Source organism: Cornus florida, unplaced genomic scaffold (genome assembly GCF_030987335.1).
Source record: "Cornus florida cultivar Cherokee Brave unplaced genomic scaffold, ASM3098733v1 CherokeeBrave_3.0.0_Hap2_Chr04, whole genome shotgun sequence".
NCBI classification, from domain to species: domain Eukaryota; kingdom Viridiplantae; phylum Streptophyta; class Magnoliopsida; order Cornales; family Cornaceae; genus Cornus; species Cornus florida.
The window spans coordinates 70,108,491-70,179,501 of record NW_026775574.1 but is presented as its reverse complement, the minus strand read 5'-3'; the positions used below and the strand labels follow the sequence as shown (position 1 = coordinate 70,179,501).

The following is a 71,011-nucleotide window of genomic DNA, read 5'->3' as shown; positions in this document are numbered from 1 at the left end:
AAAAGCGTGAAGCTGAAGCAAAGCAGCAGGAATTAGAACTTGAGAAGGACAAACCATTTGCACGGACAAGGTAAAATTGAATGGTTAGAACAACTTATGCATCCTTCATGAAGAATTTATTCTTTTTACTCTTTAGTGTTCCATTTTATTGATGTCATTTTATTATTTTTAATTTGTATATATATATATATATGTATATATATATATTTTTGGCATTGATCGACCATATATTTGAAGAGAGTGATACACTTAGTCATGGTACAAGAACTAGTGTTTCTGGGCACAACTTATGGTTCTGTATGGCAGAACAACCCTGCAATTTGGTCATCACTTTGTTGTAAAAAAAATTTGATTTGTGACATAGTCTTGGTTTGCCTTTGATTCCCATTTGTTTGTTATAGATCACCTGTTTGATGAACTCTTATGTCAAAATTTTTGTATGTGCTTCATGTTTCCTTCTGCTCTTAATGGCGGTTGTCAAATCACTACACAATGACTTTTCGTTCTTTTTTTTTTTTTTTTTCTTTTTCTTTTTTCTTTTTTTAATTCAGCTCTTTATGTGTCTAATTCGTCTCTTGTTTGCAGAGATGATCCAGAAATCGACAGGATGCTAAAGGACAGGGTTAGGTGGGGTGATCCTATGGCACATTTGGTCAAGGTAATAATGATTTGCTTAAATGGTTGCTAAAAATTGTTAGTAGTTTTAAATTTGTTAATGACATTTTCTCCCCCATTATCGCAGAGAAGAGATTCTGAGCTTGTTCTTCCAGACCTTGGAGATAATGAGAAGATGAAAGAGTCTGGGTTTATAATTCCTCAGGACGTTCCAAGTCATAGCTGGATTAAAAGAGGATTAGATGCTGCACCCAACCGCTATGGCATCAAACCAGGGAGACACTGGGATGGTGTTGATCGTAGTACTGGTTGGTTTAGTTCTACCTTCTTTTTTTCTTAGTTGGTGGCACTCACACACAAATGCTAGGCTCGAACCCCTGACATCTCTTTGGGAAGTAGGGGCCTGATTTAGTTCTACCTCTCTTCAGTCTGACACTCACTTTATTTCATGCACAAAATTTACTATAAATCTACTTACCGGGATAAAAAAGAAAATCTGCTATAAACCTGGTCGCGAATCTTCCCTGTTTTATTTGCTTTGGTAAGCCAATGATGTGAAAACGTCCACCAAGTGTTCACCAACACTGACGACGGGGAAGATTCTTCTTGTTTTGGATGAAAAGTAGGATTGAAGAAATTATGATAAAACTAAATGAGCTGTTCTAAATTGTATTTATATTAGTCATTTAATTAGTTTATGTTGTTACGCATCTTGCAGGATTCGAGAAAGATATGTTCAAAAGGAAGAATGAGAAACAGGCTACAGAAAGGGAGGCATATCTGTGGTCTGTATCCGATATGTGAAAAGTTTACCGAAGAAAGAAGATTCAAATTTAACATACCGCTATGGAACGACGAGGAGGATTCACAGAACCCGGTGTTTCTTTTAAACCGCAAATGGTGATTGACAGTGGTGCTTGCTTGTGGCCTTGTTGGAGCTTCCTATATCTCTCAGTACCTTGATGGAAATTGTGACCTAATAATGGAGGGTTCAATTTCAGACAGTCGAATAGTTGAGCATGTGCATCTGAAATTTAGCAAATCTCATTCTACTAAATTTGAATGAATAGTTTTGTAAGAGTAGTCTTGTTGAATTAAAAATGCTAGTGTTGGGTTGATCAACTGCTGTAAACCCAAATAAGGTCTGGTAAATGACAACAATGCCCTCGCCAACCATGATTACCTTTCCCCCAAAAAAAAGAAAAATCATTATAAATTTGTTATTGAAAAGGCAAATGTGAACTTGGTGTGGTGAAATTCAGGAGTAATTGTGGAAATGCTCTTCAACTTGGGACACAAAGATGGAAGGAAAAAAAAATTAGTAGTTCTGCAGTCTGAAATTACCCAAGCCGCGGTAAAGAATTCACAATACATCACAAAAAAATAATAATAATAATAATAAAAAAATTTCGATATGGATTTTGGGAAGAATCAGAGGCCATGGTGTTTTTGAAGTTGATCCATGTATGAAGAGATAGAGAGAGAGAAGGAAACCCTAATTTAGACAGAGAGAGGAGGAAAGGAGGCTAGGTGTAACGGGTGGGCGCTTGCCCATTTACCCAAAAGCTTGAACTGTTAGGTAAGGCTGCATACTCACCCATTTATACCCAATCTCTTTCCCACCTTCCGGGCCGGGCGCTTGGCGTGGCACCGGATCAAGGACTGGATTTGGCTCTGATACTAACTGTAACGGGTGGGCGCTTGCCCATTTACCTAAAAACTCGAACTGTTAGGTAAGGTTGCATATCCACCCATTTATACCCAATCTATTTCCCATCCGATTCCGATGTGGGACAAAATGACCCTCGTTACACTAGGGGTATTATTGATAGATTTGGGCATAGAGAGAATAAATTAATAGGAAATGAAATAACTACCCCTATGCTTCTCTTTGGGAAGAAAAACTTCCTTGTATCTTAAATATTTCATCATTAGTGTTATTAACCAATTGTACCATGTCACATAAGTAAAAATAATTTATTTTAATGAGTTATATCACTACATGAATTATATAATTAGTTGGTGATACCACAACTGAATACAATTTAGACTATTGAGTTTTTCTCCTGGTAGAAAATAAATACCTAATCGTAATCAAACACCTAAATCTTACATGTATCACAGCAACTTTAAATTGTTTAATGCAATAATTTTAAATCAAACAACAATTAAATTGTTTAGTTAATCAAAATAAAGACTTGTTGTGTACACGTTCACGTACATTTGTGTGTGTGCACATATATGATATATATACACACACATGTATACATGTACATAACATACATATCAAGTCTCGAGTAATATATGGTTAGGTAGCTACTGGAGAGAAAGGCAATGGTGTTACTCTGGTATCTAACGGCATTTTGAAACTCCATCTTTCCCGCCAAATTGAGAAGAAAAACCATGTCGGTTAGGCTAAAATCCTCCAGAGTCCGCTTATCCTCACAATCTCTTCAAAAACTGATCGAAACCCAGAAAAACCTTCCCAAATCATCACCAAAACTCTGGACCGATCCGGTGAACAACGAACTCGCCGAGGCCGACGACAACAGAGGGGTGCGCACGTTGACTCTGAGCCACCCCATTCTGCGCATCTTAGAATCATGCAATGGTACATTGAAAGAATTCAACCAAGTCCATGCCCAACTCATCGTCTCTGGCCTCTTCCAACACCCTCTGGCCTCGAGCCGAGTAGTAAAGAAGCTCTGTTCATCGCCATCTATGGTCCCTCACGCGGTCGCTCTCTTCGACCTTTTGGAAGAGCCAGATGCATTCATATGCAACACCATTATGAGGAGTTACATAATCATGAACGACCCACATCGTGCTCTCACTTTTTTCTATCATCAAATGATTGGTAAATGTGTTGCCCCAAATCATTACACCTACCCATTGTTGGTGAAGGTTTGCTCAGAGCTCGGTTTGGTTAGAGAAGGGGAGAAGAGCCATGCCCGGGTTGTGAAATTTGGGTTTGAGTTGGATTTATATGTTCGTAATTCCTTGATTCATTTTTACTCTGTTTGTGGAAGAATTGAGGATGCTTGCGAAGTGTTTGATTTAAGTTCTGAATCAGATTTGGTGACTTGGAATTCGATGATCAGTGGGTTTGTAAAGAATGGGGAAGTGGGTGTGGCGCGTGGGCTATTCGATGTAATGCCTGAGAGAGATGTTTTTAGTTGGAATTCGATTATTGCAGGTTATGTGGGGATTGAGGATATGGAGGAGGCAAAGAATTTGCTTGAGAAGATGCCGTATAAAGATGTGGTTTCCTGTAATTATTTGATTGATTGGTATGCAAGGGTAAGAAATGTTGCAGCTGCTCGTGAGGTTTTCGATTGGATGCCATTGCGGAATGTTGTTTCTTGGAATACCATGTTGGCTCTTTATGTGCGGTCCAAGGATTACAGCGAGTGTTTGAGATTATTTGACAGGATGATGGAAGGAGGAGATGCCAAGCCAACTGAGGCTACTTTTACGAGTGTGTTGAGTGCCTGTGCACACCTAAAGAGGCTTGATGTAGGCGAATGGGTTCATTCTTACATACAAAATAATAGGAACATTGAACTTGATGTCCTACTTTCAACATCTCTCTTGACAATGTACGCAAAATGTGGGGCTATGGATTTGGCTAGAGACGTCTTTGATAAGATGCCAGAGAGAAGTGTTGTATCATGGAATTCCATAATTATGGGGTATGGAATGCGTGGGCATGGAGATAAAGCACTTGAAATGTTCCTGGAGATGGAGAAGAGAGGAATAATGCCAAATGATGCTACTTTTGTATGCCTTTTAAGCGCATGTACTCATGCAGGAATGGTTTTGGAGGGTTGGTGGCACTTTGACCGAATGTGTCGAGTTTACAAGATCGAGCCAAAGGTTGAGCACTTTGGTTGCATGGTCGATCTACTTGGACAGGCTGGTTTAATGAAAGATTCTGAAAAGCTCATCAGGAAGGTGCCTATGAAGGCTGGACCTGCTTTATGGGGAGCTTTGCTTTCAGCATGCAGGACACACTCAAATCTTGAGCTTGGAGAAGTTGTGGCTAAGCGGCTAATTGAGTTGAAACCAGGGGATATTGGGCCCTATGTGTTGTTATCTAACATATATGCCGCAGAAGGGAGATGGGATGATGTAGAAAAAGTGAGAAAGATAATGATGAAAAATGAGTTAGGGAAAGTGGCAGGGTCTAGCTTGGCTCACTTAGAAGATTGTGGGACTCGATCTTTTCATGGAAGTGATCTGGTCCATAAGAAAAGCATGGTGTACTCCATGTTGAGAGAGATGGGTGCTCAAATGAAATTGCCATGCAGAAGTATGATGGGGTAGGGAGAGTTCAGGTTTAAGAGACAAGCTGTGATATGTAAAGTTAAAGAAGCAAGATTACTTGAAAAAAATTATTTCCGTACCTAGTTTTGTAAATTGAACAACACACATATTCGGCGAAGTCTAAATAATCAATGGCAATCATGTGCTGGTTTGGCTTGCAGAGTTTTGTGAAGATTGAGAAGAATATTGGTCCATTGTGACGTGGATGTCATGGGTCCGAAACTCGAAACAGCCTCTCCATGCGAAGGTGAGGCTGCAATGGCAGGAGCCTTATGCACTGGGCTAGCCCTTTCTATTGGTCATTGTTCAGAACAACACAAAATATAGCCTTATACAGAGAGGAATAGCAAAGCACAATTCCTGAAGATTTCAAAGGTGAGGGCAAGAGCTTTGTTCATTTGAGTTGAGTGTTATACTGGTTTGCTCATATGGTATTCTAGTCATTACTTAAAGTTACTCTTGGGGATGATTACCATTTGTGGATCTTTTTCTCATGTTGTGCTTCTGACTTCTGTAGTCATGAAATGTTGCTTTTCTCCATATTTGTGATTTCTTGTTTCCCATTCGTTTCTCGAGTTCATCTTGATGGTTAATTTACCTTTGAAGCCTGCTGTTGGATCCTAGACTTGACAGTGGAGATTGTTATATGTGAGTTGTGACTGAAAATTCAATGTCATTGAAATAATTCTCATTTCACTACCTAGTATCAACTAACCTACTGATATTCCTGAATAGAACTTATTATGCACTACTAGGATTCAAAATAAACACCAGTGCTTGTTTGTGTGTGTGTGTGTGTGTTCTTTATAGTTGGAAAAGGGATTTTAGCATATGCATATTGGCACGAGGATGCCCTGTTTCTCTATTGGGATGGTCAGCAATGCAGAAAAATTGCAGCAGTAAACATTACCGTCTAAACCAACTGCTGTAAGTAAACCAAATTCAACTCTTATTATTCCATTTTGAATTTTATTTGTCAGCAAACCGATGATTACAATCAAGAACTTGTCCATGCCTATTCTAACCTCTAAAAGAAATAATTTAACTGCTAAGAATGTAGGAAAAATAAACAACATATGCATGAAGAATCAAAGGGCCTTTTTTCAGTGAGATAATGAAATCAATGAACTATAGAGTCCATTGTAACTGGTTTATAAGTTAACTTGTACTCCTGAGTCACATACATCTCCAGCTTTCCAGTTTTCAGGTATGTTGTTAACTGGAACAACCCATGTCTCATCTCCTTCGTTACTGCTGAATAACATCCTTATCTGCAAGGGTCCACTAGGGGGCGAAGTAGTCGTCCATACTGCTCCATAACTCCGATCCAATAGCTTGCACACGAAATTTTGTGTCTGCATAAATTCAATATGTAGTATGTCAGCGTTTAAAACCGAACTCAACAAATCTTTTTCCTAACTCCTTGGAATGGTTCTCGATTTTTAATACAATAAAATGAAATAAATCGAAGATTAACCAAATATGATGCACATGTTTTTTTTTGCAACTAGTTCAACTAATATTACTTTATGATGGACAAGTTATGTCTATAGAAATAAAAAATAAGAAAAATTTAGATTATGCTTTTTGGGGGCAAAAAACATATAACTTGTGAAAAAAAGTTCAACAGGTTCCAAAAAATGAAAACACCGTCACATTGAAAGGAAGGCATAATGGGTATTAGACCAGATGGTATGATCTCTCCTCTCTCCTCTCCAAAGGAAAGGTTAAGAGTTTGAGCCTCGTTAACTGCAATATTGTGTTTGTGAATGTGTGCATTTGCTTGAACTTTTGAAATATATATATATATATTATTGGAAGGAAGAGGGAAATACCTCACAGAGCTGCACAGCAGTGATGTCCATTTTTCCTTGTTGATACCATATAACAAAAGCCAGGTAATGAGGGTAGTTGCTATTCTCATCAATCTTGAAAGTAATATTTTTGTTTGGATAACTGCATGGAACACTGTTTGAAAACAGAGAGATCATTGTGTTAGTCAATACCATTACCTTTTCTTTGAACTTTGACAAATCATAATTTTTTTAAAAAAAGAAAATAAACCTTTTATGGGTATGTTAGAAACAACTTAAGGATAATGACTTCTTTATACAATCTTCTTTAATGGTATGCAACAAGGGATGTTAAAAGTTCAATAATAACCACTAAAAAGAGATATCACCTCCCTCATAAAATTGAAGTCTTGTTGATAGAGAAATCATTTTCTCAATACTCAAAAAGAGAGACATAAAGAAATCATTTCCAAAAACACACAAATTATTCAATTGCTCTTAATTAGAAATCATTTTTCCTTTCTAGTTGAATCTGTAAACTTGCTCTATATGCATATCTTACCGTTGATATTCAATATCAACCACACCAAGGGCTAGCAGTGATGCAGCTGCATCTTTGGTCTGAGCCATCCGACCAAAGGCTTTCCTACTCAGGATAAAGTCGGTCCGGTCACTTGAGCCATGGTCAGTTATAACTACAGTCACTCCATTATCTGAGCAATAGTGACTGTCCTTGCATCTTACCTAGTGAGGCAAAAAGAAAGAGTAATGACATGGTTAAGGACTATAATCACTATAAAAACCATAGAATGTTCACGTCTGCTTTGTTCAGTTTTCCGTTTTCAGAAAATTGAAAATCAGAAAACTGTAGAAAAACTTGTTTGGTTTTAGTTTTCTGAAAACTCAATTAAAAATTGTCTGTTTTTAGAGAACTGTACGTCTTTTGTAGTTCTTAGAAAACTAAACCAAGCAGGTTCGTATTTTGATTCAGTGTGATGTTTCTTTTTATGAATGATGCTCACCTGGTAGCAAGCACCACAGCCTACACCATCTCGATACAGATCAGATGCAGCCGATACATCCCCACCATTGATTGTTGCTCCAAATGAACCAAATCCACATGCTCCAGCTGCAAACAAATAAAAAATGTATAAAATTTCCATAGAAAATAAACATCAACTTGTGTGTGTTTGTGTGTGTGTAATTTGCATTCTCACTTTCTGTTCCTTGTTCATCAGAATTTGGATAGTAAGCCGCCCGAGACTGGATGAATGTGGCAGCATCTCCCTGCAGAGCTTGCATAAGAAGTAAAGTTGCCGCTACGAACACAAGAGACTGTCGAGAGAGAGCCATTTCAGACAATGAAAGAGAGTTCTGAATATGAAACCAAAGGAGGAGAAGAAGGTGGTTGTGCATGAAGTGAACGATATATGGTACTATTTATAGTGAAACAACACCTTCAGTTTGGTAAAAACTCAAGACTTTGACATTCTGTTCAAATTTCATTTTAGATGAGAATTGTTTGTCAGCATCCTTCTTTGGACTTGAATTACTGCTTGGTTTAGATAATGTAGAAAACTTCTTTCATTTTCTTTTTTGCTGATTTAATTTATTATTTTTATTATGTCAATATGTCAAAATTAGTGAAAAATTCAAAGATTCTCACAATGGTGGTTCATACACACTTTTCTTTTGCCATATGATTCAAAGGGGGTCAATTTTTTCTATATCTAACCTAGAATTTCCATTGTACTAATGCTTTAGTATTTTATTATATATGCTTATGTCAAGAGCATATTTTTGGTAAACATTAGATGGAAAGAAGTTTACAAATTGATTAGTGTCTAACCTTATTTGTACATGTTTAATGTCTGGTTTAAGGTGTGGGGCGATTGAGCATGACTTAGCTAATAAGAGAGAGAAACTGCAAATGGTTTGAAACCTAAGTTGATTACTTTGAATGAGACAATGTACAATGGTTTTGCTTGAGATGGAAGTAAATTATAGGGTCAGGTCAGGTCGGGTCAGGTCAGTTAGGTGCTTTTGCACTAAAATATTTTCATGTTAGGCAACTTTTTATAAAAGTCCCCACCTGTACTAATTATCACGTCCAGGCTTTGATTTTGTGGGTAAAGAAGGTGTGAGGAATCTCCCATATCTTTTTTAAATAAGCAGGTTGCTCACACTACAAGAACTGTTTTGCTTTTTAGGCTTTTTTTTTTTTTTTTTTGGTGGTGATTTCTGGACAGAATGAATTCAAATAGTAGTAAGCTTATTATGATCATGTTTGTCAACCGCTTTTGCTTCATGTTTTTTTTTTTTTCGAATTGTAGTAAAGTAAAATAAGAAAGCGTATTTGATAACGTTTTCTGCAATTTAAATAGTACTGAGACGTTTCCGAAAAAGAGGCCAAAATCGGAAGCACCAATTGGAGTTTCTAATTGTTTCCTAACTGTAGCAAAAACACTTTACCACCCCCCCCCCCAAAACCAACAAAAAAAAAAAAAAAAAACCTTAAATGACCGTCTTAACTAGCCATTTTATTTTTTTAATTTGAAATTTTTTTTACCAAATATGTTTTCTTGTTCTTTTTTCTAAAAATCTTATAACAAATGTAGTGATACCAAGCATATTTCGGATTACCATTGAACATACTACAAAATAAAAAAAGTTGCTTTTGTTTTGGGTCAAAACAAGAACACGAAACAAAGGCGGTAGACAAACATGACCTATGTCAAACGTTACTGATTATATAAATGAAGATGTCTATTCAAAGTTTAGACGAGGTAATTTCGAAGGTCAAACCCATTCTGGTGGCCACCATAAGTCAATTTTTACTTCAAATCTATTTTCATTTGAGTCATGTTATGTACAGTCACGACTTGTGCAAGCTCAATCTTTAAATCTTGTAAGTCTCATAACCAGATAATGACTGAGACCCTGCAGTCGTGATTACACTTGGCATTTTTCTTTCCAGTATCCTCTTAGTCGTCTTGAAAATTTGATGTCTAGATTGTATATTTAGCTGAGAAATTTGGGTAAGCTGACTGGAAATTATGGTAACAGGTAGAGAGAATGTGTAAACTGGACAACAAAGTGGTTTAGTTAGACTGGCATGAAGCAGGTGCATTGAACCACATCAGCCATGACATGGAAAGCATTTTGGGGTTTTGGACCCCACAATGTCTAATAATGTCAATTTCATTCCTGAAAACAGGACATTTAGGTAGTCCTTTAAGGTAAATTGGTGCAAATTAGTGGTTTGGGGGACCCCTATATCTAGTAGTCTATGGTATCACAAGGATTTGAACTCTAAGAATATAAACATCATAACCTTTGAATTCAAGCCATGGTTGATCTCTTTGGTTGTTGGCATCTAGGTTTTGAATTCCTCATGGCTACTAATCTAACAGTTCCTAAAACATGTACTGTACTCTAATCCCCAGCCAACACATATGAAGGAAAAGACACATCTGACTACAGTATTTCACAAGAAAATCCGGGTGAACAATATATTATATTTTGTTCAGTTCAGAACGCACTTTATAAAAAGGTTAGGAGAATGAATGTATTTTACTCCAAACTTTTTTGTAAAGTGCATTCCGAACTGAACGGAACAGATCTTACTTTTCCACTGAATATCTAAGTGTGCAAATATATATATATATATATATATACTACCTTCTAGGTGTAACTTTTATGAAGTGTATCCATTAGCCCAGGCGGTATTTTATAATGTGCATATTTGAGTATGCAAATAGATATTTTGAGGGATTTGAATTCACAATGGGCATTTGTAGATGTGTGTGAGTATATTTATTTAATAAAAAAATTATTTAAAAAAAAAAATTCATACAAGGGTGAACTTCACATATGACAGATGTGAGCTTCTCTTCCTAAAGGGAAAAATTTTGGGGAGTGCTAAGGTTCTGGTTGTCGCGAAGTCTAAGAAAATTCAGATGTAGCATATTTATTTCCGCTCTGAAAGAGGATGTTTTCGTATTTTGAACAACCTTATCTCCTCATCGAGGGAGACTGTTTCCATATTTCAAACTTGCAATTTTACCGTTGCACCAAGACCTGCCCCATCTTACTACATTAATTGATACAAAAATATATTAAATACAATTTTTAGATGGCCATATAGTGTTTTTTTGTTTCCCCTTTAAGTGCTCTGCCTCTGAGGAGATACCCAGAATTTGAACACCCTGATAAAGCTTGGTTTGTCACCATGGAGATCATTTTTTTAATAGATGAAATAAAAGAAAAGAAGCTTCAAAAAATAATAACAGAGTGAATTAAAAAATTGATAAAAAAAAAAAAAAGGAATATAGAAAAATGCGCAGAGTGCTTAGATTACCAAAAACATCAACATGTGCAAGCTTGTTCTCAATATTAACATAGAAAATTATACTATAATCTGCATAGGGTGTTCCACAAGACAAGCAATTTACGACCCTAATACTTTTATTAATTAGTTTGCTTAGTAGAGTTACCAAACTTTACATGATTCCCGCTAAGATTTGCTTCGATGGACACACCTTTTTACACTTTTTTTAAATTTTTTAAAATTTTTATTTTATGTTAATAACCAACAATATATATATATATATATATATATGAAACTCTCACACCCTTCAAGAATTGCTTCCAGTGATATACTATATACATATACATACTTACATACTTTTAAATTTTATATTATTTTTTATATTAGTCCATAATATATTTAAAATTGTATTGAATTTCATTCTTCTCAAAAAAAAAAAAAAAAAAATGTAATTACAAAATCACCCTGCCCTATTCAAAAAGAGTCCAAAACGTGTCCTTATTGTGTCTTAACTGTGTCTAATTAGAAAATAAAATATTCAAATTTCAAGATATTTTTAACTGTATCAGACACATGTGCCGACGCCACAACACCTCTAGATGAATTATCTGTGCTTCCTAGATTGGAGCAAAAATATATATATACTCCCTCTGTCTAAAAAGAAGCCATTTTTGGAAAGTAGAAATTTTTAAGGGGATATGTAGGCTATATATTATTTCCTTAGAAAATTACTAACTTATCCTTTTAAATTTCGAATATTTAAATTTAAAATTTTATACTCCAAGAATATATATATATATATATATATATAAAAAGATGTAAAATATTATTTAATAATCGATAATGGATTTCGCTGGATATTTACTTATAAAAGTGGAGTCTTGAAGCAAGAAGACTATGAAGCAAGTATTTATCTCCGCCAACAGTTTCTTTAACAGGTGACATTGAGCTATTAAGTAATGGCCCCATCAATAGGTAACAAGTTCATAAATTATAATTTATATATATAATTTTGCCCCATCAATAGGTAACAAGTTCATAAATTATAATTTATATAAACTTGTTACCTATTATATTTGGTTCCATAACCTATATAAACGCAAAGTTAGGGTCACAATCATGGAGGTCGTAGTTCTTAATTTTAAATATATATAATAGTAACTATATATATAGCTTGACATGTTGTTTTGCCTATGTATCACTTTTAGGCGAAAGCATGATGTGAACACATACATGAAAGCAACATCCAACAGCACAAGTTATTTATTTTATGTAGCCTAAAATATCTTTTCCATTTTTTTTAATTTTTAAAAAACCAGAAATTGGCAGATCCATCATTACTCTTTGATCAAAACAGAATGTTATTGTTTCCTTTCCTTTCCTTGTTTTCATATGTACTCAAATGGGGTCTTAAGGTCAGTTCAATTTGAGTGAAATGAAGGAATAAGAAAAGAAAAGAAAGGAAAGTGAAGAGGAAAAAAAGTTAATGTACTTGGGGGCTGTTTGGTAAGTGTATTTTTTTTATTTTTTTATTTTTTATTTTTTGGTGTTTTTGTTTTCGGGTACAATGTTTTTGAAAATTTTGAGAAAAACACGTTTATTTTTTATATTTGAGAAAAGTGATCAAAAGTCAAAATACTAATTTAATATTTTTTTACATGTTTTTACATGTCCTTATTTATCACTATTTAGATTTTGAAATTACAAATTATTTGTACATTTGTGATTGGACCACATTGATAACATACTCACCAATGAGTAGGCAAGTATTTTACATGTTTTTAACCGAGCAATAACAATCTATCATCTATCAAACCATCTAAACCAGATTTTATGTAATTTGGTGTTCTTTAGATAAAAACAATTGATAAGTATATAAGAATTACACATTAAATTCTGAAAGATAAAAGTCAAAACTTCCACATATTAGGGTTTCAGCGGAGTAGTTTGAGAGAGAAAGAGAGGAAAAGTTAAATTAGGATTTGATTTGAATCTATTTAGGTTGACCTGGTAAACATTCAAATTTTTTTATTTTTATTATTTTCTATTTTAAAGACACTTGTCATATTATTTTTGCGTCACATCAAGGGTAAGTATGTATTTCCTACTCACCGGCGAATGGGCAAGTATGGTCCTTTTTTAAGTAGCCATTATATTATATTTTTCAAACAAATTAAAATATTTTTTTACCAAGTATGTTTTCATATTTTGCTTACAAAAATCTTGTAATAAATGGACGTCATCAAATATGTTTACAATTATTATTCAAAATATTATACAACAAAATACTTGTTTTCTTTTGGGTCCAATGCATACCAAACATGTCCATAGAGTGTGCAGGTCATTTTGCTCGTTTTTATCATAACAAAGTTGATAGTAATTAAAAGTATGTTTGGTACCTAAAATTTATTACAAAATATTTAGAAGTAATTCATTGAGTCTTTGGTTCCAATTAGTTAACATGTTACATGTTAGGAAGCCCAAGTCAACATGTTAAATGTTATATAAGTACAAACATTTTATATCAGAAATATTTGTACACATGATAAATGTCATGAAAATATTAACACATGACAAATGTCATGAAAACTAATGTGTTATGGAAATTGTTTCATTGAATTTTATTTTAGTGTTTATTTTGTTGAAAATTTCTTAGTGCACCACCTCGGGGTCCATTTAATGCCTTGATGGTCAATTATTATTATTATTATTTTACTGGGGAGGTTAGCCCCTCTCTTTATTCTTGTGCCTTGATCTCGGTCTCTAGTAGGTTTCTAGTGTATAATTTGCTCAAACTACTGGAAAGGTTAATAATATTTATATTAATATATATATATTTTTTGCCTTAGCTAAAAAATATATATAAAAATTTGAGGGGAGTTGCTAAAATGAGAAAAAGTAAATAAAGGAAAAATTAATTTGCACAAGAAAAATGATTGGGTAAAGTGTGAAAAACACACCTAATATTTACATTTTAGGCAAATAACACATTTATTCTTTATGTTATATATATAAATCCGTTAAGTTTGAAAAAGATGAGCAAAGAAGTGCTTATGTTGTGTATATAAGTCCATAAATATAAAAAATGAGTAAAAAATAGTTTGAAATTACTATTAAGATATAAAATTTTAAAAACACTCGTATCTCTTTCGATAAAGCTCTTATATATATATATACACACACACACACACACTAAACCGACGCTGGGCATACCAAGTTATCGTCCAAAATTTGCTCCAAAATTGAATGTTATGAACTTATTAATATGTATAAGGATATATATGCACTACACCGACGCCGAATATATCAAGTCGTCGCCCAAAATTTGCTCTAAAATTGAATGTTATGAACTTATTAAAACGTATAAGGGGTTATATACTATCGACGAGCCAATAAGATTTAAAGATATAAAACTTATAAAAAAATTTTAAAGATATAAATATTAAAACAACCCCAAAATGTATTTATTCATATACCTTGAAAAAAAAAAAAAAAAACAAAAAAAAAAAGAGAGTAGTTTTATTTTTATCCCAATATGGGCCATATGTACATACTCCTATAAAACATGATAAAAATCTTTAAATGCCTTTACCTTTGGCTATGTTGCCATCACCTTTGGTGCCCCAATTTTTTGAGTCACCCCACCGAACACCTTTTATGCCCATTAGGGTTTTGAGTCCATTTGATCTGCACCATGATTAAGAATTGAGGGGTCGAGTCCCGTAACGACCAATTTGTGAAACCAACATCCTTAATTAGACTCGGATCAGAAGAACCAACATCCGTCGCTTTCTCTCTATCACATACACATACAAATTGAAAAATATAGCCGTTGCTCTCTCTTGAAACCCAATACACACTCACACACACAGATTGAAACCCAATTGCAATTGTTACTTCACGAATCAGCAAACATATATCCGTCGCTTTCTCTCTCTATCACACACAGATTGATTAAGAAATTAAGGAGTTCTTTTCCTTCTAATTGCTTTATCATCATCATCAATTCATCACGAAGAGTGCTTTTCCTTCTAATATAAATGATGTCGTTACAGGGATTTGACAAGAACTCAGGTCCAAGAGTTCTTCCTATTACACAAAACCCATTTGACCACATCTATCGCGCCCCTTCCCCAACTACACCTCCCTCAGCTTCTCCGATCCAGCCATCTCCTCCATATATATATATATATATATATATATGTATGTATTTTATGTTTATATCTTTCTTTTGAACCTTTAATTTTCATTGTTGTCGTTAATGGGGTTTCGAGAACCCAAGAATGTGATTTTTGTTTTTAACTATATGCAAACTGCATAAACCTAAAAAAACTTTTTTTTAACACTTTAAGAGAAGGGTTGCAATTGTCAGAGCTAAAGTGTTTTTGGGCCTCATAAGATCGCTGATCCAAAAAAGAGTAAGAAGGACTTAAGTTATTGGTTTCTTAATTTTGGTTCCTTTTGATCCAGCACTTCAGTTACATAGTTTCGATTGTGATATATGGAAAATTACCAGTAATTTTGGCACACTTTCAGCATCATTGATGTCATTTTCTTCTTGGCAATTTTCTAAAAACAATGATGCCAAAAGATGGTTGTTCCATATGGGCAGAAAAGTATTATGATTTCTTTTCTTTCCCTTTATTTCTTTTGTTTTAACTTAAGAGGAGCACCTCTTAAGATTTATCTTAGGAAAAGTAATGCCTTTAGGACATGATCTCCATTTCTATGAACTAAATAGAGAATACGAGAGCCTCAGTGAAAAGCTCTTAATTGTCTATAAAAATCCCTGGATTGGTAGACTTAAATCCTTGAAGATTACGACTCGAGCAGCATAATTCACACATAATGAAGTAAGAAGTATTTTCACCTTGGGAATTCAACATGAAAGGTATCACAAACCTCAAATCTTGAACCTAGAAGGTTGTAATGGCAATCCTAATAGTTTATATTATCAAAGGGATCTACTTACCATTTTATTGAAAATTTTACAAGTGCTTACATCCTCAGACCCCAAAAGATTGTGATGATGAGGTCAGTACTGATCCTTAGAATTAAAAGGAGATTAAGCAGGCCTTTTTACTCTTTTTAATTAACATATATATCTGATTCCCTTTTGGACTTTATTGACAATGTTATCAGAATGGAGAATGATGTAATTGAGCTCCTAGGAGATGAAGAGAAGATAAAAAATCCCTTTGTCATCATCCTTTATGTACTAGAGAATCATAAAAAATTGAAGTATATGCCTGTTTGTTTTAACCCCCCATCTTGGTGAACCTTATCATGTGTTTTCCTTGTCTAGGCCTACTCTATCTCCTCCCATCTCGGGTACTGCATCAAATGTTGTTTCCAGTGCTCCTGATTCTCGAATCCATTGGATGTCCTCACCACCTGCACCGAGTATTGGTAGTGAAGCTGTTGTGACTAAAGCCTCCAACTTCTCAGTCCGCAAGAGAACTAGGTCACCTTCTGCTGATCTAGTCTTTCAGTGAAACTATACTAGATCAAATGTTGTTTCCTATGCTCCTGATTCTCAAATTCATCGCAGGTCTCCGCCACCTGCCCAAAGCATCGATGGTGCTGCTGTTGTGAAGCGTGCCAACTTCCCAGCTATCAAAAGAACTAGGTCACCTCAAGATGATGATGAACGGTAAGATATTATCTGCTTAGAATCTAATTATCATTTGTTACTCTTGTTATTCATTATTAATTCCAGTTCATTATGTTTCTTATGTCTTTTCACTTGTGATTATCAGAGAATTGCAAGCCAAAGCAAAGAGAATGGCCCGTTTCAAGGCCGAACTAAGCCAACCATTGCAAAGCACTCCTGGTAATGGAAACCAGAAATTCTCTACGAATAGACCTGATCGGACTATGGGAAGGCAAAAATTAATGGAGGAACATTCTGCCGATATGGTGGGGGATCTCTCCAGTGGCAATGCTTTATCTGATCTTGAAGCAGCAGAGTCATCCAATATTATAACTGGATTATGTCCTCATATGTGTCCAGGTATGGCTTTCAATTTTGATCAATGTGCAAGCCTGAAAATTCATTGTCTTCGAGCTGCAATGTTGAGGTCGTAGGTCCAGTCCAATTTTGTCCATCCTGCTCAAAGTGAAAAAATGGTTACAATATTGTATTCCATGTATTTTTAGTTTTAAAAGAAAGAAACTGCCATTCTGGAAACAGATAATGTCAGTCTATTCTGAACTTGATATGAAATTATATCTAGTTCATTGCTTTTCTGAATTTTACAATTGAAAGTTCCATCTAGTTTTTAAATACTCTGAGAAACTAGTGCACCTTGTTAGTAATGTGGGAGACTTCTGGAGTAAGTTTTACCAAAATCTTGTAATACATTAACACAATAAACTGAATAAAACACACAAATCTACCCCCAAACTTAAATAACACATTGTCCTCAATGTGTGAAGAAAAGTAAATCAAGATAATAACAGAGAGGGTAAAAGGAACAATAATGCCAGGGAAGGAAGGGAAATTAATGGTGTCTTGACTGCACTCCACCATGCAAATTCCAAACGTAACGCCCCCAAACTTGGACAAGAAAACCTGTCAAACACACTTATGTACACAAATAACATGATAAATTACTTAATAAAAACAGAATTAAACAAAATCCAAAATTTATTTTATTGCAAGAAAAACATCCACACAAAACAGCGAAATAATAACAGCATCACAGCCATAAGTTTGCAGAAAGGGAAAACAATACCAAAAGCGGCCCAAAATAGTAACAAAAAGCATAACTGAAAAATAAAGCAAAAATAACAAATGCAAATCAATCCGCCATCGGAGTAGAGGATGAAGCACCGACTCCTCCTGGTGCTCGGTCAATCAAGGACTGCAGCATTGCCTGCAAGACCTGCTGGCCCTCCCTAGTCTCCTTATGAAAATCCGTAAGGGTGCCCTCCACAGTCTCAACTCGCATGTGAAGGGTGTCAAGGCGAGTGGTAAGAGAATCATAATCAGCTCGTGTCATGGCAGGTGGCGGGCAGCAACAGGTGCAGGGGCAGCATTTTCTGCAGCAATAGGAACGTTCCCCCAATTGAGCACGTCACCAATGCGCACTTGTCTAGCTTTTTTCAGCTGCGAAGTGCTCTTCTTCCATTCGGTAAGGTCATACAAAAACACATCCTTTTCCTTCTCCTCATTACGCAGCACTTTGTACCCCTTGTTTTTGAGCAATTTGGTAATCAAATAGGGGAAGGGAAATTTCCATGTCAAGGCATTATCCAATTGCCCAACAATGAGCTCATTGTAAAGCTTAAGAATTTGGTCCCAAAGGAGCTGGGGGACGCAAAACCAATGACCTTTTCCTGCTGCATATAGAGTATTCAGAAAAACACCCTTTCGTTCAGAATGCTTGGCAACCGGAAAGACATTCTTGGCCAAGACGGAATCCAAAAACCAAATCCGACACGGTAGGTATGACTTGTTTTGGTGCTAGTTGTGCGTTTATATGTGAAATTATTATGACAAATCTCACGCACAATGTCCGAGTGGTCAATGGTGTCTGGGAAAATGCCATAGATTGGTACGTCATCCTCATCCAAAGGTGAATTCAAAGAGCATTTCCAAGCCGCGGCAATGTCATTAATGGTGAATGCATAAGGCACGCCATCAATGATTGTCTTTAGTTGGTTCCGTGCAAGAATAAGACTTATTATGGAATAGGAATAAATAGGAGAGTTCCATACTCTTCTCTTTGTCATACTCTTACTATCCACACTAATTGCGTGTTCCTTCCTTTCGATTAGTGGTCTTTATTGGTTGCTTATTGGTTTCTTAATTTTTGTTCCTTTTGATCCAGCACTTAAGTTACATAGTTTCAATTGTGATATATGGTTTCTATTCTTTCCTCAGATCTCTCTAATTGTGCCTTATTTTATTTGTGTGTGTGTGTTTGTTTTTGCAGGCCTGCTTTATCTCATCCTCCACCTGCCCAAAGCATCAATGGTGCTGCTGTTGTGAAGCGTGCCAACTTCCCAGCTATCAAAAGAACTAGGTCACCTCCTTCCCCTTCAGTCCAAGATGATGATGAACGGTAAGATATTATCTGCTTAGAATCTAATTATCATTTGTTACTCTTGTTATTCATATTATTAATTCCAGTTCATTATGTTTCTTATGTCTTTTCACTTGTGATTATCAGAGAATTGCAAGCCAAAGCAAAGAGAATGGCCCGTTTCAAGGTCGAACTAAGCCAACCATTGCAAAGCACTCCTGGTAATGGAAACCAGAAATTCTCTACGAATAGACCTGATCGGACTATGGGAAGGCAAAAATTAATGGAGGAACATTCTGCCGATATGGTGGGGGATCTCTCCAGTGGCAATGCTTTATCTGATCTTGAAGCAGCAGAGTCATCCAATATTATAACTGGATTATGTCCTCATATGTGTCCAGGTATGGCTTTCAATTTTGATCAATGTGCAAGCCTGTAAATTCATTGTCTTCGAGCTGCAATGTTGAGGTCGTAGGTCCAGTCCAATTTTGTCCATCCTGCTCAAAGTGAAAAAATGGTTACAATATTGTATTCCATGTATTTTTAATTTTAAAAGAAAGAAACTGCCATTCTGGAAACAGATAATGTCAGTCTATTCTGAACTTGATATGAAATTCTATCTAGTTCATTGCTTTTCTGAATTTTACAATTGAAAGTTCCATCTAGTTTTTAAATACTCTGAGAAACTAGTGCACCTTGTTAGTAATGTGGGAGACTTCTGGAGTAAGTTTTACCTAAATCTTGTAATACATGTTAGCCTCTAGTTTTATGTTTCAGAGCAAGAAAGAGCTGAATGAGAGAGGAAAGGAGATCTTGACCAGTATGAACGCTTGGAAGGGGGCAGAAACCAGACCAAAAGGTGTTGGTTGTTAACATAAAATAATATAAAATATAGTTTTATGTTTCAGAGCAAGAAAGAGCTGAATGAGAGAGGAAAGGAGATCTTGACCAGTATTTATATTGTTGGTTGTTAACATAAAATAAAATAAAAAGGTGTAAAAGGACTTGTGTCCATCGAAGCAAATCTTGGCGGGAATCATGTAAAGTTTGGTAACTCCACTAAGCAAACTAATTATTAAAAGTATCAGGGTTGTAAATTGCTTGTCTTGTGGAACACCCTATACTTATATAGTTTCCAATTTTATATTATTTTTTATATTAGTCCATAATATATTTAAAATTGCATTATATTTCATTTTTCTAAAAAAAAAAATAATAATTACAAAATCACCATGTCCTGTTTAGAAAGAGTCCAGAACGTGTCTTTGTTGTGTTCATGCCGTGTCCTAACGGTGTCTAATCAGAAAATAAAATATTCAAAATTCAAGACATTTTTAGCCACCCAAGTTCTACTGTCCAATACCGTCACAATTCTCCTAAGTGAATTATCCGTACTTCCTAAATAGCAACAGAAAATATAAATAAATAATAATAATAATTAATAATCGAAAGTAGCGGTCATGGAATCTCCTCTTGATTGTAGGGAATAATATTACATTAGCATCCATCGAGATACTATTTTTTTCGATACCCGGGTGACATTGAGCTATTAAGAAATGGCCCCATAATTTTTATTTTTAATTTTTTTTTGCAAAAATGGCCCCATCAATAGGTAACAAGTTCATAATCTAACAGTTAGGGGCACAATCATGGAGGGTCATGCTTCTTAAATATATATATATATATAATAGTAGCCATAGCTTGACATGTTATGTATCACTTTTAGGTGAAAGCATGATGTGAACAAATGAAAGCAACAGCCAACAGGCAACAGGACAAGTTATTTATTTTCTGTAGCTCATGTAAATAGCCTAACAAATAAAACAAGATAAGCAAATGCCTTTTCCAAATTTTTTTTATTTATTTATTAAAAAGCAGAAATTGGATTAAGCAAAATTGGCAGATCCATCATTACTCTTGATCAAAACAGAAGGCGTTGTCCAAACAAGCCCTTAGGGTGTGTTTGTCATTTTGAGCTTTTGTTTTTAACTAAAACAGAACGAAGTTGTATTCAATAGTGACTGGAAGGATGTTCTAAAATTTATTGCAAGATTGTTAGAAACAAAAACATGAGGTGAAATTCAAATTTTTTTAGAACCATTTTTTTGTTTTGGATTTGGGCCTCCTCTCACCAACAAACACAGTACTATTCAAATCACAACAAAAGTTAACAAATGTCCTATGATGTTTTGTTTTGCTACAGTAAATCACCCGCAACACAAAAACGACTTCCAAACAGCCCCTTACCCATCAATAGTGGTTTCGGTGTCATTTCAACCCAAAAAAAAAATTGATATCAATCTTAATGAACTTTGTAATTCCAAATTTATCTTTGAATTTATAAATGAGAAAAATAAAATTGTATCTAGACCTTTAAACATAGAATTATAGAAAGGTGTTTAAAAATTTTTATTTCCTTTCTTTGTCACATAATTAGTATTTTTTTTTTTCTTTTCTTTTCACTGTATGAACACAGCCTAATGGTTTGAAAAAACCTGATTATGATCAAAATAAAATCCTACTAATATATTGCTGAATTTGGTGGGTCCCATAGTGCGACTCAGACCATACTTTATCCCATGGTTGAAAAAAATAGGAGGAGCAATAATTCCTAAAAGTTGTTAACGGGTTAATCTAATTTCTATTCAAGATATAAAACATTCGACACAAAGTTTAATATAACATAATCCTCAATCCAAGTTAACTCGTGATCAAATTTTTTAATTTAGCTTGAGGTCGGTAGAACCATTAGGTTAATCTCAAGTTGAGTTTGGTCAAAGATTTGTTTTGACGTAAAATATTTTTTTAGATTTTTTTTTTTAAATAAAATATTTTTTTATTTTTACAATAACCAAACATCAAAAATATATATAGTTTTCCTGAATAATATATATATATATTAAAGTTATAAAGATATTTCTTTTTTCGAAAGTTGGTGAGCCCTACCAATATATTAAACGCACAAAAAGGCCATAAGGCCATTACACGACTCAATTGTTTTCTCTCTCCTTCTGCTGCGTCCCTTCTCCTCTCGGCATCTCACTTTTCTTTTCTTTTTTTGCAATTTCAAAGCTTGATCTAGCTTTGCTCCTTTGGATTTTGGTAGAACTTTGTGAAGTAAAGTCGGAGAGTTCATCGAGGCCGTCAATTTGATAGGAGCTAAACACCATTTGGCCTAGCCTAGGGATTTCGAAATTCTAGGATTCTTGGATTCAAATTAGGGCTTTTTCTCCCATTTGAGGTAGGGGTGCTCTAATCCACTAATTCTTGCATTTCTTGTGAATTTTTCCCTTTAATTTGACTTTAAGCATGCTTAATTTTATTTTTTTTGTGATAATGTTTGTTAGGGTTATTTATATTGATGGTGATAAATGTGTGTTATGTGTTAATTGGGTTTATTAGTATGATAATTTTTAACTTGTAAAGAAGCATGCTTAATGTTCATTTGTTTTCATGATTTCAATTGCTAAGAAAATTTATGTTATAAGTATGAAAATAAATTTGTGAATTGTTGATTTAAATTACTAGTAAAATGTGGAATGAGAATATGAATTGTCCATTTTTAGTAACTTATTAATTTATTTGAAAAAGTATGTGAAAACTTCATGGTTGAATTAATGAAATGAAGGATGAAGCATTTTTGCATCCATTGGAAAAAAAAATAAGGGTAAAAATGTTTTAAAATAAATAAATTTGTTCCTGGAAAAAATATATTTTTTTAAAGGAGTTTGCGAAAACTGGACGCCTAGGAGGCACTGTGATACACCTCCGATCCGAGACACGGGTTGATCAAGCCCAGGCCCAAATCCGAGGGATATCAAACAATTAATACTTTAAAACGAACACGGAATACAAAATGAAATAAGATTAAATATTAAAAGTTGAAAGAAACTAAATATAAATCCTTTAAAAATAGATACTTAAATCCCAATAATATAATTGTTAGAATCCGATAGTCCAAACTCCACAAGTTTAACAACTCGGGAATCCATCTCTAGTGGACCCCTAATAAAAATCCAAACTGAATTAAAAACAACTGAAGGAACATCCTAATAAGCTATGGAGAGAAATTCTATATCGTCGATAGAGTGAGTAGAAACCTCTGCTCAGCATGAACACGTCTAAGTCTGGAACTCTCGTGTACTTAAAAAATAGAATTGGGTCAGGCCCACGCGCAAGTTCTATACTACTACAATCCAAACAAATGCCCGATACGCATGTACATCCTAAACAATTCCACAATAACTAATAGTCCGTAAATATATATATAGTCACACTAAAGGACTTTCACTGGACTACAGGCCGGTCTCATCCTGAATAGAGGTAACATACTAAAACGCACACGAAGTGGGCATGTGTACCTAAACCTAAACAGGGTACACCTCTAACCATCGTATCCAGCTATGCATCCCAATGCATATACGCTCCCTAACCGTCGATCCTGAGACTCAAGCTCATATCGAGATACCATAACAATATATTTAAAATCCATCTTGAATCCTAGTAGTGCCGCTCAGCTAGTCGTTGCAATGACACTACAATCAATATGACTTAACTTTTAGTTAATCTAATTCTTAATCCAAAGTAGGTAGGTTGTGGTATTTTGAAACCAAACCATCCCTAGTATACCACCATCCTATATCGGTGTATACTATCCAATCATCCAGCAGTTGATAATATCAACAGTTAAAGTAAACATCAACTAAATCCATATCTCTATCACTGATAGTAGCATACATAGTGTAAGCATCAATAAACATAATCAGCTATATACATAGACATGTTCAGTTTTATATCCAACACTGATACTAACAGTCATAATGTAAGCACCAAGAAACATAGTCACCGTATATATACAAACCTACTCAGTTTAGGTTGTTTCGTAAAATCTGATATAATGATAGGATTATTTCAAATTATCATTCAACACTCAGCAGTTGATATTACAGACATTTAGAATAAACATCAATAAAGTTCATTCCTCCAACAGTTGATACTAATATTATTAATGCACGCATCAAGACAGAATTACAGTATGTATATAGACATGCTTAATCCACGGTATTTCCCAGAATCCAGTAGTGCTAAGTTGTCTAAATCTTAATATCATTGAACACTAACTTTTCCAAAACAGATGTAATTCAGCAACTGATCACGATACATGGTGAAACATGTTCCAGTTATATTATTCATCCCAGAAAAATTGCTAATAACTGATTAAGCAATTTAAATCTTCTAGCTCTAAGCAGTGCATTAATTTGTTTAAACTATCCACTGTCCAAGCTACCCAGGTATTTAGTTTATTAATACACCTCTTGGAACCTTAACATAGCCACGAGCCTCATTTAAACCATCCACACTCAGACCTAAACTCATCTGAAAAATTCCAAAATCATCCACTGCTTGAAAAACTAACTAGAAACGAAGAAAAAAATAAAAATGCATCAAGGAGACGTCTCCAAATTATGGAGCCGCCTCCTTTGGGCCTTGGAGCTGGCTCCCATACTTGGGAGCCGCCTCTAACTCCAAGGGAGCCGGCTCTCTCCCTCTCTGCCTCGTCTTTTCTTCTTCCGCTGACTTCTACAGCCTCTAGACCTCACTGCTATAGCATCCAGACACTGTAACCAAACCCCAGTGTGTTCCCAGTCCATGTTTAAGTCTTTAATACATCACTAACATGAATTTAAACCAAGAATTATGCAAGAAACTATCAAGTTTTAACAGTTATAACAAGCATACAAACATACTGATATACTTCAAGTTTTAACACAAACAGATGTTGTTTTTAACATTCAATTACTCCTAGAACTGATTAGGAATGCAAAGAACACGAAGCCTAAGGGAGAGAGTAAGGATAGAACTTGCCTTACACCGACGTCCATCTAAATTTCCCGGCGAATCCTCTGTTTGCTTTCTTCTTTCCCAGCCGTCTCCAAAACCTCTCGTAACCTTACTATGTCGTAGTAATCTTCTTTTAAAACCCTAGGCAGACATCCTAGGTGAGTATTTATAGGCCACACTAACCCTAGGCTTAGTTAAACCCTAATCGGATTACTCGGCCCATAGCAAAATCTAGGTTAAACCTATGTCGGCTACTTATGTGAATACTCTATATGCAACCAACCTTACAGTTACGTTAACAACAAAATAAATTACATTTAATTAAATAAGTTCATAACATTAAATCAATACTTAACACAATTAATTAAAACAAAAATAATTAAGTAACAATTAAGTAATTAATACAGTTAAAGCAGTAAATAAGACAATTAAATAAATTAACTACAATTAAATCAATGAAATAAACATATAACACTTAAAAATTAAAAATTGAAATTTAAACAATAAAATAAATACCAGGACTATCCTTTTGAAACTAGAGATATTGCAGGCGCCTAGTGATCTGTGATGTTAGTGTAGTCTAAAAGGGAGTATAGTTGAGCTAACTAAGCCGGATGTGATGCCTTGGAGGTGCCTTGTGGTCGTGCATAGTTAGTCAACTCTCCATTCGTGACGCCTTGGAAGTGCATTGGGTCGGATTACACTAACGGTTTAGAAATTGAAACGGAAATGTTTCAGAAAATGGGGAGTGACATTTGCATGACATTGCACTTCATGACATTGTGATAAACTTGTGATTGGTTGATATTTGATACATACTTGTTATTATGTTTGAGAATGTGCGTTTCCCTATAGCATTATCCCGTTTACTTTTTATCTATTCATTATATGGATCACAGGGATATAAGAAGTGTGTCTTAGACACTTCCTACTGAGCTTATGCTCACCCCGTTAATTTTATCATTTTTTAGGACAAGGAAAAGAGGTGGCGGACGACGATCCACCACGATTTTAGATGAGCATAGAGACCTATTTTATTTTACTACCTTTTATATTAGAACTCTAATATTTTGTAAATATAGTATTAACTATCTTGTGAAACTTTAGTTTAATTAGTATAATGTTGTAAGCTATGGACTTTTAAATTCTAACTACATTTTATAGACTGTAACTTGATGCAACTAAAGTGTGTAGATTGTTTGGATGAGATGGAGGAACGGGACTTTTGTATGTATGTAGTCATTTTGGAAATGTGATATAATATTTGTATTGTGCGTTGGGACACGATAGGTTATTTTTAAGGTCCAGTGAGGCTATTACATCTTTTTATGTATTTCAACAGGTTGTAGAGGAACATTTTCTGCGGAGGTCATACCGAATTTTTTATTATTTTATTACTATTATTTTGGTGTCTTTTGGGTCGTTACAAATTTGGCATCAAAGCAATGGTTCGAATACCATTAGAACGACGGGTAGAGGCCTACCTAGGATTACATGAGGAGTTGAGTTATTTGTTTACTTGCTTAATTGCTTACGTGATTGTATGCTTATATGCTTATGTGTTAAGGTGTTCAATTATTTGAAATGCATGCTTAATTGTTTAACTACTTATACGATTACGTGCTAAGTGCTTAATGTTATTGTATATTATTAGCATGATCTTGTTTATCATTAGTTGGGTATTCTGGGAGTATGAAAGGTGCTTATGTGTTTCCATTCTTGTCAAATCATTAGTGTAAGGACTCCGTTCTCGTGCGTATTATAGTGTCATTGTTATTGATCCATTTCCTTTTTCTTATAGAGTCATGCCACCACGAAGGGATCCCGGAGAAAGTTCTAGCTCCAATCTCGTGAAAAGGGATCAGGAGCAAGTTGAGGAAGATATCTTGTTGCGTGATTTGGTCCCACCAAGAGGGGGACTAGCGAGGGGGACCGTTGATCTACTTTTTCAGATAAATGAGGAACACTTGCAGTTGGCCATTCAGGCAGCTCTTTTCAAAGCATTTCGACCAGCAAGTGCGTCATCGTCACAGTTTGTGCCACCACCGGCACCACCACCACCACCACCTCCAAAGACAAATGAGTTGAATGATACTCTTTATCACATTGCAAATTTTGTGAAATTGATGCCAACCCTGTTTGAGGGCGGCCCAGATCCGCTTATTATGGATAGTTTCATGGATAGGGTGGAAAAGCATATTAATGCCATGAATTTGGCAACGGATAAGTTGAAGATCACATTGGCGACTTACAATTTTATTGGTGATGCTGAGATATGGTGGAAGACTGTTTCTCACACGCATGATTTGGATACTATGACATAGGATACTTTTAAGAAATTGTACTATGAGAAGTACTTTCCGGCGCCTAAGCGGAGGGAACTAAAGAAGGAGTTTAATGGGTTGAAACAAAGAAACATGACAGTTACAGAGTATGAAAACAAGTTTATATCGCTTTTGAGGTTTGCACCGGGGATTGCTAATGATGAAGAAGGAAAAATAAAGAAATTTATTGATGTCCTTGATCTTACCATTAGGCCAATTGTAGCTGTTTCAGAACCGACAGAGTATGCAAAAGCAGTGCGAAAAGCCTTAGTAGTTGAGGCTAAAATCAAGGATAGTAAGGCTATCAGGGAACCCTACAAGCACAACAAGGGTATGAGCGCTTTCTCCGAGGGTCAATCAAGTAAGAAGCAGAAGCATGAGTAGTCAGGGTTCAGGGGACAACAGTCAGTCAGATCCGCACCTACAGCTTCAGTGTCTATGGGGTCTTCTAGACTGAATGTTACTTGTTTTAGATGCGGACAGCCGGGACATTACAAGTCCCAATGCACTCAGGCTCAGGTAGCTCAAATGATTTGTTTCAAGTGTGGGCAGCCAGGGCATCACAAGTCCCAGTGTACTCAAATTCAGGTGGCGTCTGGTGGATGTTTTGGGTGTGGCCAGCAGGGCCATAAGGTGAAAGATTGTCCACAGCGGGGCAGTGGTTTGGGCAGAGGTGGAGGTTCACAGCAAAGTTCTCAACCTGGTAGGGGAGCTTTTTCGAGTGCACCCACTCAGCAGTCTGGTTATCAGGCAGGCGATTCTTAGGGGCAGAGGACCCAGGGTCGCGTGTTTACACTCACTCCAACCGAGCCATCATCCAGTCCTTCAGTTGTCAGGGGTATGTTTCTTGTGTCCTATTCTCGGGCTTGTGTATTGTTTGATTCCGGTGCTTCTTATTCATTCATTGCTTCATCATTTGCACGGGTATTGGGTTTGGAGGTTAGTCAGTTAGACAGACCACTTTGTGTTGACACGCCTATCGGGGTTCAGTTACTCTTAGTAGAGTTTGTAGGAGTTGTTCCGTCACGATTGCCGAACGTGTTCTTGAATTCAATCTCATCATTCTTAAGATGACAGGATTTGACGTCATTCTTAGGATAGACTGGTTATCGTCCTTCAGAGCTGTCATTGATTGTTTCAGGGGCAGAGTTTCAGTGTGTACCCCGGATGGGGATTGTTTCTGTTTTGTGGGAGATCGGTGTGATCCTCTCACTCATTCATTCTATAGTGTTAGGAGTCGGGATCGGCAGACGTTCTTCTTGGCTAGCCTTTTTGCCGATGATAATGTGGAGTTTTGTGGGGTTGATTATCCAGTGGTTGTGCGTGACTTTTTAGATGTGTTTTCAGAGGACTTGACTGAGTTGCCTTCACACCGAGAGGTGGAATTTGCTATTGATTTGATGCCTGGTACCGCTCCAATCTTTATGGCACCGTATCGTATGGCACTAATTGAATTAGAAGAATTAAAGAAACAGCTTGACGAATTGAGGATAAAGGGCTTCATCCGACCGAGTGTGTCACCGTGGGGTGCAGCGGTCTTGTTCGCTAAGAAGAAAGATGGTTCGTTGAGGTTGTGAATTGATTACCGAAAGTTGAATCATGCCACTATCAAGAACAAGTATCCTTTGCCAAGGATAGATGATTTATTTGATCAATTGAGAGGAGCCAGTTGTTTTTCAAAGATTAACTTAAGATCAGGTTATTATTAGTTGCGGGTTAGAGAGAAGGATATTCCAAAGACCGTTTTCCGTACGCGATATGGACATTATGAGTTTCTTGTTATGCCCTTTAGCTTGACTAATACGCCAGCGGCATTTATAGACTTGATGAACCGTGTCTTCCACGATTACTTGAATCAGTTTGTGGTAGTTTTGTGGATAACATTCTAGTGTATTCACTCACTCAGAAGGAGTATGAGGTCCATTTGAGTATAGTGTTGCAGATTATACAAGAGCACCGTTTGTACACCAAATATGAAAAGTGTGAGTTTTGGCTACAAGAGGTGAAGTTTTTAGGACATGTTGTCTCGGAACGTGGAGTTTTAGTTGATCCTTCAAAGATAAAAGCAGTTCTGAATTGGGAACAACCCAAGAATGTCTTTGAGATCTGGAGTTTCCTTGGCCTAACGAGTTATTATCCAAGATTTGTGAAAGATTTTTCCCGTTTGGCAGCTCCTATGACCAGATTGACCCGAAAGGGATCAAGTTTGCATGGAATGAGGCCTATGAGTCATCCTTTCAAGAGTTGAAAACAAGGTTGAGTACGGCTCCAGTGTTGGTGATACCCGAGCGTGGCTAGGGTTATGTGATCTATTGTGACGCCTCACGTGATGGTTTGGGTTGTGTACTAATGCAGGATGGTAGAGTAGTGGCTTATGGGTCTCGACAGTTGAAGACTCACGAGCATAACTACCCTACTCATGACTTGGAGCTAGTGGCAGTCATTTTTACCTTGAAGTGTTGGAGACACTATTTATATGGTGAGAGATTTGAGGTGTTCTCGGACCATAAGAGTCTCAAGTACCTTATTTCCCAAAAGGACTTGAACAACAGACAGAGGCGATGGGTTGAATTCTTAGAAGACTACAACTTTGATTTGCAGTATCATTAGGGTAAGGCAAATATGGTACCTGATGCTTTGAGCCAGAAATCCCGTGGGACTTTGGCTAGTTTAGCCATTCGGAAGTGGAAGATGCTTGAAGATTTGGCTGAAATGGGATTGTATTGCTTTAATGATGATGATGATAGCAATGAGTCAGCATTCTTGTTTAGTCTCGTGGCTCAACCCACTCTTGTCAGACCGGTGATTGAGTCACAGAGACAAAATTCGGATTTGGATGCCATTTACACTTTGATCTCCAGTAGCGAGACCGTGAAGGATTGGGCCTTAAATGCAGATAGAGATCTACGGTTTAGGGGTTTGCTGGTTATTCCGACAGTTTGTCGTGAGGATGTCTTATGGGAGTTTCATACTTCCCGATTTGCAGTTCATCCAGGTGGTACCAAAATGTATCACAATCTGAGACGTCAGTATTGGTGGAATGGAGTGAAGAAGGACGTTGCACAGTTTGTGGCTAAGTGTCTTACCTGTCAGCAGGTGAAGGCCGAGCACCAGAGACCAGGTGATTTACTACAGCCATTGCCGGTAGCGCAGTGGAAATGGGAGGAGATTGCAATGGATTTTGTGACGGATCTTCCTAAGTCACGGAGGGAAAATGAAGCCATATGAGTCATTATAAATAGATTAACCAAGACGACTCACTTCTTGCCTATTAAAGCAACAGATGACGCAGAGGCACTTGGTGTACTTTATGTGAAAGAGATTGTGAGATTGCACGGAGTTCCAGTAGCTATTGTGTTGGATAGGGATGCCAAGTTCACCTCGAAGTTCTGAGAAGGACTTCAAGCGGCGTTTAGCTCAGCGTTGCACCTTAGTACGGCATTCTATCCACAGACGGACGGCCAATTAGAGCGTACCATCCAGATCTTGGAAGATATGCTTCGGGCATGTGTACTTAACTTGGGTGGTAGTTGGAAGGATCACCTTCCACTTATTGAGTTTGCCTACAACAACAGTTATCATGCGAGTATTCAGATGGCTCCATTTGAGGCATTGTATGGTAAACCTTATAGGTCTCCTGTCTGTTGGATTGAGATGGGCGAGACAGCCACCTTAAGACCCGACATTGTACTTGAGACTACCGAGAAGATTAAACTAATCAGGCAGAGATTGCTTACAGCTCAAAACCGACAGAAGAGTTATGCAGATAGGCAGAAACGACCGCTATCCTTTGAGGTGGGAGACCACGTTTTTCTTCGAGTTTCTCCACGAAAAGGTTGATGAGGTTCGGAAAGAATAGCAAGTTGTCGCCACGATTCATTGGACCTTTTGAGATCTTGGACCGTATAGGAAAGGTTGCCTATAGACTAGCATTGCCACCGCAGGTGGAAAGGGTCCATAATGATTTTTATGTATCAATGCTACGGAAATACGAGCCGGATCCTCTCACATTTTGGGTTGGGTTGATGTGGACATTGATGAGGATGTTTCCTACAAGGAGGGACCAGTTCAGATCATTGACACACAACAAAAGGTGTTGGGGAAAAAGACGATACCATTCGTAAAGGTTTTTTTGGAGGCATCACGGAGTTGAGGAAGCTACATGGGAGCTTGAACAGGAGGTTCGTTCCAAGTATCCAGAGTTGTTTTCTTCTTCAGGTATGGCTTGATTTCGGAAACGAAATCTTTTAAAGTTAGGGAGAATGTAATGGGTATGATTATATATATATATATTAAAGTTATAACGATATTTCTTTTTTCAAAAGTTGGTGGTCCCCACCAATATATTAAACACACAAAAAGGCCATAAGGCCATTACACGACTCAATTGTTGTCTCTCTCTGCTGCATCCCTTCTCCTCCCGGCATCTCACTTTTCTTTTTTCTTTTTGCAATCTCAAAGCTAGATCTAGCTTTACTCCTTTGGATTTTGGTAGAACTTTGTGAAGTAAAGTCGGAGAGCTCGTCGAGGCCTTCAATTTGATAGGAGCCAAACACCATTTGGCCAAGCCTAGGGATTTCAAAATTTTAGGGTTCTTGGACTCAAATTGGGGCTTTTTTTCCCATTTGAGGTAGGGTTGCTCTAATCCACTAATTCTTGTATTTCTTTTGAATTTTTTCCTTTAATTTGACTTTAAGCATGCTTAATTTTAATTTTTTTGTGATTATGTTTGTTAGGGTTATTTATATTGATAGTGATAAATGTGTGTTATGTATTAATTGGGTTTATTAGTATGATGATTTTTAACTTGTAAAAAAGCATGCTTAGTGTTGGTTTGTTTTCATTATTTCAATTGCTATGAAAATTTATGTTATAAGTATGAAAATAAATTTATGAATTGTTGATTTAAATTACTAGTAAAATGTAGAATGAGAATATGAGTTGTCCATTTTTAGTAACTTATTAATTTATTTGAAAAAGTATGTAGAAACTTTATGATTGAATTGATGAAATGAATCATGAAGCATTTATGCATCCATTGGGAAAGAAATAGGGGGGACAATGTTTTAAAATAAATGAATTTGTTCTTGGGAAAAATATTTTTTTTTAAAGAAGTTTGCAAAAACCAGACGCCTATGAGGCGCCTAGTGGTCCGTGATGTTAGTGTAGTCTAGAAAGAAGTATGGTTGAGCTAACTAGGCCGGATGCGACGCCTTGGAGGTGCCTTGTGGTCGTGGATAGTTAGTCAACCCTCCATTCGTGACGCCTTGGAGGTGTCTTGGGTCGGATTACACTAACGGTTTGGAAGTTGAAACAGAAATGCTTCTGAAAATGGGGAGTAACATTTGCATGACATTGCACTTCATGACATTGTGGTAAACTTGTGATTGGTTGATATTTGTTACATACTTGTTATTGTGTTTGAGAATGTGCGTTTCCCTATAATATGATCCCGTTCACTTTTAATCTATTCATTGTATAGATTCACGGGGTATAAGAAGTGTGTCTTAGACACTTCCTACTGAGTTTATGCTCACCCCATTATTTTTAACATTTTTCAGAATAAGAAAAAGAAGTGGCGGACGACGATCCACCACAATTTTAGACAAGCATAGAGACCTATTTTATTTTACTACCTTTTGTATTAAAACTCTAATATTTTGTAAATGTAGTATTAACTATCTTATGAAACTTTAGTTTAATTAGTATAATGTTGTAAGTTATGGATTTTTAAATTCTAACTACATTTTATGGACTGTAACTTGATGTAACTAAAGTGTGTCCCTTGTTTAGATGAGATGGAGGAACGGGACTTTTGTATGTATGTAGTCATTTTGGAAATGTGATATAATATATGTATTGTGCGTTGGGACAAGATAGGTTATTTTTAAGGCCGAGTAAAGCAATTGCATCTTTTTTTGTATTTCAACAGGTTGTAGAGGAATATTTTCTGCGGAGGTCATGCTGAAATTTTTTTTATTTTATTATTATTATTTTGGTGTCTTTTGGGTTGTTACTAGGGATGGCAAATTCCCCACCCCGCTGGGGCCCCACCCCGCCCCGCCCCGCCCTGCCCCGTTTATAGCGAGGATGGGGATCCTTTTAGCTAAACGGGGATGGGGATGGGGGCAATTTATCAATCCGGGGCGGGGCAGGGGATGGGGTAAACCCTCCTCGCCCCGCCCCGATTAGGTGTGAAGTTACTAATATACCCTTACATATAATAATTTATTACTAAGTTAGATTTATTATATATATGAAAATAAGAAAAAATATGTTTTTTAATATAAAAAATTATGAGGCCGGGGCCGGGGGCGGGGCGGGGCGTGGACAGGGATAAGGTGTCGGGGGCGGGGGCAGGTATGGAGATTCTGACAAAATTTTAAGCAGAGATGGGGACGGGTATAGGGAATGAAAAATGCATCGGGGATGGGGATGGGGAATCAAATCCCCGCCCCACCCCGCCCCCTTGCCATCCCTAGTCATTACAACTCCGCTATAAAGATGAAGTTCTTCCTCCCAACTAAGGTGGTCCAATAAAATTTAAACACATATCCAAAACTTTAAAATTTTAAAAAGGTTATTGTCCAACTTCTTACGGGTTAAACAGAAACCCAAATTTTTCTTTCCCAATTTAAATTTTTTTAGAATCTCTTCTCTCTCTTCCCCTCTCTCCTGCAAATCTCCATGCCTAACCTCCATCTGAGACGCTACATCAATGAAATACTCGACTTTTATTCCATATGTAAAATGATATACAAACTAATAGAAGCTCATAATTGACACAAAACTGCACCAATCGATCGAAGGTGTTGGGAACTTGAGAGGGATGAAAAAGATATATATAACTTCGACAAAATGTTTAAGTTCCTATTCTGTTTCCTATTCACATTCTCTAATGCTGTGTTTGGTATGTAGGAAAAATGTCATAAAAATTGGAAATTAATGTGTTATGGAAATTGTTTCTTTAAATTTTATTTTAGTGTTTATTTTGTTGAAAATTTCTTAGTGCACCACCTCGGGGTCCATTTAATGCCTCGATGGTCAATTATTTCGGTACATCCATAAGTACACGCTCGGGACAATTGGAATTCTCATGAGATGTTTGTGCTTTCTGGATTTGCAAGTAAAAGTTCATCTACTTCTAATTTTTATATTGAGTATCTAAGCATTGGTTTTGAACAATATATTATTGCGTCTTATGTCCTTAGATTGTTTTTGCTACAGGGCGTTACAACTACATGATTCGATCACAGAGAGGTTTGTGTTGTTTTGAAACTTGGGTTACGCTTCTCTTTGTTTTTCCTTCTATTTTGGTGCTCGATGATACAAGAATGTAATTAAGTCATCGAAGTGACCATTTCTTTAGCGGTTTTAACTTAGAAGACCATTTGGTAGGGTTGAGTAACTGAATGATATACGGCTATTTAACTGAATGATTTTTATTTATAGTAGTGTTGATTGTTGAGTATTGAATTATCTTTTTCGCGTAGTTTAGCTTGCCACTGGTGTTTTCTATATTCCTTTTCCGATTTAAGCAGAAAGAAAAGATCATGGGCAACGTGGTGTGTAAACGACAGGCTTATTATATGGTAATGAGTTGGAATTATAGAGGAAATTGTTGACTTTTTTGAGCTCCCTGTGTCCTTAGGACCTTTTTCTTGACTTCGGCTCTTGTATATATAGCTTCCGGGATGCATTTCTCTAGCTTTCTAATATAATTTTACTTATAAAAAAAATGGTAATGAATTTGAATTATAAGTAACGGGATAACTTATAATCAGTAGAACAATGTTGGTAAGAATATTAATGGTTCTTAGGGTTTGCTAGCCGATGTGAGACCAATATTGTGGCATGACTGTTTGAAATTTTCTAGTAGTATATTTGATAATTATGTATCAATTAGATTCTTGGATACATCAGAGTGATCTTAGATCACATTATGATATATATGTGTGTGTGTGTGTGTGTGTGTGTTTAGGGTTATAACTCTTAATCTGTGGTGATTATATGTTTACCCGTGGGAGTTGTAATTTCAGGGAACAAAGAAATTGATTATGTAACCAGAAACGAAGACAGTGGAGAAGGGCTCTCTCACGTGAATTAATTAGGGGTTTAGAGTTATGTACCTTTTATTAACCAATGCCATGTTAGCTCGTCATATTAGCCGCCACATAGATTCAAGACATATATTACCACGAAATTCATTCGAGACATGTAACCGTGCTCGTTGGATAAGTATTGTACTTGTATTTATCAAAAATAATAATAATAATAAGGAAGAGAAAGAGAAAATAAATTCTTTATTTCATCTCTATCTAAAAAAAATTAAACATTATGTCAAAAGTGTTCTTTTTCCAGCAACCAAGTTACCAAGTGGGGATTTCAAGGATGTTCAATCTCTAGTGCTAAAATTGTGGATGATGATTTTTCCACATCAATAATATATATATATATATATATCTGCTATAAAAGTGTATTAAATTTATAATGTATACATAAGCATTTTAAAATGTTATTTTCATTAAAAAAAAGTACATTTTGTTTAAATACTAACACATCTTTAATTTAGTTGTCTGTTTAATTCCTTAAAGTGACGTACTCTCCTTCCTCAAACGTTTTGTTAAAATAATTTTTTAAAATTATATTATTACCATTGTATGAACAGTATAAAACACCACTGTGACTCTAGTCCAAATGGTATATCATCTATCCTTTTCAAAGGAATGTTGAGAGTTTGTACCCTACTAAGGGCTTATTGTGGGCATGTGCGTGCGTTCAAGTCCCACTAGGGACATGAGTATAATAGGTGTGCTTGTTTGCTTTAAATTTGTTAGATAAATGAATGATTCTCCCACCAAACATGTCTCTATTAAACTTCTCTTATGCTCTATTCGACAAGAAGGAAAAAAATTGAATGAAATGGAGAGAAAAAAGAATGACTGAAACAACCTTATGAAAGAGATTAAACGTTTGCCTCTTTTTGTTCGGTTAAATGAAAGAGAATGGAAAAATTGACAATTTAATTTAATCAGATAAAAAGAAAGATAAATTTTTAAGTTATTTTTATCATTAAACCAATCCCTTACTTTATTTATGAAATTTATTAAATATTTATAAAGGGTGATATAGTAATTTAAAATTTCTATAATAGACTCACTTGTCTTCTCTCCTCCTATCTTCTGCCGAGCGGATGAAAATTTATGAAGGATGAAGGATGACTCATTTTTCTTATTATCCTTTCTTTCCTTATATAATCTCTACTGAACTAAAGAAATTTATTCATTTCTTCTTATTTTCCTTCCACTTCTTTTCTTTCCTTCCTACCGAACGTAGCATTAATTCCATCCAAGGTGGGTGTACTCATCAGGGTATATAAAATCGTCATCCCTAGAATAGTGGCTTACTCTTGCACTTTACCATTTGGATAATATAATTATTTTCAAATTTGGCTCCCAAACATGAAATAAGCTATCCAAAGTCGATCAATATTGTTCTCCAAAGTCGATCAATATCTTCTTTTTTCTTCAAGCTCCCCCATATAAACACTATATTTTTTCCACATAATTATTGTTCTCCAAAGTCGATCTTCAAGCAAGTTGCTTTATATTTTGATTGTACGCAAACTTTAGTAGGTTGTGACAAATAAATTTTCTGACTCAATTTTGTTAAAATAAATCTTCTTCGAACTTAAATTGCATAAAAATTGTATTAAAACTAACTTTAGGCAAGTTTTACAAGTGCAAGTGAAGTTTCACCATTAAACAAGTGCAAGTGAATTCTTAATTAAATTGTTTTTCAAGCATGCATATAAGAGTTCAGTATTGTGAACTAACTTTAATTAAAGTTATAAATTTTGTTATCCTTTCGATTACCTTGAGTATGAAAAAACTGTTTATAAAAAAAACTTATTTAAAATACTTTACTAATTAACTTTAGCTATATGTGGATTGAGTTTTTCACATCTTATAAAATATGTTTATTTGGATTATAGTATGTAATTATTTATTAGTTTTAATCATAAAAAAATATCCACTCTCTCACACACAAATTAAAACCCTTTCAAGAATAAGTCTGTGTCTCTGTCTCTCTCTCTCTCACACACAAAAAATATATATACAAAAATTAAAATATATATAAAAATTTGAGGGTTCAATTTTATGAGTTGCTAAAACGAGAAAAAATAAATAAAGGAAAAATTAATTTCCACAAAAAAAATGATTGTGTAAAGTAGGAAAAACACCCTTAATATTTACATTTTTGGCAAATAACACTCTTATTTTTTATGTTATATATATAAATCTGTTAAATTTGACAAAAATGAATGAAGAATGGCTTATATTGTATATATAAGTCCCTTAAGTATAAAAAAATGAGTAAATTATGGCTTGAAATCCCTATTAAGATATAAAATTTCAAAAACACTTGTATCTCTTTCGATAATATCTTTATATATATATATACATACATACATATATACATATACTAAACCCACGCCGGACATATCAAGTCGTCGTCCAAAATTTGTTCCAAAATTAAATGTTATGAACTTAGGGAATTATACATTATGGGGAGCCAATAAATTTTAAACCGACAACCCCAGAATGTATTTATCCAAAAAAAAAAAAGTTTTTATTTGGAAATGGGATGGGTTTTGTGACCATATGATCTGCACCATGATTACTTAAGAGTTGAGCGGTCGAGTCCCGTAACGAGCAATTTGTGAAACCAACAACCAAAATTAGAAAACATATATCCGTTGCTTTCTCTCTCTATCACACACACATTCAAAACATATAGCCGTTGGCAGATTGAAACCCACAAACACACACTCACACACACAGATTGAAACCCTATTGCAATTGTTACTTCACGAATCAGTCGCCTTTCTCTCTCTATCACACACACACAGATTGAAAACATATAACCGTTGCTCGCTCTCTCGGACGCGCAGATTGAAAACACAGAGATTGAAACCCTATTGCAATTGTTACTTCACGAATCAGTCCCTTCAACACCATCTCTGCTTGATTACAGAAGAACCCTTTTGCAATTGTTGGTTTGGCGATTCAGTCTGTCTCTCTCTCTTGGTTTAGAGTCGATCAGAAGAACACATTTTAGGGTTAGGCGTGGCTTCCTTCAACACCATCATACAGTATCTCTCTCTCAAACTCAAAGCTTCAATCTTGGTAATTAACGCTCTCTGTTAATTCTTATGTCCTTGTCTTTCCAGCGGTTATTATCAATATTCTGAAGACTAAATTCGTGCCCTCCTCTCACACTAAAAGAAGTGTAATTCCTTTATCATCATCGTCGTCGTCATCAATTGGAATATCTTCCTGCCGTTTAAGTAATCTGAAAGACTTAATACGAAAGTTTCATACTTCTAATTGCTTTATCATCATCATCATCATCAATATCAAAGAACAGAGAGATGGAAAGGAAGATGCTGTGGACGCGAGGAAGAAAATTGGGGATGGGGGGCTTTGGTGTGGTGTCTTTAGCAAAGGAATATCAGGAAGGTATTTTTATGGCTGTCAAATCTGCTGAGGTCTCTGTCTCACACTCCCTTGCCAAAGAGAAAAAGATTCTTCAGCAACTTGAAGGCTGTCCTTACATTCTTAGCTGTTTCGGGGACGGGCTTACGACTGAGAATGGAATTACGCTGTACAATATAATGCTGGAGTTTGCATCCGGCGGTAGCTTGGCTGACCGTGTAGAGGGGTCCGGTGGTAAAGGATTGTCAGAGTTTAAGGTCAAGCAATACACAAAAACGGTTCTCATTGGTCTCAGTTACATTCACAAGATGGGTTACGTTCATTGTGATATAAAGCCCCATAATATTCTACTTGTGAGTGAGGACACTAAGAGTTTTATTATTCCGAGATTGAATTTGAAAAGGGACAAAGAAATAGCAAAAATTGCTGATTTTGGGCTTGCAATGAAGATTGGAAAGAAGAGAAGTCCCAAGTTGAGGGGGACCGCTATGTATTTGGCACCGGAGTCAGTCCGTCATCTAGAATACCAACCTCATTCGGATATTTGGGCACTTGGGTGCACTGTGTTACAGCTGATTACTGGGACATCTCCATGGCATTGTGAGCCACGCACTCATCCTCGTGCTCTTTTGTATCGCATCGGTTGGGGTAAAAAACTGCCAAAGATTCCAAGCTGGGTGTCTAAAGAGGCGAAAGATTTCTTGGAGAAGTGTTTGGTTGATGATCCGAAGTCACGGTGGTCTGCCGACAAGCTCTTGGGCCATTCCTTTGTGTCATCTATGGGCAGTGCTACTAAGGATGTTAAAGAAGAAAGAAGCAAAGTTTTTCCAAGTGAAACAAGAAACGCAGCATGTGTTTCATCAACTCTGACTTCATCACTTGAACATCAAATTAAACCTTATAAGATTATGTCAAAGAGAAGGCTTGATAGACAAAAACATGAAGAGAATTGCAGTGGTAAGAGAAGAAGAAAAATGCAAGAGGTCCAGGAATTAGCACAACAGCAGCCTAATCTAACATGCTATCAACGTTACTGGGGAGCGAAGAGAACTGCAACAGTTAATGATTCAAGGGATCCTGTCAATTTCTCTTTGGGAGTGCGATGGTGATATCTATATCTTGGAAGCCAAAGGCCAATGATCAACCTCATTCAGTATGATTATCCGGAACTTGAGTCTGACTGAAGATCTTTTGCTTTTGTGTTTTGTATTTTAATCAGCTATGATGCCATGCAGGTTTCCTCTGTTTAGTAATGGAAACACTGCTGGATTATATTTAGCATATTAGGGTGTTAATATGTATAGGGACACCAAGCCCTTGCTGTTTTTTTGTATGTCTTAAGGGTTGTTACATTTGTACAGTTATTCACACATATATATATACACAAATTTGCTCCAGTTTGGAACATTCTTCCCTCTTGATGTTCATGGCCTTATTGGGTCTTAAACTTTCTGAAATTTTGACTGAGTTGTATCTATATGATCATCAATGGCCCAACCTGCAGCCAAGCAATCCAGCAACCTTTTTGATTCTTCATCGACAATTTCAAATACATCATCAATTTCTATTGCAGTAACCTTTTCAATTCTCTTTGTTTCTGATTTTGTTTGTTGCTAGTTAACTTTGTTTTTTGGGAGTCTTGTTCATTTTGACATTTCCATATATTCATTATTGAAGCAAAGGGTTTCATATTTAATTATGCCTGAACTTCAACTTGTAGCTGTTTGGATGGTTCTTCTATATTCCAATTTGCAGGTTGTTACCCTCCTTCAGACTTATAGCTTGCTTCATCTGCGGTCTCTCTGCGTCCCTGTCTCTATTTGTAATAGTATATATGTGTGTGTGTGTGTGTGCTTGAACTGCTCAAAGATTGATTTAAATTTTGTCATTAAATACTCAAATCAACATCTTATTTTTTATTTTGAATGATAACAGCTTTATACTCTGCCTCCTCATGTCTCTATTTATAATAGTAGTTTACTAGATTTGTGTTATAAGAACTTACAAACCAATATCTTTCTACTTTAATCTTATCTAATTGTATATTTAGATGCATATACAGTTAGATATAATAGTTGTCTACCAGTTTTAAAATCAGGAAGTTGCAAGCCAATATATTTCGACTTCAATGTTATCTCTGTATATGAAGATGCACAATTGGAGAGAGAACATGACTTCACTCGATTTAAAATCAGGGAACTAATGCTCCTTGTTAACAAAACTTGCCTTTATTATACTTTCAAACATCAAACTAATCGGTACTGGTAATATCACATTGCTCATCTACAAAACCAAAAAAAAAAAAAAAAGAGAAAAGAAAAAAAAAAAAAAAAAAGAAAGTCGTAAACTTATTTTTGTTGGCAAATGATTTATGGGACTCTTCTTAAGGACACAAGACATAATTACACAAATATCTTAACACACTGACATAAAATCTGAATTATTTTTTTGAAGCTTTCCATAATCTTCTAATTTATGAAATCCCATTAATGCATGTGATTCAATAAGGCGACAAGTGACAGGAAAATGTGGGGACCATTGAAGCTGCATCTTCTCTATGATGAGAATCAAGGCCGGTTCTAGCAAATGTCTTTTGTCCTGCCTTCTTTATGAGGGACATGCCTTGCATTGTCGAATTGATTCTATTTGATTCTAGCTGCTGTATACCCAGTGAAAGCCTTCTATTTAGAGGGGTGGCAGTGCTAAAACCTCCGTTCAAGCTTCTGTTTGAAAGACGCCGATTACTTTTGCTTGGCCTCGAGCTAAACAAATTTTCTTGCTCAACTACTACTTGAGTCTGCACCTTCTTCTTTTCCTGTGGGGGGGGGGGGGGGGGGGGGGGCGGGGCTTCATACAAAAGTAAGTTAAATTGAAAGAATTCATTGTAGATTTACGCGCTTTATTTTATCATATACATCCATACTAATCTTAAGAGAGCATCACAAAATGTTGATGGTAATTCGTGAGCAGGACGAGGAGATCGTTCCACGCAAGCCAAGAGATCTGAGATTAGTATCCAAGTGGAGATCCAAGCAACACAAGGGATTCTCTGAGTGTGGAGATTAAGAAAGGGAAGGCCGACCTCGGTACCATGTAAACTCGAGCTTGTCAGAGGATAAGTGTTAATGTGGTGGTTCCCCCTCTTAAAGGCTGATTAACACCCCTATTTATAGTGTTTACTTCTTCGGTCAATGCCTTTTAGTCCTTTGGCTGAGCCTGTTCTTATCCAAAGGTTTGATGGCCTCTTCGTCTGACGGATGAGACACTGATGGATGGGCCGCGGTGCTTTGCCCTCCGGTCAAAGGAGGTAACGGCGCTCCCTAATTAATGCAGGTCTTATCAAATGTCTTTCGCAATTAATGCGTTTCTTATCCTTCATCGCTCGAGCTTGGGTACCGGGTATCCTTTCCCCCTTGTGCTGGCCTCAGACTGAGGCGACCCCTTAGATCTCAGCCACCTATCCACCTGTCCTCAGATTCCCGTGCTTCAGTAGGGATAGGCCCCTTTCGAGGTCCTGCCTTCATGACCTCGCAGGTTCCCATCCCAGTTCTATCCCGAGGTCTTCTTTGCCAAGAAGGGAAATGTGTAAACAGGTTAGTCGAGGTTGCTCTTTCAGAGAGCACCCTCGAGCGAGCCCGGGGGGGGGGGAAGAGCCCATCCGACTCGAGCGGGGCACGTCCACAGAAGAGGAAGGGTAGCGACCCCTCCCTCGGCCAGTGAGTTCCGTTATTGGATAGATAGCTCGAGAATACCTAATCCACCGTGGGCATGCCAAGTAATCACTGGCCAGTTGTGCCTAAGTTGCAGAGGTGGCGCCACTTAGTCATCTATCGTGGCGCGGTCATCAACACAAAACATAATTTTTATTGTAGTGTCAATGATATACTAACCCTTTGTCTGTGCTTTTCCTCTTCTTTTTCCTGCCTCAACATATTGTACTCCACCAACATTGCCAGTAGAGGTACCTAAGCAAGAGAAGCATTCACTTTCCATGTAAGAGTGACTTTGGTTTATAGAGAAGAAATGCAGAATTGAAAGAGATATTGAGAAATGCAAGATCAAGCAACAAGTGATAAACAAATGTGGCTTTTATTGACGTTAGGACAGCAACTTCTTTTCATTTAACATGAAGCAAATAGTAAGTTCTCTTCCACTTCTATTTTATCATCGTCGTTTGACTTGAAGCGGATAGTGTTTGTGACAGAACTTGATCTGATTAGCATGATTACAGTGAAAGGGGTTTGCAGTTCAACCTTGTTGTGTTACTAAATTAGTTAAGTTTCCAATAACTCCTTATTTAGCAATTTAGGTGAAAATGTATTGGGAAAGACATTTTCTGTTGAATATAGGGTCATTGTCTTGTACAATGTTAAAAACTCAGACTAACAAGTCTCAAGTTCGAAACACTTCGAGTCTAAGAGCAGCCACTTCGTTTAAATAATACTAAAGGTTAGGTTTGTTTCTGCTGTTCGCCTCCCAGCAACCAACGTAGGCGTAATGCACTGGGCAATGTATTTTATTTTATTTTTTTTCTGTCGAATTTGTAACTAAAGCTGATAAGAGAAAAAAAATAGCTTTGTAATTCTTTTTTGCGTTTTAGTTCTAAACGTGCTGAAGTCCCTAGGAATGTAAGGAAAGATGATGCTGAGGCGGCGCTGAAGCCACTGCAGACTGCAGTGGATGGAGTTAAGGAAGAACTCAAGAAACTCAACAAGGGCGTGGGGGCGTTCTTGGAAGGATTGAAGTCGTCAAAGTGACCATTTCTATAGCGGTTTTAACTTAAAAGACCATTTGGTAGGTTTGAGTAACTGAATGATTGTTATTTATAGTAGTGTTGAGAATCGAATTTTCTTTTTCATGTACATGGTATGTTGTGTCTGCTGTATTTTGATGGTTTTAGCTTGCCACTGGCTTTTTCTTATTGTTGTTTATGGACTTCTATATTCCTTTTCCGATTTAAGCCGACAGAAAGGAAATATCATGGGCAAGGTGGTGTGTAACGACAGGCTTATTATGGTAATGAGTTGGAATTATCTATAGATGAGACTGTTGATTTTTTTGGGTTGCCCTTTTTCTTGGTTTCGGCCCTTGTATAGCTTCCGGGATACGTTCCTCTTTTCCCCTCTTGAACACTTAAATCAGCGGAAAACTTTTGATTATGGTTTTCTAAATGAACGATTATTATTTATAGTAGTGTTGAGAATTGAATTCTGTTTTTCAAGAAATGCAATGAAAAACGCCAATACGGTTAAAGATAGGTTGAGGTTATCATGACGTCGCGGAGGATATTAATGACGTCGGTCCTACACAAAACATAATCAAGAGTGTTTGATCCAAAATCTTTAATCTCAGTCTAAAACCTTCATTTATAAGTTTGTTGTCATCTTTAGATCATCTGACAAGGAACACAAAGTGTGTAATTATATGCTACATGATATAATTGGATTCTTAGTATTGCGTGAAATTAAAATACAATCCCCATCTTCGCCTATAATTTGGTAAATTCGTGCTTGCTGACATTCCAGTTTATATTTCAAACGCAATTCATCAGATTAGGAAAAATATATATTTTGAATTAATATTCAAATAAACACTCCATTTTTCGGAAAACCAATATCCCATTTGACAATATAAGGCCATCTGACATCATCTTCATAAATCACATAATGCAATGGCTCTTTTATGTCCAACAATTTGAAAGATGTGCAAAGAGAGATCCAATCTCAAGAGAGCTTTACATGCATCATCTACCTCTCTCATGCACCCCACAACTCAGAATCAATTTCATTCCTTGCAGACTTGAATAACTCAAGCCGTCTGGCGCACTGCTGCCTTCTATCCACGAGTACCGGATCTTCGTTCAGTAACTGAGCAAGCTGCCGACCCTGTAGAAAAAATGTGAAAACAAGTCGTCATTGGCAGCAGTTACTTACTGAAATTAGTAGATGAACACTTGAAGGTTGTGCATCAATGGTATAGATAGGTCAAGATCTTCAATTTGGTCCAAGATTAGGTCTAACAAGTTTTGACAAGAATATCTTTTGAAAATAATAGTAAGTGGTTCAAATGAATACCTCTTTTTTTCCCAGTTGTGTATAGAAGTGATCAAGCAAAGACCGCTTAGCCTCCTGAACTTGACAATAAACCACAGCCTTTGGAATGGTATTCCTGAGGGTCTCGGAAACCATCCCAATGTAAGAGGCAACGTTTGAACCTATCCTCCGGTAGTGGCCCTCTGTGTAGCGGTCCACAGTGGTGGCAGCAGGATTTCCTCCCTTCTCCACTTCCAGGGAGAGTTTTCGGAAGAAATCCACAGTCAAGTATGAGGATTCCATATCCACCATTCGCAACACTGTCTTCTTGCTGTCATCACGGAACCTCTCTAATGCTTCAGTTGCAGCTGCGGCTATGTCAGCTTGAAGAAGGGGAAAGCGTTTTAACTCCTACGTTCCAAAATAAAAGTTTACACACCAGATCCTTACTTACACCACAGAAGAAAAGTGCAAGATCTCAAACCTGTGTTTCTCCAATCGACTTTCTCATCAGCTCCTTTAAAATGAAGTGGACCTACAATAACGATTAATGGTATTCAGCTATCCTTTACAAGTTCAATGACTTTTAACTTCAAAATTCATGGAGTCATTTTTTGTTAGTATTCTACCATTGAATTATTAATCTATATGTTTCCAGAAGCCGTTTTAGTCATAATCTTTGTCGCTGCACTCACTTGAATATAGTATACGTACATTTTGATTCTTATATTCATTTCAATGCTTCCAATTTCTTTGGTCCCAAGGCATCCCATTCTAGAGAAGCCTCCATTCTTACACCAAATGATTCATATTGAATCAATTCTCCCTAGATTGCACTCCCAAAGACAGGAGACATCATTGAGCATACAAGCAGGCTAGAAACAGTCACCATGATAGCCAAAAGGAGATACAATGATAGATAAAAAGCACTTACTGCATCCACTGAAGCCTCAGCAGGGCCTCTAAAATAATTAAGGGAACTGTCAATGAGGCGTCGGTAACCTTGTTCAGGCGCAATCAGATGAGGCTGGTAACCATCTGCCTCTGAAACAACTCTTCTTACATTCTGCAGTGAAAGATGACGATCAAATGGAAGCTTCCTCAGAGCAGCAGGGAACTGGTGGTCAAAAACTCCATAAATCCTATCTCCACCTGACCGCCTGAGAATGAAAGGAGGATACAAACAAGAAAAATTAAGGGCATTATCACATAATTTTTTATATGTAATAGCTGTACTTTTAGCAGATACCACCACCAAGTGAGCCCTAGTTGATCTAAGGTTTTTGCATTAGTGGTCAAAATTTATGGAATCACCCGTAATAAGATCTTATATGGTCCATATGGAGGAGAATGCTAAAACAATAAAAAAAAAGAAAGGCATGGTTGCTACGCTTCAGCATTCAGCAATTAATTTCATTTGCTTCCAAAAAGCAGATGGCAGAAAAGAAAATTAAAAAAAAAATGAATATTTAAAATATGGTAATGACTTTGTTTTTCCTTTTTTTCTTTTTCTTTTTATATGGTTGACTGCCAAAAATTGGAGAAGATGACATGAAGCACAATATATTACCCTCCATCAAGGTGCTCTTTAAAAATCCGGTCAAAAGCACGGCAGAGCTCCAAGATAGTGTATAACTGGGCCTGTAAACAAAAGCAGAAAACCTCCATTAGAGATTCATAACTCATACCAGAATATACGCTTGCATAAAAAGAAAGAACAGATATAAGCTACTCACTCCTGCATCAACAGTGACAGGTCTACCAAGGTGGTCCAACTCGGCTTCAAGTTCATCGATGCTTGTATTAATCAAAGATATAATACTTGGTATGCGAGCTTTAATTAGAGATTCTAGATGCTGAAGCCAAAACATTGCACATTAGTAACCAGTCATTCTGTATACTATTCAGAGAAAAATAGAATTTTTTATGATAATTTAAAATGCAAATAAGTAGGATGGAAAAGTATACCTTTGAGAGGAGCTTCGCTAGATACTCCGAACCCATTCTGCTGGCCAAGTGTCCATAGTCAGGACTTGTGGCGAAAAATTCACGCTCTTTACGCCGTGCAGCAATCATGTCAACATTTTTATTTATATCAGCCTGTGAACGATTCACAATTCCAACCCAAGGATGTTGCAGCCTATATGATCTTCCTTCAAGAACCTTTAGTATATCAAAAATCAATATTAAGAGACAAAGATTGAGAGTCAAAACATTCAGCATATTTTTGTTGTTGACATTAAATATTTTGAACTAGTAATTTCTGTAATGCTTACTCCAATAAGGTTTAAGAAGAATGAAGCAAAAGAAAGCACAATACAAAAAGTAAAAAAAGAGATAATGCACCAAAGAGGAAACAACAAATTCAATACAACGTACAACAATAAGTGAATCACAAACATAAAATAGGCCTCGTGAGTGCCAAGATATCTTCTAGCCAGAATTAATTACAGATATTCATTCATAACAGTCGTATCAGTGAAAACTGTGCTATGAACAATGTCCCCTACAGTTGATTCTAAGGGGACATCATGAGAGTTTTTGACACTTTGGAAATAAGAAGTACCCCATTGGGTGTCCAAGCTCTACTACATAATTTTTGTAAGTCAAGTCTTTTCTTACTGCACATACAGAATCCCTTAGGAAGAAAATTACATCTAAATTATTTTTTCTAATGTGGTTTACGTGAGACTAGTTAAGAATTTAAAAGCTATAAGCAACTTTAACTGCAAAGACAATACTACCCTTATCGAAAATAAAGACAGAGGCAGCTTCATTATCTCCGTTGCCTAGGGCTAATTATCAATGACCATGAGTACTTTAACCATCATCAGTCTTCAACAACCATCAGCACTCAGATTTTACTCACCACCACCCCAGCCTTCCATGTGCCGTTATCTTTTCCATCATTAGCTATTCATCACCCTCATTCTCATGTAAGCACAACACGTATTGCCATATTCCACACCACCACCTTTAACAAGTAACAACCAAACCACCATCTCCAACCAAACCCTCACCATCAATTGCAGTCAAATGCACAGTTACCTTCAACAATAGAAGTGGAACAATTTTTTTTTCCTTAAAAAAAAAAAAAATGGGTGCACATGCATCACCCTTATGGGTGATGGACCCTTGATTCCCACCTGCTATAAAAAATCATTTTTATCTCTCCATGTATGGGTGCATTGGGGACAGGTATTTTGACCTCTAGAGCTCCAAGGAACTTCTACTTTTTCGAACAGGAAAAAATGTTTTGATTTCAGTGAACTATTATGAAATAAACTGCAAGTTGCCAGAACATTTTTTTTTCAAATCTCTATGTGTGTCTTAACAGCTCCTTAAGTAATTCTCTTCCAATGAGAACTTCACGATTAAATGCTCCAGTGGTAATATCTTCCAAAGACAATGTATTAGTAGAGGGAAAATATAGGTTTCATCATCTATATTTTACTCTTTCCATGCACAAACAGCAACTTGTGAGCCTCCAGTTAAAATAAAGTTGGTCACAAAGATGAATGATCTATTCAAGTTAATCTTCAGTCGAATCCCTTAATAGATAAACAAAGGCCATTTTCTTTGACTTTAAAATGAAACTCAAATAATCAAGTTCAATAACCTCCAAGAAAAACGGCCGTTTTCTTTGGTAACAAAGTAAACCCTTCCCTTCAGCCTTGTAGGATTCACCTATTCGTTGGTGGGATCTTTTCAGGTTTGGGTTCCCCTTGCTTCTAGAGGGCTTATATTGTGTTCAAGTCTTTCAGTTACTTTTGAAGCAAGCCAAGAAAAATGCATCGGGGGGGGGGGGGGGGGGCGGGGGGCCGCTCTCTGAGCAGATAAAGATCACTCCCCTTTTATATTCCAGTTTCAGTTTCAGCAATTCTCAGCAAAACCTGCCACAGAAGGTAAGAAGACTTACATCCAAAGCATTTGTTCCCTTGTCCATCAAATCAAGCTTAGTCAGCACACCGAATGTCCTTTCACCTAGCCAATAAACATTTGATCTCAATTATAAAGTAAATGAACCAAAATAGTGATGACAATGCTGTTAATTAGAAACAATGAGCAGAAAGTACCTATTGGGTCAACGTCTCGAGCAAGCTTGATAGCATCAGATGTTGCGATATCTTGATTCGCTGGAGTTATGGCTAGAATGATGCAATTAGGCTACAATACAAGAGCAAGATAAAAAATAATAAGAAGAAATCATTTCTAAAGCCCAACAAATTGCCGGTGAAATTAATTCTATTCGAAGAATGGTAGAAGAATCAAACCAGTAAGGCACGTGCAAAAGAAAATTAGCTATTACAATTTCTATATCTATTAGCCATTTGTTTCAGAATTAAAGATGCTACAAAATAAATGCCATCAAAAAAAATTTCTATTCCAAATAGAAGCCATTAAGTCAATTTCATGAAGTAGCTTGAGCATTGCTTGCCAAAAGGAAACTTGAACTTTGGTTAAAAGCATCTTTTTTCTCCAAAGAAAAAGAAAAGTAAAAAATAAACAAATTGTCAATGTCATACTCCTCAGTCCTCTTGCAATGAAATCTTCTTTAGTTTCTCTCTTGTACTAATTTTTTTTTTATAGGCTTCTTCCCATTTTATGAATTGGAAAGATAAAGAATATATATACATAACCTATGAGTCATGGTTTTGCCTAAAAAAATAATGTCCACAGTGAAATACTTTTTTGTATCTATAACTATACGTTAAACATGTTGTCATACCTTTTCCACACAAGAGCGAACCATGTTTTCAATATCTTGAGCGATACTCTCTGGCTGTCCCTCTGTCAACAACCAGCATCTCTAGTTACAATTTGGAGGAGAAGAAATAATAAATCTTGTAACATGGGCATGTAAAACATAAGTAGAAAAGGAGGGAAATATACCTACAGCAACCTTAGTTAGACCAGGTAAATCTATCAATGTCAAATTAACAACTGCCAAGTGAAATGAACAATGAAAAGTTGTCAGATAAAAACAATTTATGAATAAAAATCATTATAACACACTAACCACTTAGTGTAAAATTCCTTGATCATATTAAATGTTATACCAATGCATAAGAACTGGGTTATTTTTTTTTGGGAATTACTAGTAAATGTACAATGTTGGATGCAGTACACACCACAGTATGTAATTATTAAAAATGCCATCTTGGTCTCTAGTTCTAGTCTCTTGACATCAGTGCACCGCTGCTTTTTGATGAATAGTTTTCAAAAGAATGAAACAGAATTTTAAAAGCATGATACTAAATTTAAATTAGAGAAAAAAACAGTAGTAAAAAAATAAACACATAAAGAACACTCAGCGTGGGAGACAGGTGGAAAGAAGAAAAATAATGTTAGCATCTAATTCATAATATAGGATTCTGTCGCCATAGATGCTGTATTACAAAGTACAAACTACTGCTGCAGCCTTTAGCTAAAAAAGTTAATAAAAATTACAGTCACCTTCTGTTCAGTAAATTTTGAACTGTGAAAAGGAGTGGATGATTACACACCGTTTGGAGAGTAGATACTGAGATTAATAGGAAGTGGAGAAATCTGTTTTTTCCTCCCAGTCACTCTGTCAGTTTCTTCCTGAATTTCTGCCCGTACCGTAGCTGAATAAGAAATTCATAGAAAATAAATAAATAAATTCCAAGTGCATTTCTTCAAAATAGAACAAGCAAATAAGTACCATGTGCAAGTAGTGTGAATACTCCTTCCTTTCCCGGGCGACCACATAAGATGGCAAAATTATAGTCACATCAAAACATCTTAACCCATGCTTTTATCCAACCCTCATTACCCTCAATGATGGTTTCCAAATACATTTTAACTAGAGGAACATACTCAACAACTATGATACTCAAAATTTCCATCAATTCACCCTCATAATAATTCCTCCAAGCGCCTCACCTCGAGGAACTGCTGTGTAGTGAAACTGCAATCTCTCTTTCTTACTTTTTTGGACCAGACTAGGCTTCCAATCCTTCTCTAGGCTTCATTGTATTGTGAAGTTTCCTCCACATATCTAATAGGTTGAACCCACAATATTTCTTGTTATTTGACTTACTTCATGATCCATTGATATTTTCATAATTGATTGTTATGTAGAATACCATACAGAGTCATAATTCCTTTCATCCTGTGAATAGCAGTAACTGAAAGACTAACTCCCATATCCATTAAGATATCCATAATGTGATACATCCTAGAGTCTCTAGTAGTACTAGTATCTTATATACCTGAACATCTTTTTTCTTTGCATGGCCATCCCACATTCTATAATAAAGTGCAGTATTAATTACCTCTTTTAGGTACAGAATACTTCTTTGGCTGGGTACTCTTATGAATTTGAAACAACCAATTTCTAATTCCTTAACATAATTATAGTGTATGGGTTGTATGGCCATGTCAACATGGCATGCATCAAACACACCAGGGTTCAACAACCAACCCTAGACCTTGCAATTGGAATATGATTGTTCTCATTTCAAATACAATATGGTTTTTCATAGTGACTTTGTGTAAGTTCTCTTAGCATCCATAACTTAATGATGCAAACAAGACCAACAAGGGTTGCTACTAACCAAGAAAATTTGAAGTTGAAGGGAGGATAGTCAATGAACCAGTCAAGTAAAGGATACACAATCACTTAATGCTGCTACATTCAAATACTTTAAGCAAACAAGCCAAGCGTTTGTTAAAAGAAGAAACCAAATCATGGGAATTGGGAACTTGCAAAGATTAATTTGTAAGGATACACATTTCCTTGTAGCATCATTCCATTATAATCATACAAATTACAAAATACAAAGGGAAAGTCATGATGGTGACCATAGTTATTAAAGGCCCACGGCACTAGAGGTACTTTGGAGCCTAGGCGTAAGGCGCACGCCTGAGTGAAGTGAGGCGCACAATTGAAAATTTAAACTACCATAATAATATTCATATCTCATAAGTCATATCAATATTCTAAAAATTAATATCAAATATAAAAAAGTAAATCCATCAACTATACAAGCTTGAAGCATCCAACAACCATAAAATAGAGTACAAATTTGTTTTCTTGAAAGGCAAAGCAAAATGTGTTTTTTGAATGGCAAAACAAAGCACAAAAAGAAATAAATATGTTAAAAAAAAAAAAAAAAAAAGAAAGAAAGAAAAAAAGAGCAAAAAAAAAAAAAAAGACAGAGAGATGAGAGAACTAGATGAAGAGAGAGATGTAAACAAAGATAAGAAGAGAGGAGAGATCTAGAGGAAAAAAAAAAAGAAGAAGAAGAAAAAACTGACGTGCTTCGTCGTTCATCTTTGCAACTAGGGCTTCGTTTTCGTCTCACAATCTCATTCTATCGTTATTCGGTTAACACTTTGACTCTTGGGCTTTCTTATTTTTTTATTCTTTTGAACAAAAGTTCCTTATATCGTATGATTGAGCTTTCTTTTTTGTTTATTAAGTTGCAAAAAGTACCCCTTTTGGCTTAAGAAATAGAACAATCGTATTTTTTTAAACAAATATCAGTGAGGCGCGCCTCACAAACAGGACGAGGCGCAACCGAGGCGTAGGCCTAGTAAACACAAGTGAGCCTGGGATGACAACAGGCGTTAAACCTGAGCTTCTAGCCTAGGCGCACCTTTAACAACGTTGATGGTGACATCAAAACTTGCACCTCTATGAGGAGAACAATAATAGGAACTAAAACAACATTTTTTTTTTTTATAAGTAATAGGAACTACAACAACTTTTACCAGTACTACTTCAGGTGATGGTAATAATAGTGGACAACAAATGGTGCTACTAACAGTATTACTACTACCACCATCTCAACAACCACTAAACATACTTGTGATTGTGATAAAATCATATTGTTAAAGTTTTAATTGTAGAAGCAACAGTCACAACTAAACTAAAAAAAGCAAGTCAAATTATTAGTCAATAGTTTTTAATAAATAAATCATACAGTAAAACTTTTTAAATTATCAAAGCTCTGAATCCTCGAAGAACTCAAAGTAAAATTGACAGTTTGACACCTTAGTGATCAAAAGTGTGCTTGTAATTATTCAGCAATACTAGTCAAAAAAATAAGCAAGTCAACAACTATTGCAAACACTTTCACACCCAAAACAGGAGACAAACAATTCCCTTAAATAGAAATCAGTAACGAATAATTTTAATGCAAAATATTGGAATAACAAACTCTCTAGCATTTTCAATAAAATATTAATCAGAGATTTACAAAATTTGCATAAGAAACAACATACAGAAGTCTGTAAATCTTCTATTTCCTGAGTGAGAAAATTGTGCATACTCCTGTTGTCCCTGGTCCGTCTTGTACAATTGCAATACTAGAGGCCTTCTTGTCACGATCCCTACAAGTATCAAAATAATAGAAAAATCAAGCAACATATTGCTCCATCTGGAAATGAAGTCGTACATATACATATATATATATATAGATATATATACATAAAGCAAAAGGCTAAAGGGAAAGGGGAAAAAACAGTTGTTTTAAACTTTTATGCTTTTTCTGAAACATTAATGTAATTTAGACAATTAAACAAAAATGAGACATCATCATTGTAGCTGAGAAAAGGGGGGGAAATAAAATAATTTAAAATCTCAAGTCTTCTGATTTCTATCACAAAAGGAGGAATATTCAACTGAAAGGCAACATATAGCCACATCAATGTGTGATAGGCCCTAATAATAACAATTCCATCTCCTGATACAAAACTTTGATCACTTTCTTTCCTTATACTTTCTAATCAACCACAAAACCCTGTTCAGTTAAAATTATATGAGTTTCCACACAACAACAAAAGAACCCCGAAACCTACACTTTCTAACTTCAGATTCTTCCCTTTTTATATATTTTCTCAGCAACCAAACAAATCATTATGAAAATCATAAACAAAAACAGAATGAATACATAATTATCATTAAAAAAAACTCCGTAACCTGATCCCCTGGGTAGAAAATCACGCCCAACAAAGCTCTCCAGCACCGAAGACTTGCCAGAACTCTACACACCACATCACAAAACACATACCACAAATCAAACCTCACTCAGATACAGACAATGCAGAGAATGTGTATACACACAGATATATATATAACAACAGAAATCTATATATGTAGAGAGAGAACCTGTCCTCCGACGACGACGATAGTCGGAAGAGCGTCCCAGAGAGTCGGCAGAGAGTAGTCTCCGCCGTAGTCGCCGAGGACCGTACAGGCCCTCTGAATCCGATTCATCAGCCCTAGTACGCTCTCCATTTCTGACTCACAAACCCTAGATCGACGCCTGAACCAAGCGGTAACTGAAGCAGTGATGATGATATATACAGATATATGTATACATATATGGAAGTAGTAGTAGAAGAGGCTTGGGAGAGCGAAGGTAGCTATTTTTTTTTTATGTTATTTTTTGACTTGGTTAGGACTTTGCGTTTGAGACGGTTGTGCTGTGGTTGGGTGTGTGTTGGAGGGGGATATAATGCGCCACGTGCACACATTCTATTGCTATTGTGGGCCTGGGGTATGTGGAATATTTTTTAAATTTTATTTTTGGCGGGCTGTTTTTGGTATGTGGTGAGGTTTGTCTGCAAGCTGTATCTTTTGGTTTGGTGCAACTGGTTAGGTGTCAATTGGGAATTTAGGACTAAGGTCTATGGGTTCGTCTAAATACTTCGAGTTATGGTCCAATATAAATCAATTATGATACACTCGTTATGATACACAAGTAGATATTAGGTGAGTTGAGCAAATCCTTTTAATGGAAATATATTATATCAATTTATTGATATCTCTAATTGTTTTTTTCAAATTCGTTCAGTAGGACCCACTTAATGAATGATTAACAACTATAAAATCCTAGAAATACTGTACCCTCAAGTTATTGTAAAATTTCTTGAATAACGTGGACCCTACCACATTGCATTGCATTCACAGGGCTCACTATACACAGGTCATGGAGTCTGGATTATTTAATTTGAAATGAAATCATGTTAATGTGTTTCTAAATATATTAGAATTAATTATTAAAAAAAATTGTTACTTTTACTATTTTATCCCACATTATGTTTCAATTAGATAAATTACAAACTCTTTACTAAAGTAATTTACAACTCCCATCAAATTTCATTAATTTTCATGGGATTTTAGTATGTAATGTGGGATTTCAAATCTTAGAAATCTAATTGTTTTTAAATTTCATTTATTTCAAACACTCAAAATTCAATTTTGAATTTTAAATCCCACCAAATTCTCACAATTCCAAACACAGTTTTCTATCAATTATTGCTAAGTCAAAGCTAAGGTTAATTAACAATGGACATGTAAATATAGCTTTTTATTGAACTGTGAAAAGTTTATGAAAATACCTAAATGCCCTCCATTGTTAATTACAAAGAAAATGGAGCATATTCCAGTATGCCAAGATAGAGAAAGATGAATTAGGGTTTCTTTTAATGGTTAATTTCTTAGGGTTTCGAGAAGACGATCATTTCTAATATGGTTGCGAACCCATAATCCTCACAAGCCCCAACTTGATGCCCTAATTTAATGCTTGTACTGATTTCAATCAAAGGCAATAGAGCTTATAAATTCCTATTGATTTCTGCAGTATTCAGCTTCCGATTTGCACAATTGTAGAGAGAATTTTAGACATAGAAAATCACTACATTTCCATAAATTTCAAAGAAGCTACATACCCATCTCAACCTAAACATCAGAGAGTAGAAAGGGAAAAAAAAAAAAAACACACACACACACACAAACACGAACAGATCAAGCTCTCTCTCCTCTGATCCTCCTAGCGAGCTGCATATCTTTGGGCATAATAGTGACTCTCTTGGCGTGAATGGCGCACAAATTAGTGTCCTCGAACAGTCCCACCAGATACGCCTCCGCCGCCTCCTGCAACGCCGAGACGGCGCTGCTCTGGAACCTGAGGTCGGTCTTGAAGTCCTGAGCTATCTCACGGACGAGTCGCTGGAAGGGGAGCTTTCGGATCAAGAGCTCCGTGCTCTTCTGGTACTTCCTGATCTCTCGCAGAGCCACTGTCCCTGGCCTGAAGCGGTGGGGCTTCTTCACGCCGCCGGTGGCTGGGGCCGACTTCCGGGCGGCCTTGGTGGCCAGTTGCTTCCTCGGGGCCTTGCCTCCGGTGGATTTTCTAGCGGTTTGCTTTGTTCGAGCCATTGCTTTAACAAGACAAACAATTTAGAGAGAAAAATAAAAATATAGAGAGAGAGAGGAGGTGTGATTTTGGGAGGAAGATTTGTGGGTTTATTTATAGGGATCAAATTTGGTGGATTTGAAAATTTGAATATTTTTTCGTGTTTTGGCGGGGTGGTGTACGAGGTGAATTTTTGGGCGTCCGATTGTTGTTAAACTGAGCGGTGGAGATTCGTTTCTGGGGTTCCCCTTTCGGATCGCCACCGTGGCAAATTTTTTATTTATTTACGAAAGCGGATCGCCACCGTGGCAAATTTTTTATTTATTTACGTAGTACTTTTTGCTGTAGATTACTTGGTACCGTTTTCGTGAAACACTTCTGAAAAAATAAAAATAAAAAATTAGAAAAATAAAATACTATGACCTTGGTCACACATTAGATGTTACCTGGGTAGTTATTACAAAAGGAAATTTATCTTACATCGGATCCGAACGAAGAGTGATTGGATATAAATGGACAACCTTGGTCTCACATTAAATGTTATGTAGGTAATTGTTACAAGAGAAGATTTGTCCCACATCGGATCCGAATGAAAGTAATTGAGTATAAATAGGTGAGTGTGCAGTACTACTCAATAGTTTAAATTTATTATAATAAGTCAAAGTTTATGGGATAGAGGGAGTGCATCACTACTTCACTAGTGATAATTTAAGAAATGGCATGTAATTGAATGGTCTCCCCATTATCAAATAGGAGAGAAGCGTTTTTTCAAAAATGAATTTCCCGAGTAATTTAAAACTAATTCTTAAGAAACTAGACAAAATAAGTATGCTTTGAAAACAAAGACTTGCTTTCAGAAAAATTGTCTTTAAAAATATTTATATTTTCAGAAATTTTGGAAAAATATTTTTAAATAAAGCGAGTTTTCAAAGTGGACACATCTAGTATATATTCCCTAGAGAATAATTTTGTATTTTTGAGTCATCTACCTATCTTAATAAATTTTATTACTTTAGTTTGGTTCAGTTTTGTAAAGGCAATTTCATGAACTATGGAATTCGATCAAATTTAGTAAAGAAAATTATTAATTATTATAATAATCATTATAATAACATACTATATTTATATATATATATACACACACATACATAAATATTATTTGTTATGAATTAGAGAGGAAAAAATAATCATTCACTCGACAACTCTTCTTTTTAATTTTCTTTGCATATTATTTATAGACAGGCTTTTAACAATATACATTAAAATGCACAAAAAAAAAAAATACAATGATTTTATATTATTTTCAAATTTAAATGTTACATTACTAATTTGGCCCCAAATAATAATTAAATCAGAAATATTATAAAAGAGTTAAATTCGATTTTTATGAAATACGTAAAACTACTTTGAATTATTTCGTCAACACAATAAACCTGTTTACATTGTCCTTATATATCCATTGTTTTCATTTTTGTATTTCATTACTTTTTTATTTTTCTGATCGATAAAACTCAATTATCCAGATTACACCCTTCCTCCCTCTCCATTCGGAATAAAATAACCAACCTTTTTCTTATTTCTCTCATTGATACAGCAAAAGTTGTGTAGTAAGAGCATTTACAACCCACCTGTCATATGGGTTGCCAATTCAAAATATAACAGATGGGTTAAAATTTTGGTCTCCAATGGCCTGTTATATTACCTATCAAAAATTGGTTTTGTCATTTTTGGTGTCAAATCTAGCACAAGAAATAGTTACTGTTATTTCAAAGGGGGGAGGGAAGGGGGGGGGGGGGGGGATATGGGTTTTGATTTTTTTAACAATCTGAAATGATATGCCGATATGGGTTCAGATTTATATATATATATATATCTACATATATTTAAAAGAGATCGTAAAGAATTTCACCAAATAGGATTTAGTTTGCAAAACTAGAATTACAGACCTTGATTAGTTAATTTAGAAAAAAAAAATTAAAACAAAACCCATACGTACAAGTTAGCAGTTGCAGAGAGAGGGGGGGGGGGGGCAAGCTTGAGAGTTGAAAGACAGCGGCTGAAGCTTGCGAACAGCGAACCCGAACTGGAACAGCGGGCAATGAAAGATATGGGTTTTGAACTTCTAATTCTTATTGATTTTGTAGTTTGCAATTGCTCAGAGAGAGGGGCAATTTCATAATAGAGATGGAGGCGATTGGGAAGGTTGAAATGATTTGCCCTAAAACTATATATGGTGATTTGGGAGGCTGAAATGATTTGCCCTAAATATATATATATATATATTTTTTAATAATAATATAATCAAATATATAATAAATATATATATATATATAATTTATATAATAATATAATCAAATATATAAATTTATACATACATACATATATATATATATATATATATATTGGTCCTTTTTTGACCAGATATTTTAGATTTTTTATTCTTTTTAATTAAGTTTAATTTTAGTTTCCTTTTAATATTTACAACTTGACTTGGAATGTGCCTAATATTAATATTACTGATGCAAATGTGAATGGTGGGAATGGTAGTTGAAAAAGAATAGTGGTTGTGTCAAAAAATAACATTTTGCATAAAATATATCATTGGAGCAGAATTGCTAAAATGTAATATTTTGACACTGTAACACTATCAAAATATAGATTTGGCATTCAATTTAGCATTTTACCGTTGGAGATGCTAACTTGTAGGAATGCAATGCTAGAATTGACATTTTTTTTTCCACTTCTAAGCTCTATTACTTATCGACTCCTTATATTGGCGTCTTGTCTTGTCTTTGATGAACGGTTAAGATGCACTGCAATCTGTAACTAAGATCTATTCTTTAAAACTTTTCATCCATTTATATATACATCGTTTTTATTACAAAATGCACTCCACAATTCTATACTTTAGATATTAAAGACTTTATAAACCAACCCTCCAAATATGATCTAACAATCTAGATTTTTAAAATCTCTATTACAACACTCTATAATTCGCTTCATAGAGGTGAAATCAATTTTGACATATGTTGTATATTTGCATTGCAGGCTTAAATTTATCTCTGGTGTCAACCAAACTACTTTTTGTACTATTTTTTATTTTTAAGTTTTACTAAATAATCTCTCAAAATACTTTTTGTATTATTTTCTATTTTTAAGTTTTACTAACTAATCTCTCAAAACATTAAACCAATCCGGAGTAATTATTGTATTTCCCTCCAAGGCCTAACTTTTCTCTCATTATTAGAGCATTCACACCGGTCTTTCCGGAGTTTGGCTATCTAAAAATGTCACTTTAGCTTTTTCAATAGTCACATCAGCAATTCCAAGAGCCACGTCAGCAACTCCGGATTTTCGCTCTCCAAAAATATATATATTATTATTATAATTATTATTTAAACTTTTTCCGAACGGCTATATTTTTTATCTTATATAATGAACACTTACTATATGGATTAAAAAATAGGATTAATGTTATAACTTTAGACATTACATTATTCATTATATGGATTAAAAAATTTACCACTAATATTATAACTTTAAACAATACATTATCCATTATATAGATTAAAAAATTTAGGATTAATATTACACAACTTCAAATGACACATCATCCAATATATGGATTAAAAGTTAGGATTGATGTATGCTTCACGATATGCCAACAACTTTCTAACTCAAATTCAGCACCTGTTTGACTACGAAACATCTCTTTAGCTCTGTCATCTATACAAAAAAAAAATTAAGAAAAAATTAAAAACTAAATATTTAAAATAGGGTTAATTACAATGACATCCCCTGAGATTTGCCATATTGATAGCCACATACAATTTAGCTCTTTTTTGGACAAAGACACCCCAGGTTTGCAAACTTGAACAATGACACCTCATTTTTTAAAAACGGAGCCAAACACAGCCTCTAATGACATGAAATGTCTAATATGCCCTAAGATATATTTTAATCCTCACTTAAAATGACCAAACTACCCTCTTATCTCTCTCTTTCATTCGTATACACAACTTTACTCTCATATCTCTCTCTTTCAACAGCTCTCAAACCCATAAGATAAAATTGTCTCTCGTCGTTTGAATAGCGACTATGGATAACGTGTGCTCGTCGGTAAGAGACAATGCAGCTCTGTTCATTCCTCTTCACCGGCGTTTAGTTCAGACCCACTTCTCGTAGCTAAGAACAGACCCTCATCGCACATCTTTGCATCGCCAGTAAGAACAGTCCAGTCAGAATCCTTGGTCGCCGTCGTCCTCGTCACAGCTATTGTGGTCGCCGTCGTCCATGTCGTGCAGTCCTTTTTGCTCTCTGATTCTGTTAAAAAATTAAGTTCTCTATTGCCATCGATTTCGCCGGTCTCGAGGCAACATGGCCTTCAACTGTGGCCACTATTCCGATTCGGTCCTCCATTAACGCCATATCCCATAGTCGCCGAAAAATTTTTATTGGCCTTCGCGTTTTCAATCCTTGCTTGTTCGGCATGTCTCTCGCCGTTTGGGATGAACTCAGCCTTGGCTATGGAGAGCTCAGCCAGTGGAGAGTTTGACTGTGGATGGCTCGGTCGTGAAGGACTCGCGGCGGCTTACAAACCCACCATCCATCTTATCTCTGCCATGAACCGTTCTTGTCACCACCGCCTGTCGGTGCAGCGCCGCAAGCCCACTGCGATTTAACCACATCTGAGCACTATCGATGTTCATCCACAACCCATCTTGCCCGCTATTCTGTCAATCGTCGTCGTGCACAAGCCACCATCCCTCGCCAATTCATTCTGCTGGTCTGTCCAGCCAAGCTCGTAGCAAAGGGGGAGCTCGGCGATGTGGATTTCTGTGATGAGTTCGGCTGTGGAATGTGGACTAAACTCAGCCGCGATGGGGTGGGCAGAGAGCTTCGGAACGGCTGTCAGCGAGTAAGGGGAAGCTCGGATGAGATAGGCAACTGGTTGTAGAGAGCACGGACGGTGGGCAAAGCATTGTATGCATGTATATATGTATATATAGATATATGTGTGTAATTTTGAGGTTTTGGGTTTGTGTGATAGTGGTGGAATGGGGAAGAAGATGGTGGTTGTGGAGGTGGTGCCAGTATGTAGTAGTTGTGTATATTGGCCCACACAGGGAATGAATGGGAAGATGAAAAATTGGAAGAAGAAAGGATTTTTTAGATGAGGGTAATTTGGTCATTTTACATGGTCAAAGGGTAAACATGTACTTTCATTATGTTTGGGGTGTCATTGTTCAAGTTTGCATACTTAGGAGTGTCTTTGTCTAAAAAAGGGTTAAGTTGAATATGACTGTCAATATGGCAAACCTCAGGGGGTGTCGTTGTAAATAACCCTTTAAAATATTTACGAGTTATATTTAAAACAATAAATAACTCACCATGTCATCAGTGCTAAAGCCACGATTCATTTCGATGCTAGTCATGCACCCAGAAAATTTGCTGATTTGTTTTCGGATGGTGGACCAACGATTCATCAAAGGTACTGCATTTCGCAAAGATGAAATACCAAGATGTTGTACATAACTTTCAAGGATTCGCTCCCATAATTTTTTCTTACTTTGATCTACCTCCATATTTGCATTGGAGGTAATGGACATCCATGCCCAATATAAAGCCTCGTTTTCGGTCGTAGACCAATTTCAATTTCGGATAATCAGTTGTTGTGTAAAAGGTTGGGAGTTACTTGATCGATGGTCCAAGGAATCGGATTGAGTTTGAAAATACTAATAGCTAAGATTGAGAAAATAAAAGATAAAATTGTTGGAATGGTAGAGAATAAAGATGGGTTAGATATGATGCATGGTGGTAGGAGTTGGGGAATTTATAGAAGAAAAGTGAGTTTTTTATTTTTATTTTTTGAAAAAAGTTAAAAAAGAATAGATTTTTTTAATTTTTTTAAAATTATAATGGTTAAGGCACTATTTGTGTCAGCTAAACAGTGTCTTAACAACCAAATACACTGTTTGTGGTAGAAATTTAAAATTTAAAGCAAAAAATGTTTTTAAAAATCAATTTTTAAGGAAAAAAAAAGGATTTTTTAATTTATTTTTGGCCCAAAAAAAAAAGGACAAACAGGGCCTAAACAATATTTTTTTTATTTAATAAATTTTATTTTATTTTAAAAAAATGAACTCAAAATAACCTATTTTTTAGTTTTTCCAAAAAAATCATGCTGCTAAACAGTGCCTTAAGGCACTGTTGCTGACCATTACAGCCTGGTATTTTTTATTTAAAAAAAAAAAAGGCTTTGCCCAAAATGAAAAATTAAAAACTCCGATCGGGCTCGGACTAAGGCTCGCGCTTTTCTGCTTACCAGCCCGCTAGTCGTTGTGGGCCCATTCTATTTTCACTAAGCCATTGGAGCGTAAATTAAGCCTTTTTGCTAGCCAAACCCACTGCAGGTGCTCTTATATCTATTTGTATCGGTCACTTTCTTCATTCCGTTCTCACGCCTGTTAACCTTAGACGTGAATATGATGATCACATATGTGACATGGCAATTGGTTTTACCTCTGAGATCTACCTAGGAGTTGACATATTGGTATCAATTTCAAAATAAAATAATTCGAATTTATACAAAATGTATGTAACCTCAACTCTCTCTCTCTGGACCGTTCCTTTTCCTTCTCTTTGCATAGTTTCATGGTTTCTATTGAGGGTTCTCTAATTGCAGAGGTTTCTCGATTTAGTTGGGTTTTGGTGTGCTTGATCTCGGGTTATGGTCGGTTGATTGCGGATCTCAGTTGTCTTAAGTGTTTTTATCTCTTGGGAGTGGAGTACGGGTGTGTTCTTGGTATCTGTTGTTGGCTTGTGGGTTTTCCAAGCGTCTTATCCTTGGAATTCTTGGTTTACTTTATATTGGTAGTTGTCATGATTCTGGATCCTCTTTATCGATCCATCTGTTCCTGATCCAGATTGGTTTGTAAGGGTGTATTGTTGGCGGTTTGTTGTGCTTGAGGCAAGTACAGATCAAGTAAGTTGGGTTTTGCTGAATCTCGGTTTGTTGCTTGTTGGCGGGTCAATCTGATTTGTTGCCTTTATTGTTCCAGTTTCTGTGCTTCCGTGGTTAGATTCAGAGTCTGCATCGCAAGCTCTACAGTGGCCGGCGGGTACTCCGCCATCGTCGGGTATTGTAGTTGGGCGCAAATTCCTAAATTTGGGCGAAGAGTCTAGGATTGGACGCCCTAGGGCTGTTCAAAAGGTGGGCCGGGGTTCTCATCCTTCTTGGGACTCTGCTACGAGCCCACTTTTGGATGAGGCTGATGTCTTTCGACATGGGCTGTTTCATAATGCGGATAGGCCTGAAGTATTAGATGACCCGATTCAACCGGATTATTTTGGGGTGCTATCCGTCAGATTAGAGAAGAGAGATATCCTATACCAACAACTGATTGGGGTGCCGACGTACAACAACCATCTCAAGTAGCAGTGCTAATCACGCTCGAGCACGAAGGTCTTCGGTTTAGCCTGCAGCTTCAATTGACAGGCCTATGAGAGGTGAATCAAGTTCTATTGGGCAAATAGGAAATACAAGAAACCGTATGGCTGACAAATTGAGTATTTTAGTTTGAAACTGTCAAGGTTTGGGGAATCCTTTGACAGTTCAACAGTTGAAGAAAATCTAGATGACCCATCGAATGAAGGGTTTCATACTAAATATTTAGGGATACCGGCGATAATTGGTCGATCGAAATTTGATGTCTTCCAATTTTTGCTTCATCGAATGAAGGAAAGTCTAGCCTCTTGGAGGCAACATACTCTATCAGAGAGGAAGGTAAGGACGTTTTGATTAAGGTAGTGTTGAATGCTTTTCCTACCTATATTATGTCTGTTTTTGAATGCTTTTCCTACCTATATTATGCCTGTTTTTCGATGTGTCTGGAGCTTATGAAGCAGGTGCGGACATTTTGGTGGACATTTAGGAGCAACTCAGTGCATTGGGCTTCCTGAAAATTTGCTATGCCAAAGTAAAAAGGATGGTGGATTAGGGTTTAGAGATATTGTAGCTTTTAACTCGGCTTTGTTGGCAAAGCATGCTTGGAATTTCCAAGTGTCTAAAAATGGTGTGGCATTTTAGTTGTTCAAAGCGAAATATTTTTCCTCATGTTCTTTTCTTGAAGCGCCTTTGGGATCAAATCCATCTTGGGCTTGGCGCAGTATTTGGTCATCTCAGGAGTTGCTTCGGAGTGGATTACGCTGGGTGGTGGGAGATGGGGCTTCTATCCATATTTGGAATGATAAATGGATCCCTGGTATTTCCATGCCATTAGGACCACAAGAGTCTGCGGATCGTTTTGCTAGGGTGGATAACTTATTGGATGGTAACTCCAGAGAGTAGAGAATGGACATTTTGAGGCACTTGTTTCATGCATCTGAGATTCATCATATCTCGCAAATTGTCTTACGTCATGGGTCCTTTCCGAATACCCAAATTTGGGAAGCTGAGTCTTTAGGAAAGTTTAGTGTTAAGTCAGCCTATAGTTTCGCTTTGATAATCTCTCAACCTTAGAAATCAGCGCGACCTGCTAAAGGGTGAATGCCAATTGAGTTCTTGTACGCGATAGCGTACATTGTGGAAACTTAAATTGCCTTCCGAAATTAAGCATTTTATTTGGAAATGTTGTTACGGGATAATCCCAATAGGGTTTGCTCTTGTTCATCGAGGTTGTTTGGAAAATCCGGTCTACCAGCGGTGTGGGATGGATGTGGAGGATGTTAACCATATTTTTTTTCCATTGTTCTTATTCGGTGCAGGTGTGGAAGTTGTTCCCCTTTCGTTGGGATTTTCTTGTAAACACCCCTTCCTCTTTTCTTGAATAGTGGGATGGAATTGTGGGTGTCTCAGAGCTTTCACAGGATGGGAAGTCTATTATGGTAGGTTTGGCTTCTTTTTGTCTGTGGGCGATTTGGAAGGCTTGGAATAAATTACTTTTTGAGAAGACTCATTGGAGCTCTTTGTCGGTTGCAAATTTGGCTTCGACTCGATTTTGGGAATTTGTTAATGTGCATAAAAAATTCCAACTGGTCATCCATCCCTCGTAGCGGACTGATGCCCCCTCAAGATGGATCCGTCCAGATCATGGAGTTGTTAAATGCAATGTTGATGCTTCTTTCTCCAAGCTTTCTCAGTTGGGAGGGGGGTGGTGCGGTGTTTCAGGATTTCTCAGGCTTCGTTATTCAAGCGTTAATTTTTAAACCTTTTGATTCCTCATCAGTGTTGGAGTCGGAGTCTTTTTGCTTTTGTCGGGCTATTTTTTGGGCCAAAGAATTTAAGTTTTCGGTGGTCTGCTTTAAGTCGAATTCTAAATGGGTGGTGGATGCTATTGATGGAGTTTGTTCTGGAGATGGCTCGATTGTGTCCTTTGTCTCTGAGATTAGAAGGGAGCTTCTATCTTTGTTTAGTTTTCCATTTCGTATGTTCGAAGTCAAGGAAATCGAGTGGCGAATGCTTTTGCTAGGCTATCACAGATTGGTATGACTACGGATTTGGTGCTCCAGTCTCTGCCGTTGTCGATTTTTAAGCTTATGGAGATGGATATTGCAACTACCGCTTCTTAGTGTTGTTATTGTTCTAGTGGGTTTGTGTTGCCAGGGAAAAAAAAACTGTGTTTAATAAACTTATTTCACCCTACTCGCATATGTCATCTCTCTCTCTCTCTCCGTTTATTGAACCCATTTCACTCTACTCGCACATGTCATGCAAGCACTTTTACAAACACACGAATGGCATAATTTAAAAGGAAAATTATAAAAAAAATTGGACTTTAAGAGGTTTTATTACCTAGACAGAGTCAAAGCCAACACTTTTTAAATTTATGAACTTTGACAAAAATGTGATGTCGATGTGGAAAAACATTATTTATTTGCTTAAACTAAGGGTGAACAAATAATCCGTGAATCTGATCTGATCCAATCTGTACGAATCAAATTGGATTGTTACACCCACGGATCGGTGGTGAATTCAAAAAAATTGAATCCATAGCTCACGAATTGGGCAGTTAAAAATCTTATCTGATCTGATTCGTGAGATATATATATATATATTCAAAAAATATATTAGTTAATTTAATTAGTTAATGATCATTCAGGGGACTCCAAGAATATATTAGTTAATAATTATATAAATATATAAATTTATGTTGATAAATTGAAATTTTATCTATTGGGTTATGATTAAAAAATAAATAATATTGAACTATTTAGGAAAAATCTTAATCTGCGGATTCGATCCAATTTAATCCGTTATTTCAAGAATCTGATGATTCGATTCGTTATCCCATGGATCGGTGGCGGATTCAAAATTTTACAATACGTTGGGAGCAGATCGGATTAGGTTTGATGCCTAATCCGATCCGATCGGTGGCCACCCCTAGCTCAAACTACCTTTAGTATCTTCGGGTACTACTTTTATGCATGTAAGTATTACTTTTGTACACAGATGTACCTTTTTTGTGCATATAAATACCACTTTTATGTAGGTGAATACCACTTTTGTACAGAGGTACCACGTTTGTGTTTGTAAGTGCCACTTTTGTACGCAAAGATATCACTTTTTGGGCAAAGCATTTTGCTTACTTAGTTCGCACAAAAATAGTACTTGGATGTACAAAAGTGGTACCTCTGTACATAAATTTAATACTTACGCCTACAAAAGATACTACGGTAGTTTGAGCAAATGAATAGTATTTTTCATATTCACATTAGATTTTAGTCAAAGTTCATGAATTTGAAAAGTGTCGACTTTGACTCCATCTCTAAGTAATAAAACCTCCCAAAGTCCACTCTTTTATAATTTTCCCTAATTTGAAATATTGTTAACTCTGTGCTGCAACTTGGAAATTAGTTTCTCAAACCAGAAAGAAATTCGCACCAAATACTTGATATCAATTGAACTTTGAAGATCATTGCTTAACATGAAATGCAAGGGAGTCAAAATCTTAATACACGTCAAACAAATTATGACAAATCTAACGAACACGACAATTACTCCTCCTCGGGTTCTTTCTACTGCCAAACTTCTTCCTTTTCTTGTGTTTGAACTTTGAAATAGAGGATTTGATGAGCGCTGAAAAGTGCGCACTTAAACCCCATAAGCTTGAGCATTCTACAACCTTTATCTATCTTATTTTACCGCCTTAGACTAATTTTGTATTATTTCCATTTTCAGGCACTTATTCCCAAAATAAGTTAAATCAGCCAAATAAGAACATAATTGAAGCAATCTTGAGATGAGTCAAAGAAATGAGCAAAATGGAAGCTAAATGAAGCAAAGTGTGGAAAATCAATAAGTTTGATTAATCTCAAAAATATTTTGATCGATCTGGAGTTCATCGCTCTAAGCACTTCAAGATGGATCCACGCCTTTTGTTCTTATCCAAAGATTCCACAAAGTTCGATTGATCCAACATTCTTCAGATCGATCGAAAAGATTCCATCTTATCCACACCTACCACCCACTTACCACTTTTGTCTTCTTCCCAAAAATATCCCAAAATATCTCAGAGATTTGTTTTTATTCAAAAAGGCGCCACAAAGGATGATCGATCTCAGCCAAGTTCGATCGATCGAACTGTACTTCCTCAAGTGCGAATTAAAGTGATTTACAGCTCATTAAAAGTTATCTCATAGGCCAATCATTGGAGGAGCCTTGGTGTACGAGCCCAGACCATTGGGTGTGACATTTGAGCTACCTATATAAGGATTTGAGCTATTTTTTACACATATAGATGATATACAATTTTTAGATCTTAGAGATTTTTCTTAGAGAGGAAGAAAAGAAGAGAGGAGGCTAGAGACACATTCTTGGGAGTTCTTTCATCCAGATCAAGAAGAGGAGTATTTCTACCATGGAGATAGCCCTTGAGGGTTGGAGGAGCACATCCATGAGTGGCTAGACATTTTCTTGGGGCTAGAGTTAGCCCTAAACATGCCTTCTACATCTTGATTTATGTATTTTTGAGGGGATTTGTGTTGTAATACATGTTTTGACACTTATTTATATATGAATCTTGTTTATTCAATGATTTATGTGGTTTAATTCTTTCAATTAATCATTTCATTCTATCCATATGTCTATGTATGTTAGAATAGATGTTCATGTGTTTATCTCTAACTTTTGTGTTATTGATGCATGTCTATGTGTATTGATGCTATAGATCTAGAGATTTTCAAGACAAAGTGCTTAATAGAATGCTCTTGTGTTTTCTTTGATGGTTCATACTCATTTCTTGATGGATTGTGCATCTCCCATAGTTTAATTAGTTTAATTCATGCCATTAGCCTAGTTGTAGTGTAGTTGCCTTAGATGATAGATGGGAGGACAATTCATGCTTGTTGTTTGATGTTCCATACTTTTGAATGCAAGTAGCATATGTCTCTAACCTTGTGATGTGTTTGGATTGTGAGCTTAAAAGGAGAATTAATGGCTTAGTTTGATATATTGTGCTTTTCACTATGTTGTTTAGACAATATATGCTTAATTGGTCATCCATGCTTGTTGAAACAACCGCATACTCACCAATATTGCAACACATGTTTACCCCTCATTAATTGTTCATTAAGTGTGTAGAAAGGCTATGCTTATTGGTGATATCTAAATCCCAAGATTTTTCTCTCTTGTTTTCACTATCCTTTAATTACTTGCTTTACATTGATTTGATTAGTTCAATTTGTAGTTTAATTAATCAAACCGACTACCTTTTGATCATTCGACCTACTAACCCTAATATTGTTCCCACACCTCAATACGACACCAATCCCTTGGGACGATCCCTACTCACCCTAGCTATATTTTTATTTAGAGGTAGTAGTGGCATTTACAAATTTAAAACTTGGCCACACTCATTTTAGTGTAAACCACTTTCCAAACTTTTGGTGCAACCGACAGCGACACCACCAAGTTTTTGGCGCCGTTGCCTGGAATTGATTGAAAGTAACGTCGTATTGTGGAACAAATTAGGAATTAGTACTCTTTTGATCGTGTCTTTACTTTATTTTTATTTTAATTTTGGTTACTCATTGTGTTGGTTCTTGTTTGACTAGGTACATTGAGCTAAGGAAGTGAGCAAGGGAGCACTCTAAGCAAAGAGCTAAGCGAAGAAATCATAAAAAGCTAAAATCTAATTTTTTTTTTGTAAAGCTTAAGTTGAAAAATAATTTGAAGTGCTTAAGGACCCTTTGTGAGCTCTTCCTAAACTCAATCTCTAGTTAAATCGTCGCCCCGGTGGAGGCTTATTTTTCAATTCATAGATAAATCGTGAGCCAGAGTGGAGGCAATTTTAATTTTCTTTGCATATTATTCAAGCATGGGATGTGGAGATTTGTTGATTGATTTGTTGTGGGGGCGAAGTGTTTGATATTTGCTTACTTTTTGTTATTTGTTAGTGCATGCATGGTCGTAGGTCATTGAATCATACTCTTATCCCTCTTGATTTTCATCTTGAATCGGTTGTTCGTAATCCTAGGGGAAGAGGTAGTTCTCGTCACTCCATTTCATCAATGGAGGAGCAAAACAATGATTATGTGGAGGACCTTGGTTACATAGACCAACAAGGTATCCTCCACCCCAATGTGCATCATGACAACATCCAAGTTTCATTAGGCATGCCAAGACCATTCATTCACCCACCACAACAACAAGGCCAAGTTCCATTGGGAATGCCTGGGCCATTGTTTGCTCCACAACCTCCCATAGTCCAAGGAAATCAAGGCGCTTATGTAGCACCGCCGGTTGCAAATCCACCCCTTGCTTTAAGAGATTATTATGTGCCGAATGAGTATAATGCACTCACTTGCATTCAATTGCCACCATTTAGAGCACATCACTATGAGATTAAACTGTAAACCATTCAAATGTTTCCTAACTATCATCGACTTCCAAATGAAGAACCTTATAAGCATTTGTACGAGTTTCTTGAAGTATGTTCCACTGTGTGATACACGGACATGCTGGAAGAGGTTTTAAAACTTAAATTTTTTCCATTCACCCTTAAAGACAAGGCAAAATATTGGTTCAATAATCTTAGGCCTTTTTCGATAACTTCTTGGGCGGATATGCAACAAGAGTTCTTGAAGAAGTACTATCCGGTTTCTAAGACCAATGCCATGAGAACCTCAATTCGAGAGTTTTCATAAGGGGATGGGGAAATGTTTCATGAGGCATGGGAAAGATTTAATGAATTGCTTAGGAAGTGTCTACATTATGACATACCTAAGTGGCAATTGGTTCAATACTTCTTTGAAAGTTTGCCGGATAATCACAAGGGTATGGTTGATGCATCAATGGGTGGTGTTATTCTTGACAAAAATGAAAATGATGTTTGGCGTCTCTATGCAAGCATGTGTAAAAATTCAATGCATAGATTATTATCTTCTAAGAATGGTAGAAATTTAAGTGGAAGGAAGAATGTTGGCTTATATTAAGTCGACAATTCAAATGAAATAGCCGCCGAGATGAAATCCTTATCTCAAAGATTTGATCGATTCTTGATCAATCAAAACTCTGCGAATCAAATGTCTTCCTCCCATAACCATTCTCATTATTCATCCAATGAGACATGTATAACTTGTTTTAGTGTTTTACATTCTAATTCCAATTGTCCCCATGGACATGTTCAAAATGATCATCATGAACAAGTCAATGCAGCATTTGTTAATCAAGGGAACCATCCTTTTGGCAACTATTACAATTCTAGTTGGAGGAATCACCCGAACTTCTCTTGGAAAAGCCAAGGGGAAGGCTCAAACCCTCCCCAAGGTGGTTTTCAAGGGAAGTATATTCCACCTCCAATGCAAGGCCAAGGATCCCAAGGATTTAGATCATCATATCAATTAGATGGAAACCAATTCTCTAATTCTCATTTTCCGAATCAATCATATTCCCAAGGAAATTCTAGGAGTCCCGCTGAAGAGAAAGTTTTGACTGCTGCAGGTACTCTAGAGGCGAACACTCAATTGCTTCATTCTCACTCTCAATCCATTACTAAATTAGAAACCCAAGTAGGGCAAATAGTTAGTACTTTAAATGCTAGAGAGAAAGGGAAA

General features: G+C 36.2%; 7 protein-coding genes and 1 long non-coding RNA gene across 11 annotated transcripts in view; 5 read left to right on the top strand and 3 right to left on the bottom strand.

The window, feature by feature from the left end:
- LOC132303473 (uncharacterized) overlaps positions 1 to 1,876 on the top strand; it is a 12,588-nt gene extending 10,712 nt beyond the window's left edge. For all 3 annotated transcript variants that reach the window (XM_059800737.1, XM_059800739.1, XM_059800738.1), the window contains exons 7-10: positions 1 to 70; positions 586 to 658; positions 743 to 923; positions 1,334 to 1,876. The exon at positions 1 to 70 is cut by the window's left edge and continues 34 nt beyond it. In XM_059800737.1, coding sequence (XP_059656720.1) covers positions 1 to 70; positions 586 to 658; positions 743 to 923; positions 1,334 to 1,419 — 410 coding nt within the window. In that variant the 3' untranslated portion in view covers positions 1,420 to 1,876. The remainder of the gene's footprint in view (positions 71 to 585; positions 659 to 742; positions 924 to 1,333) is intronic.
- A 1,030-nt stretch (positions 1,877 to 2,906) lies between these two features.
- LOC132303471 (pentatricopeptide repeat-containing protein At3g29230-like) lies at positions 2,907 to 8,040 on the top strand. Its single transcript, XM_059800734.1, has 2 exons — positions 2,907 to 5,316; positions 7,973 to 8,040. Exon 1 carries the CDS (start codon positions 3,019 to 3,021, stop codon positions 4,939 to 4,941), a length of 1,923 nt encoding a protein of 640 aa, XP_059656717.1. The 5' UTR covers positions 2,907 to 3,018; the 3' UTR covers positions 4,942 to 5,316; positions 7,973 to 8,040.
- On the bottom strand, positions 6,078 to 8,125 carry LOC132303472 (expansin-like B1). Its single transcript, XM_059800736.1, has 5 exons — positions 7,952 to 8,125; positions 7,757 to 7,863; positions 7,297 to 7,478; positions 6,777 to 6,909; positions 6,078 to 6,296 (listed from the first exon to the last, which is right to left on the bottom strand). The coding sequence occupies exons 1-5, from the start codon at positions 8,085 to 8,087 to the stop codon at positions 6,093 to 6,095; spliced, it is 762 nt and encodes a 253-aa protein (XP_059656719.1). The 5' UTR covers positions 8,088 to 8,125; the 3' UTR covers positions 6,078 to 6,092.
- Positions 8,126 to 18,770: 10,645 nt separating this feature from the next.
- LOC132302255 (SAC3 family protein B-like) lies at positions 18,771 to 20,446 on the top strand. 2 transcript variants are annotated; one of them, XM_059799108.1, is made up of 3 exons: positions 18,771 to 19,133; positions 19,242 to 19,495; positions 19,872 to 20,446. In XM_059799108.1, exons 1-3 carry the CDS (start codon positions 18,931 to 18,933, stop codon positions 19,889 to 19,891), a joined length of 477 nt encoding a protein of 158 aa, XP_059655091.1. In that variant the 5' UTR covers positions 18,771 to 18,930; the 3' UTR covers positions 19,892 to 20,446. The 2 variants fall into 2 exon arrangements, with proteins under 2 accessions (XP_059655091.1, XP_059655090.1); XM_059799107.1 differs by lacking the exon at positions 19,872 to 20,446 and having other exon boundaries at positions 19,242 to 19,751.
- Positions 20,447 to 38,693: 18,247 nt separating this feature from the next.
- Positions 38,694 to 43,514, top strand: LOC132305084 (mitogen-activated protein kinase kinase kinase 20-like). The gene is made up of 5 exons (XM_059802767.1): positions 38,694 to 39,862; positions 39,977 to 39,992; positions 40,513 to 40,553; positions 42,186 to 42,350; positions 43,358 to 43,514. The coding sequence occupies exons 1-5, from the start codon at positions 38,694 to 38,696 to the stop codon at positions 43,512 to 43,514; spliced, it is 1,548 nt and encodes a 515-aa protein (XP_059658750.1).
- A 784-nt stretch (positions 43,515 to 44,298) lies between these two features.
- On the bottom strand, positions 44,299 to 54,471 carry LOC132303470 (phragmoplastin DRP1E-like). The gene is made up of 15 exons (XM_059800733.1): positions 53,929 to 54,471; positions 53,740 to 53,803; positions 53,043 to 53,150; positions 50,297 to 50,398; positions 49,683 to 49,733; positions 49,519 to 49,580; positions 48,866 to 48,956; positions 48,709 to 48,773; positions 46,758 to 46,952; positions 46,526 to 46,645; positions 46,360 to 46,430; positions 45,724 to 45,949; positions 45,274 to 45,324; positions 44,832 to 45,200; positions 44,299 to 44,642 (listed from the first exon to the last, which is right to left on the bottom strand). Exons 1-15 carry the CDS (start codon positions 54,055 to 54,057, stop codon positions 44,514 to 44,516), a joined length of 1,833 nt encoding a protein of 610 aa, XP_059656716.1. The 5' UTR covers positions 54,058 to 54,471; the 3' UTR covers positions 44,299 to 44,513.
- Positions 54,472 to 55,440: 969 nt separating this feature from the next.
- On the bottom strand, positions 55,441 to 56,039 carry LOC132303469 (histone H3.2-like). Its single transcript, XM_059800732.1, has one exon. It carries the CDS (start codon positions 55,978 to 55,980, stop codon positions 55,570 to 55,572), a length of 411 nt encoding a protein of 136 aa, XP_059656715.1. The 5' UTR covers positions 55,981 to 56,039; the 3' UTR covers positions 55,441 to 55,569.
- A 6,338-nt stretch (positions 56,040 to 62,377) lies between these two features.
- Positions 62,378 to 69,250, top strand: LOC132303468 (uncharacterized). The gene is made up of 2 exons (XR_009481232.1): positions 62,378 to 63,743; positions 69,011 to 69,250. It is a non-coding gene; the product is annotated as an uncharacterized LOC132303468 (long non-coding RNA).
- The last annotated feature ends 1,761 nt before the right edge of the window (positions 69,251 to 71,011 follow it).

Coding starts and splice junctions, on each gene's coding strand:
- LOC132303471 (XM_059800734.1), top strand. CDS start 3,019: ATGTCGGTTAGGCTAAAATCCTCCAGAGTCCGCTTATCCTCACAATCT.
- LOC132303472 (XM_059800736.1), bottom strand. CDS start 8,087: ATGGCTCTCTCTCGACAGTCTCTTGTGTTCGTAGCGGCAACTTTACTT. Junction 7,864..7,951: donor TGATGAACAAGGAACAGAAA/GTGAGAATGCAA, acceptor ATTTGTTTGCAG/CTGGAGCATGTGGATTTGGT. Junction 6,910..7,296: donor GTTGATATTGAATATCAACG/GTAAGATATGCA, acceptor GTTTTCAAACAG/TGTTCCATGCAGTTATCCAA.
- LOC132302255 (XM_059799107.1), top strand. CDS start 18,931: ATGGTTTCTATTCTTTCCTCAGATCTCTCTAATTGTGCCTTATTTTAT. Junction 19,134..19,241: donor GTCCAAGATGATGATGAACG/GTAAGATATTAT, acceptor TGTGATTATCAG/AGAATTGCAAGCCAAAGCAA.
- LOC132305084 (XM_059802767.1), top strand. CDS start 38,694: ATGGAAAGGAAGATGCTGTGGACGCGAGGAAGAAAATTGGGGATGGGG. Junction 40,554..42,185: donor TATAGCTTGCTTCATCTGCG/GTCTCTCTGCGT, acceptor TGCTGGCCTCAG/ACTGAGGCGACCCCTTAGAT. Junction 42,351..43,357: donor GAAGGGAAATGTGTAAACAG/GTTAGTCGAGGT, acceptor TTTGCGTTTTAG/TTCTAAACGTGCTGAAGTCC.
- LOC132303470 (XM_059800733.1), bottom strand. CDS start 54,057: ATGGAGAGCGTACTAGGGCTGATGAATCGGATTCAGAGGGCCTGTACG. Junction 49,734..50,296: donor CAGTATCTACTCTCCAAACG/GTGTGTAATCAT, acceptor TTCACTTGGCAG/TTGTTAATTTGACATTGATA. Junction 44,643..44,831: donor CACAACTGGGAAAAAAAGAG/GTATTCATTTGA, acceptor TTTTTTCTACAG/GGTCGGCAGCTTGCTCAGTT.
- LOC132303469 (XM_059800732.1), bottom strand. CDS start 55,980: ATGGCTCGAACAAAGCAAACCGCTAGAAAATCCACCGGAGGCAAGGCC.